Here is a 72,089-nt window from a genome sequence, read left to right as displayed (position 1 = left end):
GAATAGGTGTTCAGGGGACCTTGTATTTAACATAGGGGTTTGAAAATGTCTATTACATTCTGGACGTATCGGACATATCGGATCATTGAAGCCTCTAGTATTTATGTGGGGTCTTCCTCTACCTACGTAAGCTATCGTATCTAATTGTTCTGATTCTTGCTCCTCCTCTCCCTCTGATTCAATTCTGTCTGCTTCTCGTCTTTCTTTATGTATTCGTTCTACTTCTTTGCGGATCTTTCGGCACATAACTACTATGCATGACTGTTTATCATGTTTCTCGTCTGATATGTTCTGACCCCATTTGGCAAGTTTTTGCATGGTATCATGATCTGCCCCAGGCCTGTCTTGGTTCCTGATCACGCAGTTTATGAAAAAACGTAGTAGTTGTCTTTGTACATCCACTTTCTGGTATTCCATAGCTTCGTTAATACTTTCTGGGCCTCGCCCTGTTTGGACAAAGTGATATATATTGTCTAGATGTTCAACCATTCCTGGTATCGTCATTAAATACAATGTAGCTCGTCTTATACGTAGTGATGATAGTAGCAATCTGTCCTGTTTACCTGGCACTGGATCGTATCTACAATCCACAAGATGTTCTTTAAACATGTCGGATGTCGCTAGTTGGGGTGTACGTTGGAGTGCTAAATCTCTAAGGGTCTGTTTATTTCGCGGCGGTGTGGCAAACATGTCTGTCGTACCTCCTGTAGCACCATCTGAGGTGCTGGGCAAGAAAGGATTCGTTGGACGTAAGATAGAAATTGTAGATGCGGGAAAAACAGTAGAAACGGATGGACCTGTGGGAATGGGCGTAGGAGTTTGTTGTTGCGGGGATACAGACGGATGATCTTGGTGTTGAACACCATCAGCAAGCGGTGTATGTGGTATGGTATTAGCATACTCGGGAGCTACGTCATCTAAATAAGAGGAAAGGAAAACGTCTTTTGCTGTTTTAGGATGTGCTTTTATCGGGAGCAATGGGGGTGTCAAGTTTTTCGGTATTTCCGGGGTGGCCTGAGGTAATCCTTCGGCCAGAAGAGGATACATACCATTCATAAGAGTATTTCTTTGTCTATCTACTTGTTCTGATTTTACTCGGGTACCTTCCTCTATTAATAAATTTTCTCGGGTTTTATTCGAATTCTCCCTACCTTTCTCTTCCTGTCTGAGCGCCTTTTCTGTACGTCTATATGATTCTTTACGCCATAATTCAATGGCATCTTTCTGTGACTGTCTGGCTTTCTTTTTCCATAATTCTTCTTCTACTCTCATGATGCAATCTGCATCCCAGGTCCCCGCTGCGGGCCACCTCTGACTTTCTGGCAACTCTTTGGTGTAGTCCACCCATAAATCAAGAAATAACACGGCATCTAGGCCATGTTTATGATACATAAAGTACCCTGGAGTGTCCCTAGGTGGGATGGGAACAGCTTCTTCGAGTACACCTTTTCTGGTTTTGATCTGTCTTAATTTCGAAAAGAGCGGCATTTTTAGACCTTATTACTTGAATACACTTAATACAATAAACACAATAATGAACAATCATTCACACCACAATATGTAGAACGTATTAAAACATTTAACATTTAACAGTTTAACGAACAATGATAACTAATAGAAAACTAGTTACTGACATAATACTAACACTAAATAATACTTAATTATATGCAAGACATACTAGATATACTGCTAAACAGTACAGATACACTGCTGAAACAGTGCAGACCGGATTTGTGTACCCAAACCCGTCTTGACCGGCACAGACTATGTGCACGTCTAAATGCCTCCCCGACAATGGTACTCACCGGGTAGCGCGGAACGGAAGGCCTCGGAACTGAACTGAAACTGGACCGGACTCGACTCGACTGGACTCGGAACTTCGGAACCTGGTGGGCCTCTGTATACCTCGGATCTTGCTCTCTCAGCTAGGCTCTGGTCGGGATACTTCGCACTTCTCACCGCCTCGTCTGGGTGTTGATCGCAGCCTCAGTCACCCCCGCTTGGCCGGAGGGAGATACAGGAAATCCTGCGGGTACGCGTTTTTTGTCCGTTCAGCTGTGGCAGGAGACCGGGCCTGCAACGCACCTCCGGCGCGTGAGATGAGAAAGTGTCCCTGTTCGGGCGCCAATTTCTGTGGTAAATATTTCATTACCGGTACTATTTTTTATGCGGTAAAGTCTCGTAAGAATAACTCAGTAAATATAAGAGGCAGAATCCGTGGTATTAGAGGTTCTAAAAGGCTTTATTCCTCTACAAAGGAAATACAATTCGAATTGCAGGCTTCACACTCCATCACCATGAGGGTTCAGGAAGGAAGGCAATACATTATTGACAAGTAATGGTATTTATATGGAAAGCATTACATTAAGACAGATGCAAGAGGCGTAACAGCTGATAATACAGATATAATACACATACGTAACGAAAAAAGGCGTAAACATGGGTGTAACTAAAATACGTCATTAAACATGATGTCACAAGTGGGTGGATCCATAAGAGAATCCTGCAATGTCAGCAGAAATACTTGGCAGAGATGCGCGCGCAGCCGTATGACGTGTGATTGACGTGCAACTAGAGGGTGAAGGGGACTTGACATTTAGCTCTACATGAGGAGACAGAAGTCTGGGGGGTCATGTCAACCTAATCCCAAATCATATCTAATATCTTATGTTTAAAGAACTGTATTATCCGAAAGGAAAGGTCTCTAGGACGGAATCTATTCTATACTGACTGTTAGTGCGTGTACAAGCGTCTAAGTGTCTACATGAGATGCGAGGGGGCAGGAATCTTCCATGGTAACAGGGGCTATGAATTACTTGCATGAGGACAGTGAGGCCTGGCCCTTTGCACGGTAGCTGGAAGAATGTTTACCTAAACTACTAGACAGGAATGCATCGGATGAGGAGCGGGGCAGATAATCTTGAAGGTGAAATACAGTTTTTGGCAGGCAACAGGCTGGATCAGGCACCGTTAGCCGCGCAGGGAGTAGGACAAAGTTCATGGATACAGATGCAGGCTCGGACTGGAGCTTTCAGAGGCAGAAGGCAGGGAAAGGCTTGATGACAGAATTCAGGGCCTACTCGCCTGAATCTGTAAAATGTGGAAAGTGAACCACATAAAGTCGGTGGCCTTTCATACTTAGGAATGGAATATCTGACCCATTCATGGCGGATCTGAAAGAGGACATGTTGACGGTGGACGCACATGTATTTGCGTCTTCATAACTAGAACTGGAGGGAACATACATGTACTTATAGCATGCACATGGAGCCGTTGGGGTCTACGATAGGGGACATAACTGATCACAAAATTCATATTTCCTCATTTCCCACAAATATAGTACAGTCCAGGAAAAACTGGATCTTCTCCGCCTCTAAATCCCCATCCAGATGCAATAAAATATGTATCATGACACTCACTTGTCCTTATATAATAATAATCATATTGGGATCTTTCCCTCATAATGCATAATTTGCCTTTATGTGGGGAATCTATAGCTATTGTTGGTCTAGCTTCACCCTTTGTCTCCTTTTTCCCCATCTATTTCCCAAATGTTTTCCCCCTCTTTATGTCCTTCTGCATTTTTATGTATTTTCAATCTCCTTACTTCGACCATATCTAGAAATGTTTTCTCTTCTGTCTTCAAACTGCAAGTTAAATTGTTTCTAAAAATATATTCTAAAGTTAGTTCTTTAGTCTCTATAAAAATCTCACCTAGTACATTAGCAGTTTTAGCTGGATTCAATTCATTATTCATGGACAATTGTCCAAGAATGTTATCTATATTAGACAGATTATATTCTAATTTCCCTACTTGATAAAATATACTGGTTAAAACGCTACATGTTATTCCATAAGTTGCTGGAAGGTGATGATAAGTCACTCCTTCTGAAACAGAGGCAGGTAACTGCATACATACGTAGCAATCCCTTACGTCCATTGTTTTTACATATTCATACAATGATTTTGAAAAAACATTGCTAGAAAAATCAGTTATAGACCTATCCTTATGTATATGTTCAGTACTTGTTTTAATTGGAACTACCTTTTGTGAATTCTTCACTACATTAGTCATATTCTCTGTATGCCCTTCTAGTGTATCTAAAGTTACTTCGAAAGAGATCAAAAGAGCGAGTACGCTCCAAAGAAGCATTAATAGTCCTGTACAACAACAACACGTCTTGCACCATCTTCTCATAAAGGTACATCTACTCTTGTTATCATCTATGTTAGCCATCTTGTTAAAATTGACCATGTCTTTTGACTTAGCCTCTTCTACTCCGCTTCTTGTATTTTTCCTGCGAGAGCTAGGCCCTTATCAGGTTATCCCAATTTTTCAATTTCTTATTCAATCCTTTATATTTTCTACAAGGACCTTCTTGAAATCACTCAGCTTGGCCTCTCATCGTTTTTCACTTCCTTCTCATCATCCACATACAGAATTTCCTGATCTTCCGCTTCTTCTCCGATAACGGATAGGATAACTCTCAGGATTTCCGCTGTTTCTTCTTCCTCCACCACTTTCAGTAAAGTCTCCTCTGGATTTCCTTGACTATCTACCTCTTCTCCTTGTTCAGGCAGTGCCACGTACGTCCATTCAGGTGACTTATACTTCTGGTTTACTTCGTTCACTTGTTCAGCTTTTGAGGGTTTGACTCGTGTCAATCGATATCTTAGTCTCTTTATTTTGTTTGGCCAAAGGTCTCCTTCAGCATTCCTTCTTGTTTTGCCTTCTTTACTGTTTCTATCCTCGATCCAAGTTCTCTTCCTCAGAACTCGACCTTCTGGTTCACTGTCTTCAGATTCTGTCTCATTTGGCTTTTCTTTTCCATCAGCTACTTTCTCCACCTCTTGTGTTGGCCCTACTTCTGTCCCTCCTCGGGTCTCCGACACGCAATCTTTCTGCTTGCTGTTTGTCCCTTCACCTAACTCCTCGGGGGTCTTCCGCAGAAATCTGTCCCTCTCTCTCGATTTCTGTCCCTTCTTCTCCTTCAAGAATATTCTCAGGTGGAACTTCTCTTACTCTTTCTTCTGGTGTGAATGTTACTTCTGTCGAGACATTCTTTTCTTTTCTCTTCTTCTTTCTGTGCTCGCCACTGGCGTTTTGCTCATCTCCAGAATCTGAACTGTCTAAAATCTGCAATCTTTTTCTCAGGATTTCTTCTCTCGGAGTTGGAACTAGTCTTGACTCCTTTTCTCCCCTTTCGTGATTTTCTTTTGTCTTTGAATTCTCATTGTCTGAATCAGCACTTGATTCCGAATCATCGAAATATTATTTTCCAATGCTATCTGCCGGATTTGGAACTCTCAAAGTGTGACTTGCATGTATCCAATTTTTCAGTCCAGCACACTTCACAGCAGTTGTTGTGGTCAGGATAACTTGCCTTGGCCTCCCCCACCTTGGAACCAGGCAATTCCTTCTTCTGTGGACTTTTATTCTCCCCCAGTCGCCTGGGCTCAGGTCATGGGCTGGTTTTCTCTCAAGGGTGGTGGCATCCGCTCCAACCTGGTGAAACACAGAATGGACTGCGTCAGCCAGGCCTTTACAGTAATCCAAAATCATGTCATCAGTTATTGTCATCAATTTGTTGACTGGAACAAATACGTGTCTCATGGCTCGTCCCATGATAATTTTGTGGGGACTCAAACCTGTAGTTCTGTCTGGAGTAGATCTGATTGTCATCATGACTAGAGGCAAGACATCAGGCCATTTCATTCCTGTGGCTAAACACATTTTCCCTATTCTGTTTTTGATCGTACCATTCATTTGTTCAACCACACCAGAAGCCTCTGGTCGATAGGCACAATGTAGTTTGTTGTAGTACACCCAATGCTTCACAAATCAATCCCATGATCTCATTGTAAAAGTGTCCTCCTCTGTCTGATTCAATGGTCACTGGGAACCCGAATCATGGGATGAATTCCCTTAACAAGAGCTTGGCCACTGTGATTCCATCATTCCTTCTTGTTGGGTACGCCTCCACCCACCTGGAGAACAGACAAACTACCACCAGAACATACCTCAACTTGTTATAAGGGGGCATTTCAATGAAATCTATTTGCATTCTGGTGAAAGGTCCTCCCTCTCGGCCTGTTGTGCCTAGGCTCACCACTGTTTTCCTTCCAGGATTGTACTGATGACATATTAGGCATCTTTGACAGAGACTCTCTACTATCAACCTGAATTTTGCATTGTACCAGGTCTGCTTAAAAGCCCTTATCATGGCATCTCTTCTCAGATGTCCTTGGCCATGATACATCCATGCCATGGTTGACATTATGCTATCAGGCATTACTGGTCTTCCATCCCGATAGACCCACACATGATCTTTCTCCCTTGGTGCACAACCTGCTTTTACCCACTGCTTCATTTCTTCATCTCCTGCTTCATCCTGCAACTGCCTCACTTCTTCCCATGTTCCCACAATGTTAGTAAACATTATGGAGCAAGAAAACATCTCCTTCTCCTTTGCCCTCTTGATTGAATACTGATTTCGGGCACAGTACTGAGCCATGTCATTGGCATATCGGTTCCCAGTAGTGATATAGTCACTACCTTGACTATGAGCAGCACATTTTACCACTGACAGTTCCTTTGGCAACTGTATTGCTTCAAGCAATTTTCCCACCACTTCTGCATTCTTTATAGGAGTTCCACTTGAGGTCAGGAAACCTCTCTGCAGCCAAAGTTGGCCAAAATCGTGGACAACTCCAAAGCCATACTGGCTGTCTGTTATCAGTCACTCTCACATTCTTCCCAATTTTGCATGCCCTTGTCAATGCCACTAGTTCTGCTACTTGAGTGGATTTAACTCCTTTCAAGTGTGATGCTTCTACGACTGCAGCAACTGTGCATATAGCATAGCCCACACTCAACAATCCTTCGTCTGTTCTCAAGCACGACCCATCCACAAACAACACAAAATCACTTTCTGGCAATGGTAAATCTTTTATGTCTGGTCGAGGTTTCGTGCAAAAGTCAAGCACATCCAAGCAATCATGATCAACATCATCTCTTACCTCCACTCTCTCTGCATCAGGCAAAAGTGTAGCTGGATTCACATTCACACATCTTTCCAGACTCACATTGGTTGCACCTAGAATGACCTTCTCATACTTAGTCAGCCGACTATGTGACATGAACTGTGTTCGGCTCCTTGTTAAAAGGATCGCCACATTATGGGGTACAAACACTCTTACTGGATACCCCATCACGATTCCTTCACTCTGCTCTAGGCTTCGGCATGTAGCAGCTACTGCTTTCAGACATCCTGGCAGACCTACCGCCACTGGATCTAACATTGACGAAAAATATGCAACTGGTCTCCTTTTCCTTCCATGTTTCTGTATTAACACTGAGAGTGCACATCCATTTCTCTCACTGCAGTATAATTCAAATTCTTTCTCGTAGTCTGGCATTCCCAGAGCTGGGGCTTCGCAAAGGCTGTTTTTTTAACTGTCTGAATGCTGCCAATTCTTCTTTGTTTAATTCAAGGGGGTCTTTAACCTCACTTTTCGTCAATTTTACCAATGGTTTGGCAATCAGGGAAAAGTTACTTATCCACTGACGACAGTAACCAACCAACCCTAGGAACATTCTCACCTCTCTTTGGGTCATTGGGGCTCTCATTCCTCTAATAATTCTGATTCTGTCTATGGTTACCTTTCTCAGCCCTTTTTCAATGGTATGTCCCAAATATTGTACTCCTTTTTTACAGAATTGCAATTTTGTCGGAGATACCTTTAGTCCTCCATCTGCCAAATGATTCAGCAAAGCTATTGTGTCTGTTTCACAAGCTTCGCGGGTTTTTGACGCCACCAATAGGTCGTCAATATACTGGACCAGAACTGAATTTTCAGGCATGGTTAGACTTTCCAGAGAATTCTTTAGCAACTGATTGAAAATGGAGGGGCTCTCTGTGTACCCCTGTGGGATTCGGCACCATGCCAAAATACGCTCTCCAAACCGAAATGCAAAAATCGGCTGGCTGTCATGATGCAACGGAATGGAAAAGAAAGCATGACACAAATCAATTACTGTGTACCATTATGCATCATGGGGAATCTGATACAAAATCACTGATGGATTTGGAACAATGGGACAACATGACACAACGATCTTGTTAATCCTTCTCAAATCCTGCACAATCCTGAACTTCCCATTGGGCTTTTTCAGTCCCATTATAGGGGAGTTACATGGACTACTCATTATTTCCCTCAACACCCCTTGTTGAATCATTTTCTCAATTAAAGGTGTCACTCCTTCAATTATTTCAGGTGTCAGTCTATATTGGTGAATGTTTGGGTAAACTACTCCTTCTTTTAGTGTAATCTTTACTGGATCTATATTTCTCATAAGGCCTACATCTTCTCCAGTAAAATCCCAGACTCCTGCCTTCACTGACTGCTTCAATTCTTTGGGTAATTCATCTGGGTTAAATACTGCATAAGTTCCTGTAATTCCATTTTCTTGGTTAGCTATTGTCATTTTATACAGTACATCCTCATCTGGTGTCTCAAAGGCTATTCCATCTGGAGTACAGAATATAGTGCAATTCATCTTGCACAGAAGATCCCTTCCTAACAAATTCACAGGACTAGTATCGCACACCACAAATCGGTGCATGTCTGTGAATTTCCGTATTTTAACCTTTACCGGTTCGGTAAGGTAGGTTCTAATCTGGGTGTTTGACACACCAACTACTTGGATTGTTTCATCCGAGAGAGGAAGATTTTTCACATCTGCTGACCTGACAGTAGATCGCGTAGCTCCAGTGTCTACTAGAAAAGTAATGTTTTCATCATTGACTTTCCCATCCACAAATGGTCCTGTCTGATCTATTTCTAGAGTTGCGCCAAGTACGCACTCTTCTTCCTCTCTTCGGCACCGTCAATAATTCTCCTCTGACTCACTCTCGTCATTTCGCAGCCAATATTGTGACACAGCGCTCGCGCGTTGCGGTTTGTTTACCTGTTCTTCATTGTAGAATCCCACTTCCTTGCTATATCTTTGGGTGTTCCTGCTTTGCGGTAATGGCGGTTTTGGCACCCGATTCTGTGGATTAACAGCCTTCTGCTGTTGCTGCGGTGGGCCACTCACCTCACACTGCACCTGTGGATTCAATGATGGATTTTCATTATTAGTACTTGGTGGATACTTACACTCGGATTTCCAATGCCCTAACATTCCGCAATTGTGGCATGGAAACTTCTTTTTAGCTTTTTCTATATTACCCTTCCCTTTCCCTAGGCCAAATCTCGGTTTGATGCCTGGGTTATTGGCTTGTTCGACCAGCTGAGCTTCCTGTCTTTCCACGACTTTCACTTGAGCCCACATTGCCTTTTCTTTTAGTTTTGCTGCTTTGCCTCAATCTCATCACTAAAGTATTTAGCATGTCTTAGGATCTCATCTATTTTCTTGCTTTGCCAGTCTACGGTGTGCTGCTTGATCATTTCCCCGATTTCGGGACGCAAACCATACACAAATCTGTACACAAAATGACTTAGATCCTTTTTCTCCCAGATTGTCCTCTCCACTAAACTGTTTGAAAGCTAGTATTAGCCTTTCATAGTAAGCATGAACTGATTCTTTCACTTCCTGATGTGTTCGATCTATTTGAATCCAATCTGTTTCTTTGGGAGGCACTTTGTTTTTCAAAAATACCATAACTTGTTCATATTTCTTCATTACCTCAGGGTCTGGTGCTCCTGTTTTGGGATCTCTCGGGTATTCTTTAGTTGGCCAATCTATGACTATTTTGCATTCTGCCCATAAATCTGCTGGCACTATTCTATCACATAAGCTATTTAGATCAATCCACAGTACTTTTGACAACTTAACAAATCTGTCTACCTGTCTGTACCACTCGACAGGCTTTTCTCGCAATCTAGGGAAGTCATTTGTAAATGACAAAATGTCCTGTCTTGTCCATGGGACATGCACATATCCCCCTCCTGGAATCTCTCTCATGGGAAATTCTGTCACTACCTTTTCCTTTTCTCTCACAGGAAATGCTGGAAAAGTTCTGTCTGAGGTATCATCCCGTTTCCTATACCACCTGCTTTTCCATTTGTCCACATCTCCCCATTTCCTCAACACTGTGATTATGTCCTTAATCTGCCCTATTCGTCCTGCAGTGTTCAGATTTTCAATATCCTTTTCCGTGAAATCCACTCGGTAAGGCTTCTGTAAAGCTTTTACCTTGTCCATGTCAATTCCCATTTCACTTGCTATTTCTGCTAGCCTGTCATGTAAATTCTTTGCTCTCCAAGTGACACTCTTACATAGGAATAACAGTTCCTCATCCTGGTAATTTTTCAGCTTCTCTGTGTGGATAGTCCATACTATTAATTCTTCTAACACCATGCGTAATTTTGCCACATCAATGGTTTGGGATTCCTTCTCTTTACCTTGCAAGCCCTTCAGCCATTCGCTCAATTCGTCTGTAGTTATACCTACTGATTTTTCTACATTCCCTGGTTCTGTCACTCTGTGGTTCTAATATTGGTCCCCCTACCATTCTGCTTCTGTCTACAGTATCAGGATTATAAAATGGGTTATTTGACACATGTAGTTCACCTTCACTCATGGTGTGTCTCCAAGGATTCTCTTTTGCTCTCATTAGGGTTTGTTCCGCTTGTCTATTGCTCACATACGGAACCATTAGACCATGCTCACTTTCTTTCTGCTTCTCAAAAATGGGCATAACTGGACCTATGGTTACGGGGACTGTAACTGCTTCTAGATTTTTAGTCAATTCTCTTATCTTCTCTGTCAGTTCTAATGTGGTTTTTGCTAACTCCCTCAAATTTTCACTCTCAACCTTATTTTCTGTCTCTCTTTCCCTAAGAGAATTCCTTCTTTTTACCTCTGGAGTCGTAACTTCTGTCTTAATGATTCACAGAGTTTCCCTCACTGGAGTACCTGAGGTCAGCGTCTCTGATTCCTGCCTGTATGGAGGTGGGCTTTTGTAAAACATATCATCTAGGACATCATCTTCTAACTCATTTGCTCCATACCTTCTAGGTTCTACATTATGCTTTTTCTCTATGCATTTCCTTCCTTCACTTTCCCCTGCAGTTCTTACGGGAAACAGTCCTTCAGTCATACTTGCGTCTCGCCACCTTCTCATTCGATCACAAGGAGTTTCGCGATCATTTGGTCGTCCGAACATATATCTATATCTACTGCCATTTCTCTGTTTTTCTCGCTCATGCATTTCGTCTTCCCACTCAGTCAATGCCTCAAACTGTGTTGGTCAAGGCCGCGGATCTAAGGCCATCATTCTCTCCCGTAAGTTTCTTAAAATTGCCAAATTAAATGAACCCATTTCGGGAAACGCTAAAACTCAGTCTTCCTTTGTATACTTTGCCCAATTGTCTAACCAAATGCAAGTATGGTACCCATATTTCGCAACCATGAAGGATGCGGGTGTTTTTGTCGGAGGAAGTAACTGTCCTTCCCTAGTCACAATCTCTTTGTCTTTCACAAACCATCCTTTTATTTTACTAAACAAGAACCTTTTCTTTTTCTCAGATGAATGATAATACATCTTCCTTTCTCTCGTGAACCCTTTAGTCTTTTCTTCAACTGTACGATCTCTTCGTCCAATAGCAACGCGACTCTTACTCACGCACCTATCCTGGCGCGTCTACGTCACTGTCACAATCTCCAATCCCTGCGCGACTCACACTAACGCACCAATCCTGGGGCGTCTACGTCACTCTGTACTTCTCCAATGCTAGCGCGGTTTTACACTGACGTACCAATCCAGAGCGTTTTACACCTCTGACTAGCTGTCCAATCCCAGCGCGGTCTTTCTGACGTCAGCAGTCGCTGCAGCAGCTCCTGCTCCTGACTCCTGTCTTCAGTCTACCCCTCCTTTACAGAACTACTTGGTAGACTTTGTTTCAATTTTACAATACTGTTAGTTACAACATGTAAACATCTCCATTGTCTGCTTCGCTAACCACAGAATAGCAAAAGACCTTTCCCATGAGAATCCTGTTTTCCCCGAGAGCAGCACTTACCTCTGCCCTACTACAGAATCGTAACGTCCGTTGGCAAAGTAGCACATCCCTCTACTTCACCCTTCTACCAAGCATCAATTAACTGTTTCTCCAGATTTAAAACACATGATTGGAAACGCAATGCTCCTGACAAATAAACCCAGAGTATCGCAATTAACTCGAATGCTATTTCACTCACGCACTTTCACACAAGAAAATGTAGTTCATTCACACAGAATCCTGTCTTTTCCGAGAACAGCGAACAGTCTGTCCTAATACAGAATTTTGACATAAGTTAACACAGCAGCGCTTACCTCTACTTTGTCCTTATAACAAGCTCAGAGAACACCTGCTACCTTTTCAGTGATAAGCGTTATCGGTATGCCAATTGGTTTCCTGGTACCTAAGACCAAAATTTCACAGGTAACCCTTTGCTATCATTCACACTTCTCTCACACAGAAAATATCACTAATGGTAACACTCGGCGATGCTTCCGAATCGAACCCAGACAATGCGTCGTGCAACGTCAATTGTCACACATTTCTCCTGTGTACCTACGGGCAACCACAATCCCGTCTTTCCCGAGAGCAGCGCTTACCTCTGCTCTGCTATGGAACTGTTACCAATTCCCGACTTCCTACATCCCAGAAGCCGTTCAGACAACATAAAACTCAATACGACTTCAACATATAGTGTTAGTACATATATCAATACCAATCAATAATCGATAAGCTATATACATGCAAAATCATAAAATCAAAACAATAAAAACCATCTCTAGCTACCAGAAATACTGGTGCAGTTCGGGTTACTCAATTTCCCCTTACTTCCACGGACAGAATGAATTCTCAGTCACGCGCACATACACACATCATACGCTGGTGGGGCCCATAACACCAACATTCATTCTCTCAAACTATCCGTGCCTACAAAGGGACATCAGTTCCGAACCAAACTGCTTTCTTTGATAAAGGAAACCACTTCTCTTGAATCACCCTAACGATTCCTCCATCAATAGGTCGATCGAATCATTTAGTTGTTATTTAGTTCAATGATACTTTAACTCTCAAACTCATCAATAAACATTTCAATGAAATAATCACCCGACACATTAATTCAAATAATGATTTTCTTTTATCTAATTTAAATGCGGGTTACATCTTAATAATGCAATATCATCTTTTGTCATACTTACTTATTCTGGCTAATTGTCGTTTTCTAAGTCAGAACTGGTCCTCAGTAAATTCGTCAGAGTTCTTGTTTATCATATAATGTCACCGTCCTCTCCGTCAGCATAAGGATCTCTGATCATCGGTTCTCCGTCAGCAGCTTCTCTACCCCTCTCTAGTCTACTAATATTTATACTAAAATTTACATATCAAATGTTACATTTCTCATTTCACAGGAATATGATTGGCTAAATTCAAATACATCTCGGCACATCAGGAAACATTTTCAAATTTTCCCATGCAGGAAAAGTCTCAAAGCAAATGTATGGGAAAGAATGATCCGTGGTCCTAAATGTATTAGTTCGTTGAAAACAGGTCGGGTTCGACAGTTCATATTCCCAATTGTAACATTTTCTTCATGTTCAGGGCCATTGGCACCTCGCCCAGGGTAGTCTTCATGGGCATGGTCTGACAGGTCACACAAGGGACACGAACGAAGTCAGTGCAGGCGCCTTTCTCCATTGTTCAAATGATGAAGTAATGTACTTTAGTTAGGTTTCAGTCGGCGGCCATCTTTTGGTAGGCCAGAATAGTCAACTTAAGCAAAGAAACACAAAAATCGTAATTAATACATGGAAATGATTAAAACAGTGTTATTCCCTTGCTAATACCCTTATGTGTATGCATTTATCTGTCCATATGCAACATCCAAAGCCGTTAATGCTGGTTTATTTAAGCGCAAATCACAATAACATTACTCAAGCAACATTTATCTTTTTAATATGCATACAAACTTAGTTCACCTATTATTTTAGCCATGCAAATGCATTCCCACGTGTATTCTTTCTGTTAATAAGGTTGGTTTAGTTCTTTCACATCAAACTATTAATTATTATAATTAATCATTAATCATTTTAATATAAACATATATAAATGGATTGGGTATATATAAAGAAAACATTTTACCTGCTCCATCATAAACATGAGTGATTAGACGCGGCGCTGAATGGGGGTTTAGTTCAGAATATATTGCATGTAAAGATCACAGCCTTTCATAAACCACACGGATATCTAATCTGTGTCCTTTAAAAGCGTCTATCATTTTACTCATCCGCAGCAACAGCAGAAAGAGGACAGTCTCTAAAGCGCAGGTGAAAGTTTTCTTTTGCATTTTATTTTTCAGCAGAAAATCATCCATTGACAGCTCCCATTCCAGTGCTTGACATGAACATGTTAAAGTGCTGGACTCTCTGTGTCAGAGTACCTGTCTGCTGTCCTCTTCCACTAACCTGCTACATCCCTCCTGAGAAATGCTGGTACACTCCCTTTCATAATAAAGGTGTGTTGGTACTCAGTACCTGCCAGTACCACGCCATTTAAAAGACTGGCCTTTTTTAGGACCATGGCTCAGTTGGCTTGCATACAGTCTTATGGGACTAGTACTCTGAGTTTGTACCTTGATAAAACTCAAAACAACCCTAAGGGGCATCCATGTGTCTCAAGGGATAGCTAGAAGTAGCAAGCTGTAATTCAGCAGAGAGCTTATATATATGAGCAAACGCCATGTGACTTTGTCTAATTAATCTCATAAGAAAATTGAGTTGATACATCTTTTACATATCAAAATAGGCCTTGATTATGAGAGTGTCAGACTCACTGCTGTGATTACGGGAGGACCAAACTCTCCAAACCTGCCTGGTACCCCCACATCAAATTCTGTGCCGTTTTTGCGTGTTCCAGAGAGAAAACCACTGACATTCTGGTGGAAAGTGTCTGTGTGAGGTCACAGGTGGAGTGAAAGGATTTCAGCTCGCTAGTTTCTTACACCTCTTAACTATACACCTGCAAAATTCTTCAGGCTGAATAGGACGAGAAATTCTAGTCTAATCCGACTCCTAATGCACCTAAAAGAGATTGTCACACTTTATTCATACTTACAATAAATAAAAGGCAGTCTTGACTACCCTGGAGACACTGGGTAAACCAATCAGTTTTCTGTAATTTGTTTAGCAGTGAGTGGATGGACACTACTTAATCTGTTCTAAAACTTGAGGGATTCAAGTGCAAGCCTTTCCTTAGCCACTCATTTACTAAAACTCCGATATAATTCATAAAATGCTCTTTATTAGCAAAAACATACATTTTGTGGATATGTTACTGATGAGGTTAGGAAGTGTACAATTTACTAAGGGTCAGGAGACCCCGTGATTGTGAAAAGAAAGGGAAACCTGATGCTCAATAACCATAAAATGTTGAAAGATAGCATGCTGATAATTATTTATGTGTGGGCGCATCTCCGTCCAGTAAAATACACAAACCACTTGATAAATTAGGAATTGAGTCAGTTTTTATCTGCATCAATTCAAATTTTACATCATTGCTGACACTTGCCTTAGTGCTAAAGTTGGTTCTTTGTGAATCACTTCAGCACAGTACAAGCGACATGCAAAAAACACACAAACAAGCAAGTGTAGAGGAAAAGAAAATGTGGCTTCTGTGCCTGCAATAAACCGGAAACTCCTTGTTACAACAGCCTTGGGAGGTGGCACCCAGTGCACGGTACAATGCTAGCAACTTAGCTTAAATATGTTCTATCCGAAAATACGATATATATTTACATCTTTCGCTCCAAACTGCCATTGTCACATTTGTGGGTCTACTGTGTTCCTTAAAGCCCTGCTACCTGGCCTACGATAGGCTTGCAAATGCTTGGGTGGTGTGACAAATATGTAGATGAAAGGGAGCTGGCCAGTTGCAACGTGAAGAGTTGCCCGTTACATTCTTTATTATATGTACACTGTTTCTTTAATTCCCCTCTTCAGAATTATTTCTATTCAATGTGCTTTTCCGGTTCTCTGTTACCATGGTGTAATGGTTCTACATTCCAACTTTGTTTTTCTCTGGAGCATTTGTCCAGAGCAGTCGTTTGTACTGTGCTGGATTACAATAAACCCTTTTTCTACATAACTTGTCTTCCCTGGATTGAATAAAACAAATTTAGCCTCAAGGCCATTGACGGTGAAAGACTGTCTGCGGAAAGGAAAACAAATAATATATTCTTTTACATTGTTTAGGTTCAGAAGGGCAAGTTGTTTTTAGAACCCTCCCAAAAGCAGATGGTAGTGTTGACAGAAATGTTTTTGACGATGCTATAGCTCGTATTGAAATCAGATTCAAACCTTATTCTAGTGTTGCTTTGAACAGATACACATTTTATACAAGAGCTCAAGAGGATAGTGAGACATTTGATGACTTTCTCACAGCATTAGGCGCATTATCTGTGAATTGAAATTATGGTCCCATCACTGACGAAATGATTAGGGACCAGATCATTGTTCATGTAAAAAGTAAGAAGATTCAGGAAAACCTTTGAATTATGGGGTTCCCAACTTGAGTGATGTCATAAGTACTGCTAAAGCTATGAAACAATCGAAAAGTGGATGAAATCCATACACAAGGACAACATAGGGATAGAAGAGGATGTATGTGCTGTAAAACCGGATACTGTAAAATCTAAACCTTCAGGTAGTGGACAAAGGGTATTGAAGAAATATGATAAGGATTTTCATTGTTCTCGGTGTGGGAGTGTTAGCCATGGAGCATCGTTTCCTAAGTGTCCAGTTTTGGGTAAGGAATGTAGGAAGTGTGGACGTCGTGGGCATTTTGCTGTTGTATGCAGGGATACCAAAACTTCAGGTGTTGGGTTTGGAAGAGGTAAAGTCTCTTATATCAATCAAGATTATGTGGATGACAGAGTGAGTGAGTGTAATGGTGGGATGTAGCTGTCTGTTACCCATGTTGGCAATGATGGAGACAGCCCCATTTGCCTTAAACCACCGAAGTCCCTTGTGCTTATTTTGGGTTTGGAGATAGAACTCATGGCTAATTCTATTTCTCCTTGGATGATAATTACTAAAGACGTCTTCCGTGATTGTTTCAAGGATTTTCTGAGCTTAACAGATTTGAGGGAGTTGGATATTATTGCTAGGGCTTTTGATGCTTCTAAGATTGACATGGAAGGGTATAAAGATGTTGAAATAGAATTCAAGGGATGTCTTGCCCATATTAATCTTTGTTACAATCAAGGGTGTGAATGTGCTGGGTTGGAAGGACCAATAGAGTTTAGGAATTATTCTCAAGCCCAGAAGTTGTGATCCTGTGTTATTAGTGTCAGAAGGAGAAGTTAAAGATAGTTCTTCTAGTAAGGACAATAAGAGTGAAGCCAGTGTTGTTGTGAATTCCTTTCCCAAGGTGTTTTCTGAGAAATTAGGGATACTCAATAACTTCAGCCATGTGAATAAACTTAAAAAGGGGGCTATACCAGTCAAGCAGAAGCTTAGGGGTGTGCCTGTGTGTATGAGGGAAGATCTTCAGTTACTGTTACAAGGTCTCATTGATGATTACATTATTGAAGAAGTAGAATCATCTGAATAGGTTTCTCCCATCGTTTTAGCGAGGAAAGCTGACAAAAGTTTGAGGTTCTGTGTGGACTTGAGAGCATTGAATGCTAATTTGGTGGTGGACAGCCACCCCTTACTTAACATAAATGAGGTTATCTGTATGTTGGAAGGAGCTAAAGTGTTTTCCACATTTTATTTGCGATCTGCGTATCATCAAATTGCCTTAACTGATAGCTCTAAACACCTCACTGCTTTACTCACACTACAGGGTTTGTTTCAATATAAAAGAATGCCTTTCGGGTTGGCCTCGGCGGCATCTGTCTTTCAGAGGGGAATGTACCATATTTTTAAAGATTTAGACAGTTTTGTTAGATGATTTCAAGACAAAATTCTTATATTTTCTTCAAACTGTCAAAAGCATATGGGACGGACATGTAATGGAATTGTGCAAGCGCTTAGAGGCAAATGGTCTAACCCTTAAAGAGAATAAGTGCAAGATGTTATGCAAATCTGTTGAATATCTGCGCCATACTCTTTCTGGAGATGGTGTTTTTGTAAACAAAGTAAGGTCCTTGTAGGTAATCAATCCAGTAGCCAGTAGTGTAGATTATGTAGGTTTATTAAGTTACAGGTTACATTCCAACTGACCACTCAATTCAATTCAATAAGTCTTTATTTCGATAAAATATCATAAAAGACAATACCATTTACAACCAGGTTAAAAGAATCAAAATACATCAAAATATAACATTAGCAATTCTTATAGGTTTACATAGTCATCAGTATTTAGCAAAAATTGTTCCTTTAAAAAGTGATGAACGAAAAGATAACTGGTCCACAGTTAGAATGTGCTTAAAACAATAAATAATACAATTCACTAAAAAAATCTTTAAAAAAGATCCCCCACCATAATTTGCGTAATACTCATAAGATCCTATAAAGGCTGCCAATTGAATACATTAAGGTCAATGCAACACAATACATCTAATTGATCGCCCCCAACACATACTCGAAAAAGAGTAAGTTTAACATTGCCTCCTCTCTTTAGCACATATAGCCCACATCCAGCTTAGAAATTTGGCGATGGCAATCACAATCATTTCATTCGTAGATGTTTTTAAAATCCTAAAAGCTTCGCTGCCTGACCTAATCCCTAAGATCAAACAGACAGGCTTTAACCATCTATACCAAGGGACTTTTTAAGCTGGACAAGCAAATAAAATATGTGCCAATGGTTCATTCTGAGTGTGGCAAAACGAACATTACTGTGGTTCAAACCATTCCATTTACTAGCAAATAAATTGGTGGGAAGAGATCCCAGCCTAAATTGGTGGTACAGTTTCCTATCTTTTTTGGAGGTAATAAAATCCCAGTACTTTTCATACTTAACTTCGTGTTTATGTTCCAAAAAGACTCTGGATAAAGATGATCCTGTTAAGGCCTTGTATTGGCTCTTAGAAGGAAAGGAGTTTTTCATGGGATTTTGCCAGAAACTACTCATTCCCATCTCTGACAAGGTAATTTTTACTCGTCTCAGCCATGGAATTTTATGCATGCTATCAGCCTCCCTAACTTCCAAAAGTGCTTGTGCATACTGGAACAGTTCCGGGGTGACCCATAATCTCCTCCAATATGCTACTGGTCTGAATTGCGCTGTATCTTCGACAGAATAACAGCCAAGATCTAAAAATAGGGGCAATAAAGGAGTTGACTGAGGGAGACCAGTCAATGCCCTCAAAAATGTATTTTTGGCTGTTATAAGGGAGGCAAGATTCTCAAAGCCCCACAATTCGGCCCCATACAAGACCGAGGCACTAATTTTTGTATTATACATTTTTAAAACTGGAGCGACAGGTTTGGTATATGAAAATTGCTGCTCCTTCAACAGGGCCCCTGACAGCTGAGCATGCCTAAGAGTTAATACATTGATCTGAGGATTCCAACTAAGTTTACTGCCAATTGTTACCCCCAAATAAGTAAAAGACTGGGTCTGTTCCAGAATACCTTCCTTCATTTCTACTCTACCATTAATCACCTTATGCTTATGTAGGACCATACCTTTTGTTTTCTCCACATTCACTAGGAGATCATGGTCATGACAAAACTTCTCATATCTCCCCAAAGCTAACTGTAAACCTTTCTGAGTCTTAGAAAGTATGAGGGTATCATCTGCAAACATAAGTAAGGGGATTTGCAGACCTGCTAACGTCGGAGCATCAGTGGGGAAATTCTGGAAGTACTGGTCTACCTTATTAATATACAATGAAAAAAGGGTTGGTGCTAAAACGCACCCCTGTCGAACCCCTTTAGCTATTGGAAACCTTTGCGTAACACTTCCTTGGGTGTCCCAACGTACCTGTGCATAATTGCATCATGTAGAGTAACTAAAAAAGCTAAAATTTCTAGTGGCATGCCTAATTCTAAAAAAGTTCTCCACATTTTGGCACGGGGAACAAGATCAAAAGCCGACTTAAGGTTGACAAATGCAGCATAGATTGTGCCCCCACCTAAAATAACCACACGCCAGTAGACTAAAATAAACCTAAAAACCTGATCGAGGGTGCTGGTACATGAGCGGAAACCCGCCTGGAGCGGTGACAAAATATCAAATTCCTCCATCCAGGCTTGGATTCAGCACAGTACCATTCTAGCAGAAACTTTCTGTATACAGTCAATGAGGCCTATTGGCCTATAATTACCCGGGTTAGAACGGTCACCTTTCTTAAAAATCGGAAGGATTTCCGCTCCTAACCATGTATCGGGCATAGTTGCTCCACTAGCGATAGCATTCACAAGGAGCTGGATATAAGATGCCCATATATCTATATCATGAAGGAACAGATCCGCCGAAATACCGTCTAACCCAGGTGCCCTGCCTCTTGGGACTGATTTAAGTGCTGTTTCCACCTCTTTTTGGTAAAATTCAAAAAGGATTCAGAAGGTGGCAGTTCAAATATTTCCTGGGAGAGGTTTGTAATTGCAAACTGGGTCTTAAAATAGGATACCCAGTGTGTGGGAGGTACATGGTTTCCTGGCACCCGATTCGAATTTCCCCTGCTCCATTTCACAAGATGCCAAAAAGCAGCCATGCTTCTCCCTGTACAAGCCTTAAGCAGCTCCACCCAATATTGGTCATCCCATTCCCATTCCCATTCGCTTTCAATTGGGCCAACTTATACCCCTCCCTAGCCTTTCTTATATCCTCCCGGTTTTTAGATCTTATAGCCCTAACTAAAAGACTATATGCATCTCTACATGATTCGCCGTACCAGGTGGCAGCCTTAACGCCAGAGCGGCTTTTAAGTTGATTGCCCGAGTTGGTAAAAAAAACCTTTTAACTTACAAAACAATTCACTGTGGACCCGTACCACCTTTAAGATCATCTCCTCTTGAGTGGCACAAATTTGGAGAGTAGCTAATGCATTCGTCACTAGCTCCCTCATCTGATGTAATCTACATTTTTAATAACTTTCGTCCATTTAACCCTCCTTGCGTCATTCATTGTGTAAACTTCAACATAAGCAGATCCCGGCACCTGCTTATCGATAATGGGAATACCTTTGAGCTGCATAGAGAGCACTAATGGACTGTGATCGCTCTCAGCCCGCTCCCAAACTACCATATCTAATAGGGAGGGCCAAAATTCCTTATTAAGGAAAATAAAGTCAATGCGACTTCTTCACAACCCATTATTAAAGGTATGTGAGCCCTGCCTATCCGAAAGTGATTTTCCATTTACAGCCCTTACCCCTTGTTCCAAGCAAAACACTTAACTGCAGGGCTGCCCCAGTCCATTTTTTAAAAGGAGGAATATCCAAATGTGGTATATTCCACAGGGCATCCTCCTCATAACTGAGGTTGACATCATTATCATCAAGGGGCTCAAAAGAGCAATTAAAATCTCCAGCTATTATCTTATTGCTTACACCCTTATAATCATTTAAAAACATATCTAGGAGAGCCACAGTGGGGGAGGCTTTCCCACCTTGCATACCCCTAGCATAGACATTACAGGGACATCTAACATCTGTATTCTAATTATTAGAATGTCCCTGCAATCAATAAACAGTTCATCCACCCTATAACAATCGGACTGCCTTATCCAAGTTGTTAATCCCCCCACAGGTCTTCCCCTCAATCCTCCTTGAGCCGGTTTGGAGAAATTTATAAAACCCTGGCAATAAACGTGGTCCAATGCCCAAGTTTCCTGGAAGGTCATTATATCATGACCTTCAATAAAAGTAGCCCAGTCCACTGGGGTTATCTTAGAACATAACCCTGCTACATTCCAGGAAACTAGTTTCAAAACAGGGCCAAAATGAGACTTGTGTACTTCACACACCGAGGGCCCCAATTGGCGTTCATGAACAATCCCTAGAACCCCCTCACCTGTCGTAATATTCCGATGTAATAAGCCGCAATCCCCTTCTTCACACACCGTAATGTTACCCAGGGATCTATCCAGTCTGTTTTCATTTAATGATGTTAGTGAAAATACACTGTTATTGGGCATAGCTGATATACAGGTGGCCGTAGGCACTGTGTGATTAATGGCACATAATTTGCGTTCGAGTCAATCAATATCCTCTAGGGAAGAGAATACTTCAAGTCATTTACAAAATGGAGCCAAGGGGGTCTAAAAGGCAGGTCGCCCCCCACTCAATATCATATACACAACAAAGGACCTGCCTCGTATACCAATCTTAATTTTTAAGCCTAGAGAACAATCAATATTTTTGACTCGACGTGTGGGCTATTGTACAGTTTGTTACCTATTAGCCGTTTTTACTAAAAGTCAGATACTACAGGGTTCTATTGTCTCGGGCTATAAAAATGCCTGTGAACTAGGTAAATTTGACAGAAAGTTCCCCTAGAAACCTATGTATCCCCCCACCACCATGTGTGGAGAGAAAAGAGTGAAGGCGGAAAAAAGAAGGAAACAGCAGTCTCGCAATCCACCGCACCATCAGAGATTGATGTCCGTTTCAACGCCACAAAGGAAAAGTGCAGAAAAAATGAGGGCGGCAATACCTCACGGACGTAACCCCCACGAGGTGTAAGCGGACAGGTACTCGTCCGTTACCTCACCTTCTCATCGTCGGTAACTGCCGTCCCCAGTGAAAACTGAAAAGTGACACAACAGGTCTAGCGTCTTCTCTAGTACCTACTGTGAAAATAAACTAATAATATAAACTGTGTCTATGTGCAAAAAAAGGGGGAAGGAAAGGAATGGGTGTCGACCCTAAGACTAGGGAGAATGAGTCTGATCAGGACCCAGAATACTCCCAGTTAAAACCGGGCAGCACCACACTAGCTAAATGAGACTTTTTATTCAATGCTGTGTGGCTGTCCCCTTAGGATGGAGGCTTAACAGAACACATAACGCGACACTGATGAGATATATGAATCCGCAGGTTGCGGTCAAGCAATCCAGAAGTATCTGAGGTAGCATAGACCCTTGAGTCCCGTGGGGTTAGGTATGCTGTAAGTGAGCAACCCTTACGGTGCTGACAGATATCATTCTGGTCAGCAGAAGCAAAGCAGAGAGGCTAGTCGACCCTAGCCCTGAAGAAGTTGCCGCCAATCCATACAGGCAACGAAACATGTCGGTTTTTAAGGGGACAGCCACACAGCATTGAATAAAAAGTCTCATTTAGCTAGTGTGGTGCTGCCCGGTTTTAACTGGGAGTATTCTGGGTCCTGATCAGACTCATTCTCCCTAGTCTTGGTGTCGACACCCATTCCTTTCCTTCGCACCATTTTAAATTCACTAAATAGTGCGTTCCCTACCCTAATCTAGTACTTAACAGATGAAGGGCCTTGTTCTTAAGCGATGACCAATGCTCCTGTGTGTTAGAAGAGAGCAGTGGTACATTTGTCAATACAACTGCATAGGGTGTTGCTTCAGATGGGAGATGCAAGGACATTCAAGCATTCACGTGTCCCCCCTGTAGTTGCATAGGAGCCCGCAGACCAGCTAAACTCCCTCTATGGGCTGTATTAGTATATGAAGTTAAAGGTACTAAGGGGTTGGTCATTGGCGCCCTTTCCTCAACATGGGGAGTTGGGATAGCTGCATTTGTGGAAGGTCTGTTATCATCAATCCTCTCCTGTCTGGACTCTACCATACCCACTTGTCCTTGTCCCGGTCTACTGGGGGGATGGGGTGCTCTAAATAGATACCACTCCATTGAGGCTAGTCTCTTATCTATACTGGCCAGTTTTACTATTAGCGGATCTAAGAGGGCCATACGTTTTTCCTCAATCCTATTTAGGAACTCGGTCTCGTTAGTACTACTTACATTACTGGATCTACATAATCCCTGAGCATCAGAAATTATCACTTCATTCGAGCCTCCCTCGCACCCATAGGGCACATACTTCCTTTTCACCATTTTGGATGCCTGTTGCGTTGATTTAGGAAGGGCGCATGCTTGCCTTTTTTTCTGATTATGTGCACCCCCTACCGCTACAGAACTCCTTAACTGTTGGGTTAATATACTGGCAATGGGGTTACTTAGAGCAGAAAGAGTACTAGCTGAACAATCTAGCATAGGGGGCTCATTATGCTGACACTCCAGGGGGGGATTGCCTCGGTTGAGGGGGGCAGTCAGTAACATCCGTTTGTTCAGAAACTGAAGGTGATACAATTGGTATGGTTCCACTAGAGAGACTCTGAGGCTCTAGAGAGATTCTTCTTTCTGTCAGCTGAATCTCGTGTGTTAAAACTGATTCAGCCTGCGACAGAAACGCATCTAGTGTGCCCGCAACACCGGGCCACCCTCCTCCCCTACGCTTGTTTATACTCATTACCCCCACGCTGTATAGACAACAAAAGTGTGACGACAGATGCTTATACAAAGATGATACCAACAACAGAAAAGCAAAGAACAGCTTACACAGGTTAAATTGTCAATAAAATGGCCCAGTCCAGTCTCCTCCTGTGTCTGATGGGCTCAGACAGGCCCGGCCTTGGCCCGGGCTTCGCCTGGCACGTCCCGCCATACACGGGCTAATAGTCAGTCAAAGGGACCCACGCTGCGGGGGGAAAGGCTGCGCTTTATGCGCTGAGGTGGACCGGTGCCTCCCCCTCGTCAGCGGTTCCTGGAACAGCTGTGGCTGACCGTGATGCACCCTGGGCAATGTGGTTCCAAGGGCAATGGGGATGGTTGGGGCAGCAAACAAACAGCGGCGGCAAGCACCTCCTGGTGCGGCGTTGGCGGGCTTCAACACCCGCGACCGGGATCCTCACGAGCAGCAGTACACGGGCTAATAGTCAGTCAAAGGTAAGATGGTACATGATCCACCAGGAGCAGCATCCTGCTGCTCAGCCCCACTCATTCCAACTGACCACTCATCCAAACCATGCACTCATGACATCACACTCACAAAGGCTGAGCAGCAAGGATCTAGGAGACACAGGATAAAACACATCTCCTTCCTTCAGGAAACAATAAAACGACAAGAAGCAAGGTAAAGAAAAATACACACTCACGCCTCCTGTACATGTAAGCAACCAATCCTAAATCACAAGCAAAGATCACATTACATTCCATGAATTATACCATTCCTTAAGTAGTATAAATAAATAGTTAAAATAGGTTCCATAAGATCACATTGCATGAATCTTAGCATTCCTAGAATTTTTAAAGAATAAGACATAAGATTACGTCACAATGCATGAATCATTACACTCCTTGAGTTGAAAAGGAAAAAAGGTGACATAAAATTAAATTTAAATAAAGATCACTTACTATACATCTTCTGCTCCCGAAAGAGTACACCAGATATATAAATATATTTAAAGCAATATACATTAGTACATAGATCACCTCACACATTGCAGGACAGAGGAACTCATGCACCCCTACTACTGCCTACACTCCAGTACAAAAGCTTATCTGGACTAAGGAATGCAAATGTCCCCACTTCAGCACACATCTCGCTGGACAATGGAACGCACCTGTCCCCACTACAGCACAAATCTCGCTGGACAAAGGAATGCACGTGTTCCCACTACAGCATACTCACTTGCAGAACAGGGAACCCTCATGTTTCCACTACTGCACATCACGCTGGACAAAGGAACGCACATGTTCCCACTGCAGCAAATTATAGGTATCTTACAACTCAAGACAGTTCAACATAATGGAACTCATTGCTCGCTCAGATTATCATCCAACCCAACACACAAGGAACCCATCTCTCACTCAGGTTATCATCCAACAATCTCAAAATGTAATACCAACAAAAACATATGCATACATCCTAAAGTGCAACCACACCCACTACTTCCCACGTGCATCACCACCAGAACAGACAACAACCTATAAAGCATGGTAAACAATCAATACACTGAAACCTTAATGACACACATATAGGCATAGCATTAGAAATACACATAGTGCACATGAACAGTAGCTACCAATAACAGTCATGTGATTGGTGATTGACTTCTCACCCGAGACCACTGCCAAAATAACACCAAGAATGAATGCACCTTTGACTTTGGCTAATAGCACAATCAATCAATCAATCAATCAATCAATCAATCAATCAATCAATCACTGCATTTGTAAAGCGCGCTACATACCCGAGAGGGTCTCAAGGCGCTGGGGAGGGGGGGGGGGGGGGGGTGCTACTGGTCGAAGAGCCAGGTCTTGAGGAGTCTTCTGAAGGCCAGCAGGTCCTGGGTCTGTCGTAGGATGGTGGGGAGAGTGTTCCAGGTCTTGTCGTCGAGGTAGGAGAAGGATCTGCCGCCGGATGCGAGGGACTGTGGCGAGGGCGAGGTTGGCTGAGCGGAGGCTTCGGGTGGGGGTGTGGAAGCTGAGTCGGTTGTTGAGGTAGGTGGGTCCGGTGTTGTGCAGTGCTTTGTGTGCGTGGATCAGGAGCTTGAAGGTGATCCTTTTGTTTACGGGGAGCCAGTGCAGGCCTCTCAGGTGGAGTGTGATGTGGCTGCGGCGGGGGACGTCGAGGATGAGTCGGGCCGAGGCGTTCTGGATGCGTTGGAGTCGTCTCAGGAGCTTGTTTGTAGTTCCTGAGTAGAGGGCGTTCCCGTAGTCGAGTCTGTTGGTGATGAGGGCCTGGGTAACGGTTTTTCTCGTGTCAAGGGGGATCCATTTGAAGATCCTGCGGAGCATACGGAGGGTGTTGAAGCAGGACGCGGAGACGGCGTTGACTTGCCTGGTCATGGAGAGAGTGGAGTCGAGAATGACCCCCAGGTTGCGTGCGTGGTCCGTGGGTTCCGGGGCTGTGCCTGGTGACGTGGGCCACCAAGAGTCGTCCCAGGCTGATGGGGTGGGTGCGAGAATGAGGACCTCTGTCTTCTCTGAGTCCAGCTTCAGTCTGCTGTCCTTCATCCAGTCAGCTACGGCCTTCATTCCTCTGTGGAGGTTAGCTTTGGCGGTGTGGGGATCTTCGGTGAGGGATATGATCAGCTGGGTGTCGTCGGCGTAGGAGATGATGTTGAGGTTGTGTTGTCATGCGACGTGGGCGAGGGGGGCCATGTAGATATTGAACAGCGGCGGGCTGAGGGAGGATCCCTGTGGGACGCCGCAGATGATCTCAGTGGTTTTGGAGCGGAAGAGTGGGAGGCGGACGCTCTGGGTTCTGCCGGAGAGGAAGGATGTGGTCCAGGCCAGGGCCTTCTCTTGGATACCGGCGTCATGGAGCCGTGCTGATAGGGAGTGGTGGCAGACCGTGTCAAAGGCTGCTGATAGGTCCAGGGGGATGAGGGCGGCTGTTTCTCCTTTGTCCATCGGGGTCCGGATGTCGTCAGTGGCGGCGATGAGGGCGGTCTCGGTGCTGTGGTTGCTGCGAAAACCGGATTGGGAAGGGTCCAGGATGTTGTTAACTTCGAGGTAGCGGGTCAGCTGTTTGTTGACAATCTTCTCGGTCACTTTTGCCGGGAAAGGGAGCAGGGAGATGGGCCGGAAGTTCTTGAGGTCCTTGGGGTCCGCCTTGGGCGTCTTCAAAAGGGCGTTGATCTCGGCGTGCTTCCAGCTTTCTGGGAAGGTTGCTGTCTCGAAGGAACAGTTGATTGTTTTCCGGAGGTGGGGCGCGATGGTTGCGCTGGCTTTGTTGAAGACGTGGTGAGGGCAGGGGTCCGATGGGGATCCGGAGTGGATGGAGTTCAAGGTTTTGATGGTGTCTTCGTCGCTGACGCTGGACCAGACGGTCAGGCGACTGGTGCGAGTGGTAGTCGCAGGGGTGGTGGATTCGGTGGTGGGTGCGGGGGGGGGGGGGGTCGGAGTTGAAGCTGTTGTGGATGTCGGTGATCTTGCGGTGGAAGAAGGTGGCCAGGGAGTCGCACAGGTCTTGAGATGGCGGGATGTCGTTGGTGTTGGAGCTGGGGTTGGAGAGTTCTTTCATGATGCTGAAGAGCTCTTTGGTGTTGTGTGCGTTGTTGTCTAGGCGGTCCTTGAAGGCGGTCTTCTTGGTGGTCCTGATGAGTTGGTGGTGTCTGCGGGTGGCGCTCGAGGGCTGTGTGGTTGTCTGGTGTTTGGTCGTGGAGGCATTTCTTCTCCAGCTTCCGACAGGTGTGCTTGGAGATCCGGAGGTCCTCGGTGAACAGGCGGCTTTCTTGTTGGTGTGGTTGGTTGTTGAGGTCTTGAGAGGGGCGAGGGTGTTGGCGCAGTCATTGATCCACTGAGTGAGGTTGGTCACGGCGGTGTCTGGGTCGGTGGGGTCGGTGGGTGGTCTCAGGTCAAGGGCGGTAGTCAGTTGGTCCTCGGTGACCTTGCCCCAGCAGCGGCGTGGTAGCAGTTGGGTGCGGTGGTGGGTTTTCTGAAGGTGAAGTGGACGCATCTGTGGTCGGTCCAGTGTGGTTCGGTGGTGTGGTTGAAGGAGACGTGGGGGCTTGCGGAGAAGATGGGGTCGATTGTGTGTCCAGCGGCATGAGTAGGTGTCGTTACGAGCTGTTTGAGTCCGAGGTTGGCGAGGTTGTCGATCAGGGCAGTGGAGTTGGCGTCGTTGTTGTTCTCGAGGTGGAAGTTCAGGTCCCCGAGGAGGATGTAGTCCGTGGAAGCGAGGGCGTGGGTGCTGATGAGGTCGGCGACGGTGTCACTGAACTGTGGGCGGGGTCCGGGAGGTCTGTAGATGAGAGTTCCTCTGAGGGTGGTGTTGGGGTCGGTGTGGATCTGGAAGTGCATGTGCTCGGCGGTGGTGAGGGTGTCATCGGTGTTCGTTGAGATTTTGATGGAGTCTTTGTGGATGATGGCGATTCCTCTTCCCACTCCGTTGGTGCGGTCTCTGCGGGAGATCTTGTAGCCCTGTGGGATGGCTATGGCGATGTCTGGTGCTGAGGTGGCGTTCATCCAGGTCTCCGTCAGGAAGGCGACGTCGGGGGCGGTGGAGTCTAGGAGGTCCCAGAGTTCGATGGCGTGCTTGCGAGCGGAGCGGGTGTTGAGGAGGATGCAGCTGAGGTGGTTGGGTTCTCTGGCTGGTGGTGTGGAGGGTTGGATGCTGGTGAATCTGCAGTTCCGGCAGGTGAAAGGCCCCTGGGTGCGTTTCGGGGTATAGCTCTTGTATAACTTCACCTCTGTACCATGTGCTTAAGTTCATACCCCACATGTGGGGTTAATCTATAGTTGAAGTACATCTTAAACTCCATTCGCAGTTGAAAAGTTCCAAAAAGCCACAGTGTAGGTAAAATATCTTTTCCTCCTTGATTAGCAGTCTTCAGCTTCAGAAATATACAGTGCACAGCTGATCCTCATCCAATGCAAATCAGTATAATGCAAACACGCTTGACCAAAAGACCTGCTCCTCGTTATTTAAAAAAAGCAACAAATAAGGTAGTCACCGTTGTTCAAGTTTTGGAGGCTGCTTCCTCCTTGTGTAGTTCCGGATTCCGTTGTGCCGATTCATTGCTGCAGAACTACTTTGCCGAAGAACAGCTGTGTCCTCCCTTGCCACACGCAGAACCGCCATCTTCAATAACGCAGCGCTGTGGAGTTGCCAAAGCGACGTCCGGCGTCCTTGCTCGTTGCGTTATGTTAAGTTGCAGTGCCGCCTGATGACACCAGCGCTGTAGGGTTACCAAGGAAATGTCCGGTGTTCTTGCTCACTGTGTTACGTTGTCAGTACGCGTCTCTCACAATGACGCACATCGGACAGGAACCGGCAGGAGCGCCCAGCTCGTGGTACCACACGCCCTCAAGAGAACGTTGCTGCCGCTTAACAGAATACCGGTAGGTGTATTTGAACAAACACACACACGCTATGGCCGGCACCCAGATACAATGTTAGGGCCAACCGCTCACTGCTGTCTCCACTGGTTTAGGTCACCGCCTCACTCCGACCGTTACCGCTCACCACTGTCTTGTACACCGACTTCGTTCAGCACGGTTCACTGACTCCCCGGCTCCTCTCAGTTGCACTGCCGAATGGCCAAAATGCCATTCGTTCACCGCAGACATACACGGTTAACTTCATGGGTCTGATAACCGCATAGTCCAATAGAGTGTACAAGAGCACCAGCAATAAAAAAAATTGCGGAAAGTAATTGCCCTGAGCCATGTAAAAGGTTGTCAAACTAGGTCAAAGCACCAAAAAGCAGTTCCAATACTTGGCTGTAGGTTGGTTATTAAAGTAGATGCTGTGGGTTCTCGCCAAATGAATGTTAGAAATGCAGACAACATCAAGCTGCATACAGTCCTTTAACTGACCTTCCAGTCGGCTGGTCTGACTTCAAACTTGTAATATTAAATGCTCCAATACTCCAAATCTGTAAGCTGTCTGTAAACTGCAGGTTTCAAGCATAAGGTCACACAACACATTTTCTACTGTGTAAGCTGATTGTAGGCTGGCTGTCTTCAAGCCACACAAGTCTGACATAACTTCAATTCATAAGGCTGCGTGTAAGCTATGCAGGTCCCAAGCATCGGATCATGAATTAAGTAGGCTGAATGTGGTTTGGCAGATTACAAGCCACACAAGATCCAATGCCCAAAATATCCAATGTGTAGGCTTTCTGATGTAGTAGACACCGGTGGGGATCCAGGGCGTCAGTCATCTTTCTCTTCAGGTTCAGCTACCTTCTCTTAGGCTCATGTGCAGTTTCCTCAGTTACTTAGCCTTTTCACGTGTGGTTCTTTTGCCAATTGTCGCCACTTTTACAAACCAAGTAAGGTCCTTCTAGGTAATCAATCTAGTCGCAAGTAGTGTAGAATATGTAGGTTTATTCTGTTACAGGTAAGATGGTACATGCTCCACTGGGAGCAGCATCCTGCTGCTCAGCCCTACTCATTCCAACTGACCACTCATCCAAACCATGCACTCATGAACATTCTATTACATCACACTCACACAGGTTGAGGAGCAAGGAACTAGGAGACACAGGATATAACAGTGTTGTTCGTGAAAAGTCCCTGGTGAAAGCCATTGAGAAAGCCCCAGCTCCTGATAACAAAGAAAAACTTTTATCCTTTGCTGGGCTTTGTGAATACTATAGCAAATTCATCAATGACTTTGCCACAAAAATGCAACCACTCAGAGAACTTACCAGACACAAAGTATTGTTTTATTGGACGCTGAGGCAACAAGACACCTTCCAACAGATTAAAGATGAGATTGTTAAGTTTCCCACCTTGAAACCTTTTTGTATGAACAAGTTGTGTCTTGTTTCAGTTGATGCTAGCCTATGTGGTCTTGGTGGTGTATTATCCCAGAAGTGTGGCAAAGAGGAGTAGTGTGTTGCTTTTGCCTCTAGAACTCTCAGTGATAAGGAAAGAAGATACTCCCTTATTGAGAGAGAACGTTTAGGTTGTGTGTATGGCATTGAGCACTTTTGCAATTACTTTATGGGAAAGCAGGTGTGTTGTGAAAACAGATCACAAACCTATTGTGTCGATTTTGTCACCTGGTGGAGGATGGAATGCCACTGCCCGAATAGGTAGACTCATGTCTAGACTACAAGAATATAGCTTCAGTGTAGAGTATGTTCCTGGAAAGCACAATGTTACAGCCGATTGTCTCTCCCGCTACCCTGTCCAGGCAAAGAAGGAAACGATGTAAGTGAGGATTTTGAGATGATTGCGTCTGTTTGTGATTATGTGTCCAAAGAGTGTGACTGCAGATGACAAATGGAATTTACTTAAAAGTTTTAACCTTAGGGGATGGCCAAAATGTACAACTGTTCCTGCTGAGGTGAAGTATTTTTTACAAGTATCCACTGGATTGGAAGTGGAAGGTGAGTTGATTTTCAAAGATGGGAAATGTGTACCTCCTGAGATGTCATTCTTAAACTTGCACATGAAGGGCATCCAGGAATGTCTTCAATGAAAAGATTGGTGAGGTCTAGCTTTTGGTGGCCTACTATGGACAAGATGGTCAACAGGACTGTCAGAGAATGTGCTGAGCGTAAACAGCGACAAGATGATAGGCCTTTCCCTGCTCCTTTGAAGCCAGTGCCTTGGCACAAATCCCCATGACAGAAAAGTGTGTTTGATATCTCTGGGCCATTTTATTGCTTACCACAAGAAGCTCATTTTGCCTTGGTGATTATTGATTACCACTCTAAATGGCCAGAGGTTAAGTTTGTCGCTCATGCCACCTCACAAACTATAATAGAGTTTTTCAGAGAGATCTTTTCTTGCGAAGGGAGTCCTGAAGTTCTGATGATAGATAATGGTGTGCAATTGAAATCCCGTGAGATGGAAGAATATCTGACTTTGTGTGGCATTTAACATTGTACTACTGCTCTTTATAAATCACAAGGAAATGGCCAGGTTGAAAGGTTCAACCGTGTCCTTAAAGATGGTGTGGAATTGGCCAAGAAATCAGGTAAAGAGTGGAAAGTTGTGCTGAGAGAAAGACTTTGGATGTATCGCATTACTCCTCATTCTGTTACTGGAGTCATCCCATTCCGACTTTTGAGAAGGAGAGATCCTACATCCAAACTCTGTCCTTGGTGGATAAAGAAGCAAATGGTTGAGGGTGATGTGAATAATGATGTGCAAAATGATTTTTCTAGAGTCCAACAAAAACAGGATAAGATAAAACACTTTTATTATGCTAAAATGAAAGTGAGAGTTCCCACCTTTGTTGTAGGAGATTGGGTGAGAATACGCAAACCTGGTCTCGGAACGAAAGGAACTTCCAAGTTTGGTCCTGCCATTAATTTTAATAGTGTTGCTTGTAACTCAAGATGGCAAGGTGTGGTACATAAGACGTGTTGTTAAATGTCACACTACTCTCAACGATGTCAACCGTGGCTATTTTGACGACACTCCCATTGGTTCTGACTCTGTTGCTTACTGTGTGAAAACAGATGGAAGAGGTGCTAAACCTCCTGTTAAAATTAAATACTATATTTAATGCTTTTGTGTTAAGGGAAGGGATGTGTTACATTCTTTATTATATTTACACTGTTTCTTTAATTCCCTTCTTCCGAATTATTTCTATTCAATGTGCTTTTCCTGTAATGGTTCTACAGTCCAACTTGGTTTTTCTCTGGAGCATTTGTCCAGAGCAGGCGTTTGTACTGTGCTGGATTACAGTGAACCCTTTTTCTACATAACTTGTCTTCCCTGGATTGAATACAACAATGCCAATATTTGATAATTATTATCAGTAATTCTGCTTTTCAGATAATTACTGAGGCAAAGGAGATTCCAAGGTGATGGGTCACATTGGATGGCATCTTTGAATTTCAAGTACCGGGGTACGAAAGCATCTTGAGGCTGTGGGCATGCACCCCTTTCCTCTGAGGGCAGGGAGGTTCATGGCTACACCGCTTCAGTAAGCTAACATGATGGGCTTATGATTTCTATATATCTAAGACACAGAAGGAACTTTACATCTCTGTATTTACTGAATCATGTTTTCAGGGTATCAAATGTCTTTACACTGTCCAAGTTATGACCTAGTGCAACCGGTGTGTCTAGATTTTTTCAGAAAATACCAGAGGGTGACCATCTCACTCCATCTCATCACAGACAGGGTTTACAAGTTCTGCACTTGCCCTGCAGAACATTGACACCATATACACAGGAGAGACTATAAAGGTCTACTAACCTCCGCCTGATGCAGATTCCTAAGTTATTGAGGACACACCTCTGAAGAAGATCATTCACAGTTCTTACAGCCAAGCTTTGGAACAGTTTGCCATCCAAACTGCATAGTTGTATGCTTACAGCTGTTGCCCTGTCTGTGTTGGTGTGCACACTTGCTTCAGTCTCTCTCACAAGGCCTCTACTTTCCTGGTGCTATGGTTTGTGATTTATTTCACTCAGAGAGGATAGGTTTCTATATTTTAAAACTGATTATGATTTTGCCTTTTCTGTTTCTGTGGTCAATAAAATACACGCAGGAAAGTTGAGAACTGCCTCTGCAAAGTTATGATGCATGGGCCCGAATCTCACTGCCCATGCTACACCCGTAATGCACCATAGACCAGTGTTGAATATCTGTAAAGCTGTAGCATAAAGATAACTAGGGAGGTGACTCAGGAAGGTAACTAAAAGAGAGCCTCAAACAGAAGGCACAAAAATCCACCTTACTGTAAACATGCTACGGTCCTACAGAAAATCTCCACTAAATTCTAAAACACATAATTGCACTTCAGAAAATACATTTGAATATGCAACACGTCACATAATTTCCCACCTAATAACTTTACTTTACACCATGCCACATAATACCACTCCAAACCACCCCACATAATTTGACAACCAAACACAATTCAAAGCCACACAATTCTAAACCACACAATATAATTACACTCCACATAGTACCACTTAGTGCCACATAATTACACTTCACATAATTACACTCTACTCAATACAACATAAAAGCACCCCATATAAATACATTCTATGTCAAAACCCAGCAAATACATAAATGTGCTACACACCATGAAACATTATTCCAATAAGCGTAATGTTACCCAACGTCACACAGTTCCAATCCTAACAAATATGTCTCTGGCTTGCTCTCCACTTCTATCTCTCTTTCTCTCACACTCTTTCTGCTCCTCTGTCTGTAGTTCATTCACAACTTTGTGTACTAACTACATATCCCTCTCTATCTTCCTTTCAATCTGTTCAGCGCAGTTCTCACCCCAATCTATTCACCATCCCACATAATTCCACTACACACCACACAGTTTTACCACACACAATTCCACAACCATAGCAATTCAGATTCAAGCCACATATTTTCACTCCAAACCACATACATCCGCTCCTCTTCAAACCAAACACACATGAGTAAAAGACATTGTTATTTACAACGAAAGAACTCTACCTCTTGCAAAGGTGAGACCGATTGCATTGCAAATGCTTGTTAAATTGTGTGTTTGAAAATACTACTTTTAGAAAGTGGATATTTTCTTGCTTAGCCATCCTTTGTGCCTCTGCTGGTTTGTGGGTTATCAGTTTGAATTTTGAGTGACAGGGGCTGGGGATGTGAATTCACTGTAGACAGCCACTGCGGTGGTTTAGGTGTGTCTTGCCTTTCCTGGATGAGTCAGGGCTGGACTGAATAGACCTGGGCTGCATTTAGAGTAGGAGTAGGAGATTCCCTTGCACCTGAAAGGGCCTGGTCTGCCTTACACAATGCTGTCTCCACCTCCTGCTGGGAAGCTGGGCCAGGGAGGACAGAACTGGTATTAACTGAGTACAGAGCCTCTCTGCAACAAGAAAACAAAGAGAAATGGAATATAAATATTGGGGCCCGACCCCAGAACTTTAGAATACTTCTGGTCTCAAGAGAAACCTCTGCCAAGGAGAAAAGCTGGGAAAGCTGAAGGAAAAGTACTACCCCTTTGCTGTGTGCTGTTTGGGGTAGGCCTGTAGTGACTGTTTCTGCCAAGGAGCGTACAAAGATGTTGCTGTGTGCTGTGTATCCTGCTTGAAGGAGATCTCCAAGGACTTGAAGTAGAGCTTGCTTCCTGTTCTGAAGACTGAGGGGCACAAAGACATCACCACCCGCTCCCATGAACTTTCTTGCAGGGAGTTCTGACCTGCCAAGAGGTGCCCGTTCCTGTGTTGAGCCTCTGGAGTTTGTTCCTGCTGCTGGGAGCTGGGAAAAGAGAAGCAACTAAAGAAGTGTGATGCATCCGCACCCATTTACGATGCATCGCCGCTGTGCCACTGAAGAAACTGACGCAGCACCTGCCTGTGTCTGGAGAAATCGTAGCACGCTGAATCTCATGCACTGCTCTCCGAAGTCAGAGATCACCACACCGATTCAGATGCAGGCCCTGTTATGCAACTGCAAGAACCAACGCATCATGGAACCCCGGCTGGAGAGATCAATGCAGCACCGTTGCTGCCACTGCATCGAGAAATGACACATCCCCGAATCCCCACCCATCGCACTGGGGTGGCAAGTCTACAACCATGCTGGAGTCGCAGTAAGAAGCCCACGCATTACCTCCCCGCACATTAAGAAACTGATGCATCACCTCCTCTTTAGTAAGAAAATTACGCATCACCTCCCCTGCGTGGAAGTAAGGAACCAACGCATCACCTCCACTGGAGTAAGGAACGCATCACCTTCCCTGCGGTTGTTTTTGTTTATGATTTTGACTCATCCAAGGTACTTTTTGTTGAAAGTGTTGCATCTATAGTTTGCTGTGGACAGAACTGCTTTTACGTTCTAAAGGTCAAATTTGGTTATTGTATGTTGGATTTTCGTCGTTTTGGTCTTGTTTGGTTTATATAAAGATTACTTATTTGTCTAAACTGGTGTCCATTTGTGGTGTTTTCACTGTCTTACAGTATGTGTGCACAAATGCTTTACAACCTACCTCTGAGATAAGCCTGTCTGCTCGTGCCAAGCTACCAAGCTATCCCCCTTACCCTGACTAGGAAGAAGGGTCCCTACTTGCACAAAGGTGCAAACCATTGCCAAAGAAATAATCCCAGTTCTAACACCCCTTATTTGCAATCAGCTTTAAGAAATCCATATTCTTAGAATGTGCAGATAAAGGGGGGACAGAAATGTAGATACTGCTGTAGTCAGGTCATTGCTTGGAACTTCATCAATAAAGGCAGACGTCTGTTTAACCCCTTCAGTGCCCATGACGAGCTGGACTCGTCATGGGCTGCGGTGGCGCTGTGCCCATGACGAGTCCAGCTCGTCATGAACTCCGCCCGCTAATACAAAGCGCGGCACTGGGCGGGGAAAGGGGCGGGCATGCAAGGGGTTAATTGGGATTTCTGCCCCACCTTTCTTCTTATTATAATGATCTGACCCCCAGGGGTTCCCAGAACGCATTGTGACCGGGTTATCATGTCCTAGCTGGTGTGTTTGATGACTGGGAGATGGAGGAACTCCACTCAAAGTTTTACATGGCCAGCAGCTGGCAACAACTTAATCTCCAATGATGGACCCTGCAATGAATGCACTGGCGATGGTGGAGAGTGGGGAGCTCACCGGGTACCATAAGCCACACCTGCACCTAGGCAGACCACCTCTGTGGGACCTGGACTTTACCATATGCAGGAATGCCTAAAGCCTCTGCTCTCTCCTCTTTTTTTCTCCTGGCAAGCGCCCTCAGTAAAATTTCAGCAGAACGCTGCTCTCACTTGATCCCTGGCACCAAGCTTCCACGCTCCAGCCTCCAACAGGCGTCTGACCCCACTGGCACACTCCTGTCACCTCTAGTGCCTGTTTACCAATAAACTGCTCTACAAAAGCAAAAATAGGGCACTGAGGCATGAATGGAAAAGCAGAACAGGGTGGAGCAGGTGAAGCTGTGACTTGTCAGAGGATATTACTGCTCCAAACCCTGGCTTCATGCACTTGTGACCCAGCATCAGGCAGGGTGGTTTAGAGGTGAAAGAGGGGGTTCACAGCCACCTCAGGCTTCCAGGCTTCAGGTTTGGCCCGGTAGCTCGAAAGCAGGAACAGTGCTGGCAGCCCCGTAATCTGGCATCATCTGACGTCAGAGCAGGGAGGATACTACTATTACTACTACTACTATAACAAACAATGGCAAAGCCAAAAAGTTTGATGTTGGTTGCCAGCCAATTCTTGTTTTGTCTTGTCATGGTTTTTACAACACATTATTGGGCTGAACGCTGTCGAGCCCTCATTAAAAAAAAAAAAAAAAAAAAAACAATGGCGAAAGGTAAAAGTGTTTTTCTGGCATCAAAAAATAACACATCACCATGGTATATCCAGCACTGAAGGGAACTACCTTGTGTGTGGATGGGCTCCTTGTGAAAGCGCAGCATGCCGTAACTCATTATGAAGTCAGTCAGTGGCTGCAGTGGGCTGGCATTTTTTTCCTTGATGCAAGCAGGAATGGGTGGAAGAAAAATGTGAATGACACAATCAGAGACTTATACATGAAGTCTGTCTGAAAACCCTTATAAGTAGCTATGTTATACATAATTTTGGTAAAATCAAAAGATCATGACTAATACAGACCTTAAAAATTCATCAGTCTGGCAATGGTTGCTAGCCTTGCCTTTGAGAAAGAAGGCAAGACATAAGATAGTAAGGAAGGAAGAAAGCTAAGAAAAAAAAGAAGGCAGACACAAACGGAAGGAAGAAGGACAAAAAAGGAAGGAAGAAAGGCAAAACAGAAAGACAGGATGGAGGCAAAGAGAAGAAAGCAAGGAAGGCAAATAGTAAGAAAGGAGGGAAGAAGTAAAGAAGAAAGGAAGGTAAAAAGAAGGAAATAAAAAAGGCAAGAAAGAAGGAAATAAATAAATTAAAAAGGCAAAAAAGAAAGAAGAAAAGGGAGGAGAGAAAGAAAGAAATAAGAACAAAAGAAATCAAAGAATGCAAAAAATGAAGAAGAAAAGTAAGGAAAGAATGAAAGAAAGCAAAACAGTAAAAAGAAGGAAAGAAAGATGAAAAGAAAAAGAAGAGAATGCCAAATGAAAGAACAAAGTAAAGAAGGTAAAAAGAAAGAAGGCAAAAAAAAGAAAGAAGGAAAAGATTAAAAATTAAAAAGTAAAGAAAGCAAGAACTAAAGATGCAAAAAAGCAAACAACAGAAGTAAAGAAAATGGAATGAAGGCAAAAAAGAAAGAAGTAAAGAAATAAGAAAAAAGTCTAAAAAGAAGAAAGCAAAAAGGAAAGTAGACAAAAAAAGTAAGAAAAAAGAAAGATTTAAATAAGGCAAAAGAGAAAGATAGATGGAAAAAGGAAAGAAAGAAGGAAAATGGAGGAAAGAAAGAAGGAAAAAAGAAATGAAGGAAAGAAAAAAAGAAGGTACATAAAAGGAAATGAGGCAAAAAGAAAGAAAGAGAAAGTAGGAAAGAAGGTAAAAAAGGAAAAAAGAAAAGAAAAAAGGGAAGAAGGTAAAAAACAGGAGGAAACATAAAAGGAAATGACAAAGAAGAAAGAAAGAAGAAACAAAGGAGTAAAAGAAGGAAAGATGACAGAAAAAAGAGAAGGAAAAAAGGAAAACAGGAAAGAAAGGAATTAAAAAGATGGAAAAAGGGAAGGAAAGGGTTTACAGTATATAGAATGAAAGAAAAACAGGAAAGAAAGAAGGAAAGAAGGAAAGAAGGAATGAAAGAGGATTCATATTGGACACTGAACACCGAATTACACCCCACCTCAGTTTAAATTAAATTGTTACAAGTGTGCTGCAAGTTCAAAACTGTAAACTTTGGTCTTCTCCCTGGAAAACGTTTATGAAAGAGCCATTGGTGAAACTGAGACCAGGAAAATAATATGGTATGCTGTAGAATAGCAGCAGCCCACCGCTAGCGTAACAAAAGTTGAGGGGGCCCCCCTTCAAGGTACATAAAGGGGCCCCCACTCCATATTTACTATGGAGCTGTCAGGACTGAGTATGGTGCGGAGGTGGCCCCCTGCAGCTCTAGGGCCCCCCCCGCACCACGGGGCCTGCGGGGGCCTGCGATACCCCTCTGCAGTCCACTTCAAAAGTAATTTACTACAGCATTGGAAGGAGACAGGAACTTATTAAGCTGGAATGTGCTCTGCACTCACTTCAAATTCTTCTACTATCTCACCAGGCAACACTGGTACCATGGGAACTATGCTGGTGAGAGGGTGTGGAGTAACGGCCTGAGCTGCTGACTTCGGATCTGAGGTTTGAGTCTCTGCAAAGGCTCCAAATCCTGTGATTCTGGGCAAGTCACTTAATATCCTGATGCCCACAATTCAGCACCTTGAGACCCTCATGGGTGATTTGCAGTGCTTTACACATCCTTGATTCATTTATTTATTTATCTTGTGTGCAAATGTCTACTCTGTGAAAGAGCAAAATGCAGTCACTCAAAGTAATGTTAATAAGAGGCTTAAGCAGGCTGACCCATCACCCCATGCTGTGTGCATTAGCTGCTGGAAGCAAAATGGGAATGACAAACCAAAAGACACATGGGTTAAGAGAAGTGGCTTAAAGACCCTTGAAGTGAGTATTTTATACATATTAGTTTAGTAAAATCAAAAGGTCTTGGCTAACGCCAGACCCAATAATATTTAATGAAACATGTATTTGTAAATAATCAATGCAAGGTTGAATTTGGGTTACTGTAAATATCATTTGTTACAATCTCTCACTTGAACAACACTCAATATATTGACCTCAGAATGATAAAGCCTTTTCTGAGTCCACTTTATGTAGTAACTTACGATCTACACAGTACAAAAGATTTCAGTAGAAAATGTTGTTATTGAATTGTTTTGCACGTTTCTTTATGTCTGAATCCACCTGCTAGCCTTTACACCCATCTCATAGCATTACAATAAATCTTTTATGTTTAGAATTTTCTTGAATATTAAATCACATTTATTTAATGTAATTATTAATTATTTTCGGTGTGCGTTCATTTTACATCTATACTTCCATTATTTGCCATAGAAGGGTTTTGCAGGCCACTAGTTAGGCATGTGTGGAGCTGGGATTACTCCAGCTGTGAGGTTGGGTACAGTTATTACTGTTTTGGGTCCTTTTTGAGATAGTAACTTTAGAAGGGCTGTTTTTGCACAGGAATGGTATTACTTTTTTGTGAGTGGATGCACATCCCTACATAAACCCCTCCTTACTCCTCTGAATTTCATTAAGGTACTTCTTTAGATTCTAAGTATAGGAAGCACAATAACGTTTTTTCTTAAGTATTCCATTTTCATAATTAAGCATGGCTAGTTTAGAATACCTTAATGATGATTCACACACACAGGTACCAGAGAACATGCTTGCAGATCATTGTTTCAAAATGTGAGGTAGAAGAGGTGCACAGCACTTTCCATTGCCTTGGGATTTAAACGTGGGGGCAAGCAGCACGGTTATGCCTGCAGCCAGCATGTGACATCATCACACAATTGGTGGCTGTGGGAGCAATTTTTCTATGGCCACAACAAATAACGACGCATGGTACACATGGGTTGGTTTGTTTGGGAGCATGTTGGGGTTAGAGAAATAAAAAGGTGGTTGTCTCTTGGGAGGAAGCGGTGAAGGCTCAATGAGTGGAGAGATGGATAGGCAGGAGAAGCAAGAACAGAGGAAGTTGTGTGTGTAGAGAGAGAGGGAGAATGAGGATGATGGTTTGCTTAAGGGGGGAGCAGGTGTTGGGTTCTTCTGTACATTCTCTGGGCGTCTGAAGGTTCCATACACTGAGGGAATGCATGGAAGGTTATGGAAAAGGGTTTTCTAGATCAGTAGGATAAGCAGTTGGATGGCTGTTTGTAAGCGGTGCGTCCACGTCGGTGTCGTCCTGCTGACTTAAATGAAGAAACTTTAAATTTCCTGGAGTCTGCACTACCTTACACTGGTGAGCAATTGGAGCAACTTTTAAGTTTTCACTGTGGATCCGCAAGTCTTCATCAACCACTGTCTCCAAGGTGGTGGTGCGACCGAAAGCACCATCATAAGGTACTGTGTCCTGTTTCCTTTCCTTCAAGGATTACTATTGAGGCGGTTACTCGCGCGAGCCATCTTTGATGACGATCTTAGTTATTGGGCATATTACGCCCATGTCATTACGCGACCGTCCCTTGCATTCCAGCCATTTTCTTCCCTACGGGTTTCGGTGATCTGCACTCAAGCACCATCCTACATCACCACGCAAGCGTACAAAGCGTCGTGGCCATCTTTGACTCAGGCACGTTCTTCATGAAGTGCTGATCTTGGTGATCTGCACACCGCTGTAAAACGTGTATTTTCTTAACACATGTGCCAAGTCTCCACCTTCACAAGGGCCGATTCTGATGATCCGCACACCATATTTAGCATGCAATTATTCAGTGACATGCACTTTTCACATCAGCTATTTTGTTGCAGGCATTGTCATGAATCCATACGTTGTTCCCAATAAAAACCCACCCCAATCCCGTGCATCCTGCACTCCAATGTTATATGTGTGTATTTATAGGTAGGTGACTGTGTAACTGTAGAGAGTATGAGGATCTTTGTGATCCATTGTTGTCATTATGCATAGTACAGATTGCTTTGTTATTGCATGGTACAGATCGCTATTTTACTTTTGTTTGGACTTCGCTCGCTGCTCAAGAATGGTTTGGCAGGTGTTGGAGACACTTGCGTTTGGTGGTGGCAGTGTCGGGTGGCCTGCTTCGCGTCTGTGTGCACGGCGCGAGAGCAGGAAACACCTGAGCATCGGAGTCGGGTTGCTCGCGCTACAAGCAACCCGGAACGTGAAGCACGTGCGCGCGCTCCTGTTTACGAACGTCTCTGGGTGTGGCTGGAGTATTTAAGCCACACCCAGAGTCTGGAAGGTGCTTAGCCTTCCGCCTCTGCAACGGAGAACATCGCGCTGACCTGGCTCTGCACTTACCTTCAATCTGACTCCTTGTTTCCTGAATCTTCTTACTTCCATCTCAGCTTCCAGCATCTTCATAGTTTCAAGCTTCCACGGCGTGATGCAATCTGAAAAGAAAGGAAATTAAGCTAAGTGAATTTTCTCTTACACAATCTTCTGGCGCCCATCGCAAGAGAGAGTTTAAGTAAAGGAACTTTACTAATTTTTGGACACTCTGGACATTTGATATGTTAGTAATCGGAATAAGTTTTTAATCAAAAAAGAAACGGAATTTTTCTCCACCAAGTTGTAAACACTACAAGAAGAGATATAGTAGTGTGTATGTGTTATGTATATCTTTTGTTGTGATTTATCTTTTTGATTCAGTAGAAGTGATTTGCGACAACGGAAAAAATCAGGAAGGATTGCTCAGTAAGTGAACAAAGCATAGGGAACTTTTTTAAGAAAACGAACAATGCAATTCAATTAATCAATAGCGCAGAATTATTAATGAATGTTATGTATTGTTTGCTTGTAGAACTTTCAAAATTCAACTGCTCCTTTACTCGCAACAATCAACAGACAAGTGAAGAACATTGAACTCCCTTCACAACGCAACACCTTCCTGGACGCGAAGCCTTACCCTGTAGAATCGCAGGTAGGATTATTATAGCAAAACTAAACACCAAAACTAATCAAAGTGATCACAAAAAGTTAGAATATTCAAGAATAAATAACTGGAGGGTCAGTTAGCTAAGGAATCTTCTTGTTGATTCGCAGGTCGACTACAGGAACGTCATTAGCGTCGATCCCGGCCCTCCTCCCTCAATCCTATCGTCAACTTAGGAGTGCATATAAAAATCTTGGAGTACCGAATAGAGTTATAGGGAGTTTGGCCCATAGCGTCTCTGCGAAACATCACCAAGCACCTTACAGGTAAGAGGTAGGAGACTTCAGGTAAGAGTGCTTGGTATACCTGACAGGCATTCCCTAAGGTGACACGCACACCAAGCATGAAAACAGTGTAGCATTTCTGCGTGCACCTTTTACAGTGACACGCACACCATATATTTAGTACGCTTATACCTTATTGTTTAATATAACTGAAGTTTGCGTTTTCTTTAAACTTTACTTGTAATTCTTAATTATTTAACATTTATTGCGCAGTCTGTACACTTCGCATCTTACAAGAACTTTATTGCATCATACTATTGCGTCATGCATCAAGCAATTGCTTCACCAGCACCTCTTGTGCCCAACCCAGCCTCTCCAGAAATAGATTGGGAAAAATGGAAAGAAGGGTTTGAAGCATATCTGGAGGCCCTTGATGGAGAGTCATTCACATGCAAAAAGAAATATGCCATTCTCAGACATTGTTTAGGTTCAGAAGTTCACAACATTTCGAAACATATCCCAAAAGAACTTGTTATTGTAGTCAAAGGTGACGGCGATTGTGTAGAAGATCAGTATGTTACATCCATCAAAGCTCTGATTACTCGTTTCAAAGCTTGCAAAAATATTACTTTGGAGAGACACACATTTAACAAGAGGGTTCAATTGCAAGGATAGTCTGCTTTAAGTTACTTTGGCACTTTGTCCGTTCTTGCAGCCTCTTGTGAATATAAAGCATTTGAAGAGGAAATGATAACGGATCAACTAGTTGAAAAAACAAACAATAAGAAAGTTCAAGAAGCTCTTTTATCCAAACTTGACCTTACGTTGCAAAATGAGCTGGACATTGCCAGAAGAATAGAAAACACTATCTGGAACAATTGTCATTATCAGATAGTAAAACTCAAAGTGTTCTAGCAGTTAAAAGCAAATATAAGGGAAAAAAAAGAATTCAAGGAAAGGTTGGATAAAAGAAACGGTAACTATGCAACGAGGAAAGAATTGGAGTGCTACAGATGTAGCAGTACAAGTCATCTAGCTCATGTTAAATTGTGCCCTGCTGTTAATAAAATATGTGCCAAATGTTCAAAGAAAGGTAATTTCGCAAAAGTTTGTAGATCCAGTGGAAGCGGTTCATCTAGGAAGGTGCATAATGTGGAATCGACAGCTGAAGCGTCTCATATTCACCATTTTGGACATGGAATGTTCAGAAGGCATATAGGGCATTCATTTACAAGGAGTGGGAAGACAGTTGTGTTCCATAAGTGTGAATGGTGTGAATGTCAAAGTGCTAGCTGATTCTGGGTCTCCTTCCACCCTGATAAGTGAGTCTGTCTGGAAGGAGTCATTTTCTAAGCAGGTTTTGAGACAGTCTGCTATACATCCAGTAGGTTATGGTGGGAAGGCCATTTATGTTGTCTGTGAATTCAACGCTGATTTTGAATTCAGGGGGAGCAAGTCTTAAGGTATGATATATGTAGGAAAGGATAAAGCATGCCTTCTTGGGTGGAAAGGCCAAGGCAATCCAGGTATCATACTAGTTCCTAATAACTTTCATCAAGTAATATTGAAGAAGGATTTCTTCCAAGTGCAAGCTGTCAAGAAGAATCATGGGAGTTATTTACCCAGATGTATTAAAAAAAGAGTTGAGTCTGTTTAAAGGTTTCAAGCATAAGATTAAACTAGTGTAAGGAGCTCATCCTGTGGTGCACAAGGTCAGAAGAGTGCCTTTAGCGTTGCACTCAGATTTACGAAAAGAATTAGATAAATTGTGCTCATGTGATATTTTAGAACCTATTGAGTCCTCTGACTGGGCATCTCCTGTGGTTCTTACCAGGAAGGCCAATGGTACCTTACGCATGTGTGTGAATTTGCACAGTCTCAATAGGAATATTTGGATAGACCTACATCCTCTACCAAATATTACACAAATGACATCCACCCTCAAGGGTGCCAAATGGTTCAGTTTATTGGTGCATATCATCAGATTGAATTGCATGCAGAGTCTAGACATCTTACCACGTTCATTACTCCAGAGGGTCTTTTTCAATCTATGCCCTTTGGCCTTGCCTCTGCTTCGGCTGTCTTTCAGGGAGTGGTAGACAGCATGTTCAAAGAATGCCTGGAGTAATGGCCTTTCAGTATGATGTATTGGTGTATGGGGAGAACCAGGATCAACACCACGAAAGATTGTACCAAATGTTGACGTTGTTAAGACAAAAAGGTGTGACTCTGGGGATGGAAAAATGTAGGTTGAAGGTGCCTACTGTGGACTATTTAGGATATAGGTTATCATCAGAAGGGGTGCAGCCCAAGACCAGTTTAGTTAAAGTAATTGAAGACTTTTGCACTCCTAGTGACAAGGATCAGTTGAGATCTTTTATGGAACTCGTTGAATTTAATGCCTGCTTTATTCCCAATTGTGCGTCCATGACCTATAACATCAGATGTCTCCTCAAGAAAAATGTCAGGTTTTGTTGGAATGATGAGACTCAAAAGAATTTGAACTGATCAAACAGGAGGTAGCACATACCATTCCTCTTAAGGCGTTCAGTACGGAGGATCAAACCGAAATTATGACTGATGCTAGTCAAAAGGGTTTGGGTGCTGTGTTCATGCAGCATAGAGATGGCAAGGATGAAGTGATAGCATTTGCTTCTAGGAGTTTGCATGGGGCCAAGTACACTTATTCTGTGATTGAGTGGGTAGCTCTCGCCTGTTGGTGGGGTATCACATGGTATGGTTCAAGGTTCGTGGTATGTGTTGACCACAAACCAATGGTGGAACTATTCACCACAAGGAGTGGGGGAAAAGCAACCCATAGAATTGCAAGATGGCAGTATAGACTCATTGAACATAATTTCAGCGTTGAGTATGTGCATGGCAGGAGAAATCTTTTGGGAGATTGTCTGTCTTGGTTAACTCCTCGTTGCAGTGACGGTGTCAGACAAGTGATGAGCTTGATGAATTTGAATTGGTGTGCAGTGTAGTAGATCAAACTGAAGGTGCCATAACAGAACAAGAGTGGATAGAGATTTCCGAGAGTGATCAAGAATTTAAGGAAATTTTAAACAAATTAAGCAAGGGAAGGTCACATGGAAATAATGATCAGGGTCATGTCAGCAAATACAAACATGTCTTTGATGAATTATCTGTTGTGAACAGGTTATTGTATTGGTTGTCACTTTTGGTGGTGCCAGATGGTATGAGAAACAAGGTGCTTGCGTTAGCACACGAAGGTCACATAGGCATGCGTGCCATGAATAGGAGGATAAGAGAGAATTGCTCACTGATAATGGTCCTCGATTCGTATCCATTCAGTTTGTGGAATTTGTATGTTCCATGGGCATTAAGCACATTAAAATGTCATTATATCATCCAAGAAGCAATGGGCATGTTGGACGATTTAACAGAGTTATAAAACAGAACGTGCAATTGCCAAGAGTGAGTGGTCTAAATTGTAAGGTGGAACTTGGAAAACTATTGTGGGCTGTTCGCACGGCCGCTAACTCTGAAACTGGTGTATCCCCGTTTCTTTTGCTAAGAGGGGGTGCGCCTGTTCCCAAGTTGTTGAGAAGATGAATGGGTGAAGGCGGGTTTACATTGCCAAGAGTGAAAATTGAAGATGTTGGCAAAAGACGAGCTGAAGCACAGAGCAGATCTGATCAAATACATGTTGATCAAGGCTCTAAGCAGTTAAAGGTTGATGCAGGTGATATGGTGAGAGTGAAGTGTTTCAGGATTTTACCTAAAGGGAACTCCAAGTTCTCTGCCTTGAAAAAAGTTGTGAAAGTCAATAAAAGTGTAGTAAAATTGGATAATGGCAAGTGGTGGAACAAAGGGAAGATTTCTGTATCAAAGATGGGTTTGAGTGACCGAACTAAGAACCAGGTTCGGGTCAAAGATCATAAGGAGACCAATGTCATGGGTCGTTCACTGTCATCCAGGCCAACCACATTGCCTTCTAAGTTCCAGGATTATGTTTTAGAATGCTGATCATTTTATTATGTGTGATTCCTCCTTCTTTTTCAAGTGTACTATAGTTATAATTGTTGTCCTTTATGTTTCAGGTTTTCCTGTATTTATTTATTTAGGTAAAGGGGAAGATGTGTTGGGTTCTTCTGTACATTCTCTGAGCATCTGGAGGTTCCAGGTGCTGAGAGAATGCATAGAATGCAACGGCAAAGGGAGTTCTAGATCGGGAGGATAGGCAGTTGGTGGGCTCTTTAAAAGCGGTGCGTCCATGTCAGTGTTGTCCTTTTGACTTAAATAAAAAAACCTTAAGTTTCTTGAAGTCTGCGCTTCCTTACAGCAGGCAACGCAATGGAGAAAATGGAGGACAGAAAGGAGGGACACGTGGAAGTTATCTCACAACGTTTGGGTTTGGTTAAGGTCCTGGTTTGGGGAAAAGGAGGGGCTGTAACATTGAGGAGGGAAACAGTGAGTTGCAGGAGGAAGGGTTAGAAGAAACGGTCAGATCAGTGATTTAGGCATAATAGCATGTGCGGCTCAGCCAAAAGATGTAAGAATTAGCCCAACTTGCTCCTAATAAAAGTGGCCTTTTATATAGCTCTAATGGAATGAAGTAGTAATTCTCCTCCTAGCACTGGCTAACTTACACAAATAATACTGCAGCATTTTTATTTTACATCCAACAGCAGCAATATCTTTCTTCACCGTCTAAAAAATCAATTCTGACACCATCAATAAAAGAATACCGTTTTTTGGTTTGTTTCAATATCCTACTCATTTCACATAAAATTAATACTTTATGAAATTTGCCCACACGTGCAGCATCTAGTATTGTGATTACTTGCATATTCCATTCTCCTGTAGGGGGATATGTTTTGGATGACTACTTTGGCTATTTTGTGATAGAATAAAACCTGCTAGGGCATTTGCCCTAAAGTTACCTTTAGAATAGTGTCAGGCTTTATTTTTCCAATTACCTCTGTTCTGTGTGACAGTGTCTCAGCAATTCTGTTGAATGACACTATTAACTCAAACTTCACACATAAATTCCAACTTTTATCACTACAGATTGTGTTAAATGAGGTGAAGGGAGCACCAGGTTTATGACATACGTTTTATGAATAATTGTTAACAATATTGTTAGACCTAGTTCCCCCTCTATTTTTAGGTCTCGCCTGAGCCAGCGCATGCGTTGCTCTGGTGAGACATTTAGTGAGTGAGCTTTCAAAAGTCCGACCACAGCTTTTGGGATGGCATAGAGCGTGTGGTTACGCGCACAATGATGAGCAGAGGTGCCATCTGGCTTTCCTCTCTCGCACCACTCGCGTCCTTTTTTTCTTTTAGCGCACACGTGCACCCAACTCCCGGGCTTGTGTTTTTTAACTTTCACTTTTTTGTCTTCTCCGGTCGCGGATTCCCATCATCGTGTCTTTCTAGCCTTCCGGCACCCTCCACCACTCGCGTCCTTTTTTTTTTTCTTTTAGCGCACACGCAACTTCCGCTTCTCCCCCTCCCCCACCACAGATCACGTCTCACGGTCGCTCGTGCGCGCGGCCACTGCTTGTTGGACATTGGTAATGGTCCCGACGATAGTGCTCAGAGTTGGACGCAGGAGAATACACCGCTGCTCCACAAATGTTAGATACGTAAAATAGTCGTTTTCATTGAGTTTTGCTCACCCATTCATCCCTGGCTTAAGTCCCTTAAATGGAGTCTCACTCAGTCCCCCATCGCTGGATTCCCATAACTTCTAGGCAGTCTTGCTCACTGGCACTCACAGGAGTCAACTATAATCTCTTTGTGTGCGCCACTTCCGTCCATGACCTTTGCTCATGCTTTCCGTATAATCTGCTTATATAATACACTCCCTTTCCTTATCTATGCATGGCACAGAGACAGCGACTCCCTTCTCTTCCTCAGACTACGCAAATTTTCTCTCAAACACCCACCTGACTCCTGCCTAATTGCTGCTGGGTGCGACTTTCTTCATCCCTGGATCTGCGACTGCGGGACTGCGAGGACCAGCTTTCCCTGCGCACAACCACTCACGGCGCAGCTGGGTACTCTTCCCGCCCTCTCTCACCATCACCAAGGCAACGACTCGCGGCCCCCGCTTCGCGGGAGCCGCTCGCCGCATAAATTAGCATTCTCTGCCTATGAAACTGTGGTGCCTCACCTGACTCCTGCCTAATTGCTGCTGGGTGCGACTTTCTTCATCCCTGGATCTGCGACTGCGGGACTGCGAGGACCAGCTTTCCCTGCGCACAACCACTCACGGCGCAGCTGGGTACTCTTCCCGCCCCCTTTTCTCTACCTACTTCAGTACTCATCTCATCTTCCGCGCCAGCGGGACGCGTGCGGGACGAAGCTCGGGGCGAAGACCGGGCTAAGAGCGGGCCGTTTGAGGCCGTTCGAGACTGTTCGAGATTGGGTTGGGTCCTCCTCCTGGCAGGCACGTTTTGTTGCAGGGATTCTGCTTATACACAGAACTATGCGTAGAACCCCAGGACCTCAGTGAGTTGTGGTGTACCAGAAACTCACCTCAGAACCCAGAACCCAGTACCCGGCTAGCATAAGTGTCCCATTCGTTATCCGAGATTTAGCTCGGCGGTCCCAATGAAAAGACAACCCAGAACACGCGACTCAGTACATACTCAGGAATGGTGGGAATCGGAAATACCTGTTCGTATATTATTCTCACATCAGTCCACAACAAGAATCAACAGAGACACGGTGAAAATAAAAAGAGTTTATTTTTATAGACCACGTGTCCTAATATGCAGTACTTTGGCTAATACAAGCAGACAAATGATTAAAATCAAAACCATTAACATAGTTACAATTCCATAGAATATAAAAGGGGTGATCATGTTATAATGACAGTGGATACTACCACTTTCCCTTTACTAAGAAGCTAATATTATTATTAGTCTAACAGAAGGTCTCTTAGGCTTGAATAGGGGACCCCATACCTCAAAGATCAGCTTAGTGAAATCACATCACAGGAGCATCAGGAGACTTCTCGCAGGAAGGCTCGTCTTCGGTCTGAATAATAAACATGATGTCCGTGATATTAAAAGCACCAACTTTCAGGTATGTGCAGCTGCTCGTGTGTTATGACTAAATAGTGGGTCGATCAACCTAGAGTGGAAAACATGCATTGTCTAACAACTCAGACTGTTTGTCACATCGTGTGCAGACCAAGGTCGCTTCGCAGAGCTCGGGATGGTAACAACAGATTGCTCTCGTGTGAGGCAAAACTCGAGTCAGCAGTTCGTTTAAGCAATAACATGTAAATGCAGTGTCGTGTGCAAAAGCAGCAAGATGGCTTTCTAACGTCTAACGTGGTTATGCTAACTTAACAATGTATGTACGCATTAAGGGAGTCCTTACTACATGCCCCCTTGATCGAAGCACTACTTAGTATGCAAGAAAAGAGAGAACGCAGAGTTCAAGCGCGACAGAGCAGAACAAGGCGTATCCAATTGAAAAAGGAACTGGTCAGTTCAGGCAAAGTTCGAACAGGAACAAACCTCAAAAATAGAGAGAAAAAACAAAAAAAAAACTCAAACTTGACGTGGGAGGTGAAAAAAAAATGAAAAAACGCCTCACCGGGCAGAAGTGCAGACGTACAGGGACAGTTCAAGACACGTGAGGAAAAGACTGTGGACGAAAGTTCACTTAATCCATAAAAGTATATGCAGCATATGTGGCCACTGCTTCCAGCAGAAAATCATTGGCACGGCCACTGAAGGTTTCAGCCATCCAGTTAAGTAAAGAAAAGGAACATACGTGTTCTTCTATCAGCGGAGCCTCTAGCACCATCAGAGGGCAACCAGCGTGTACTTCCAAGTAACTCATAGTCAAGAAGTCATATGCCGCTCTCACGATGTCCCAATTACCCAGGATACCATGTGCCGCACCGCAGGCCATAATCCGAACACCAGAACAGGCAGACTCGTGAGACACTAAGGGCCTCATCAGTCGATCAAAATCCGGGTCCGGAGACACCATGTTGGTTAAACACAAATCCATAGGCCATTCAAAGGGACAATCTAGGCAGTGGAAGACAGGTTGCACGCAGGTGAAGTAGGAATACCGGAAGGATAATCCATATGCCAGGCTCAAAGTCGCCAACGGCAGGACACCATAGTAATCAAGCATCCTGTCACGAAGAAGCTGTAGACGGGACAGGCTGACGTGTGGCACAGAAAGAGCAGCCATTCCGCAAGATGAAAAGTAAAAGTAGCACACCTGCCACTAGAGCCAGAATTAACGGGACACCTCCAAAGACGCTGGAGAAAATAGAATGAAAAAATGCCGGAATCACACCAAAAATAGTTTGGAAAGAGGTCACGAGGCCCGAGCCCACAAGTTTAAAAAAATGAGCCAGGCCAGTCGTGGACGAGGCATTGAAAATTGTTTGGATCAAAGCACCAAAATGCAGGGGGAGGTCAGTATTCAAAAGCGCCTGTACCTCGGTGCGCGTATTTGCTACGTGAAGGACAAATGTTTCCCGGGAGGAAGTCAATGGCACCTCCTTTTGGGACAATAGCGCTCTTATTCTGCTCATCTTGTCGAACTCTGCTTTCAAGGTTGGAATTGAAGGCCAGATAGAAGCATCCAGCCTCCCATGTGGGGGTGGAAACAGGACGTTATTGCAGCAGACAACCCTCTGTGTTACAGTTACTATATACGGGATCCCTACTAACATCCCGCAACAAGCTTCATTGTTTAAAATTAAATAACTACCGTTTGCAAGCAACGTGAAAGATGGCGTAATCACTGGTACCGGGATACCTTTTAGGACGCAGGCCAAATTAGGAGCGTGTACATTACATGCACCGTGCAATTGAATGTGCCTACATACAACAGAATGATCAGGTGACGTTGTACATTCTTCACCCCTCAGATAAACCTCAGTACCGTCCCTTGTACATCTATACGTAAAGGGGAGGGACCAGACTTCATGTATGAAAGCGGTACCCAGCTGTTCATATCTACCCAGAGCATAGTGCTTCATACAAGAGGTAAACTTAAAAAGCGCAAACGGTAGACTTATCAATCCGTGTAAGAGCCACACAGCGGAATCGACTTCCGCAACTGAAAAAGGTAACGGCTCCAATTTCTCAATATGGAGCAGGGAATATGTAGCATCTTTCATGGACATGAACTGCTGTTTGTCAGTAAGGTTAAAGGGAAGAAATAACGATGTTGTATTCAGATAGTCCCAAGGGACCTTCCCTGCCTTCAATGTTTGTAATGTCCATGCAAACTGCATAACAGAACGCAACTGGTTTTGACCATGATACAACACAGACATATCATCCTGCACAATATCAACAATTGAAGATACAATATTATCTAATGTATAAATGCGAGAAGAAAGAGTGTTAATGCTGTTATCAATAACTGCTAATACTTTTTCCATATTAGCCTGATCAATAGCTCTCAATCTCGAAGCTGCCTCAATTTGCGACAGTTTCCATACTTCGTTGTAAATAGCATACGCCCATCTCTTGGATCTGCCACCCACAGGACCTTAAACAAAATCATTCAAATCTATTTTGTCATGTAACTTTGATAAATGAACTTTGACAGATGCCAAGGTGGAATGTCGCAGCCAGGACTGACATAATTTCCCTACAGAGTATGTAGTTACTGTATGTGACGACTCAAACCGGGGGTCCACTCGATCTTGAGTATACCCCGGTTTCAGTCCTAGAAAACGACGTTGACAGGTATCAGAACTGCTTTGCCAAATTAACCATCCCTCACTATTAAATTTCGAAATGTAGAAAGACGAATTGGAAACCAATAACTGCAAAGCAGGAAGGGACAGATCTGTGTGATTATTCCAATTTGGGTAAGCACCCAGATCCGGCACAGAAGGCGAATTTAGTTTTTTAGAAGTGGCCAATCCGAAACAGGTGGTTTGGAAGATGGTTGCATTTAAAAACAACATATGATTTGGTACTAGACAGGCACGGTGTAAGGCTTCAGTCCCCTGAACCTGCCACGGTTTGGAACCCCAAACCGACTTAAGATCAATAGTAGCCTTCCATAGATCATAACCTTTGATTGACAACTCATCCATAAAGGACTTAGAATATAGCAATTTGGTGTGTGTCAGTCTAACCTTGGAGGCAGACTCAGGCTTAACTTTAAAATAAAAGGAAGCCGGGGCTGAAACACCGAAATCAGTAAAATAAGTAAACTTATCAACTAATGTGTGTGAACTGCCAAACGAGGGGGTGGGACAATGTTCCCACTGGGTAAAATTTACAAAATTTCTAAACGAATTTGATTTATGCAAGAAGTGATTGCCATAATGTTGAAAACAATACTGTTCCGCATAATTAGCCGCATTTTCATACAAATCCTCTGCATCAAAGGCGGCATAATATTTCAAATCTGAAAACAGTGCTTCAATGGCGTGTACATCCCAATCATCAGAACGTATGTTCTGTTTAACTACATCACCCATAGAAACACGAAATACATTAGGCACATTAATGACCTCTGTAGGCCCATGAATTTGAAATTTAACAGCATCCCATGCGATTCCATCCATGACGGGCCAGGCAGTAATATTCACAAAAGTCTGGTCCCTTTTCATGATGTGGGATGAGGAGTGGGGGGCCAAAGTTCCATTGATAAGTCTAATTGTCGATCTCTCTTTGAGATAATGTCCATCCACCAAACGGAAGAACACTACAACAAATCCAATGGACATAAACAAAAAAATACCAAAAAGCATCAACCAGATGTATGTCCAAGGAGCTATCAAAAAATGCTTCTTAAACCAGCTCACAAAAACAGCAATGTTTGATGGGGGAGGTGAGGGCAAAGAGTTAGTGTCAAAGGAAAAACGGGACTGGCCAAGTGCTGTAGATTGTAAAACAGGCGAAGGTCCACGTGTAGGATAAGCATACTCAGTCTCATCGGACAAACCACCAGCCGGTGGTGTCAGCAAGGGATCAGTAACTGAATGCATCTCGATTGCAACATCAGACAAGGTGGTAGTAGCAGGAACCATCATTGAATTTCTTTGCATTGTCTGGCATGAAACTGCCGGAGTCATACTAAGAAGTATCGGCCACTCGCTGAAGTTTGACATTGTCAATAGAGATGTACCTGTTTTCTTTGCGACCAGGTAGTGGAGGTAAAATGACTGTTCTTGTACCCTGCACTCCAAGCACTTGAACTGGTGCTCGATAAGAGGGGCCGAACTCCTTCTTGTTCTCCACCTTCTCACGGACCAGATCACCAACTCGGGGTAGCCAGCCGACTACCGGAATCTGAACCTCAGCTTCAGACGTGGAGGGCAAATGTTCTTTCGAAAGAGAGTCTCTGGCTTCTTGTAGAGTCTGCAAAACAGCACAGTGATCATCTACGTCAAAGGGTGCGGTCGACGCCGCAATGTCTAGACCATCAAGGTCTGGAACAAACATTCTGATTCCGAAGAGCATCATGTACGGGGTCCGCCCACCCAGAGACCTTCTAGGGAGATTATTTAGTGCACGTTGAACGTTATACAAATGGGCTAGCCAGTTCCGGCCTGTGCCTAAAACACGTGCTGTCAATGATTGCTTTAAGTCACGGTTCATTCGCTCCACCACACTATTACCCTCAGGTCGGTAGGGAGACGAAAATTTGACAAGGACCCCCAAATTTTTCATAGCCTCCTTGTAAGCCTTAGAGGCGAACGCAGGGCCCTGATCAGAATGGAAGGTACCACACGCAAAAGTTCCCACAAAGACACGCAAATCCCTGATGACAGTCCGCGAGTCAGCACTCCTTTGTGGCCACACCCATAGAAAACGTGTGCACGAATCCACTGCAACCAAGATGTACTTGTACGCAGTATCAGAAGAAAAAGGACCGCAGTGATCTAAATAAACACAACCAAATGGCTTATTAGAGATGTACAGCTGTGTCTGTGGTGGGCGCGCAACAGTAGAAGGTTTAATCTGTTGGCAAATGTCACAATCAAGAACATAAGCGCGCGCTTGTTTATATAAACCAAACCACCAGTAACGTTGTTGTAGCAGAGATATTGTAGCTGACACACCGGCGTGGGCAGACGCCAACCCCTCATGTGCAGCCAAGATCAGTGCTGGTCTGCAGTCCGCGTTGGGAATTATTCTATCACCAACGTCGTTAATCCTCACTAACGGGACGTTATCAGGACTTAAATGGTAAATATATCGAGAGGGAAAACCCTTCGGGTAATCTCCTCCCTTCTCTGTAGCAGCAATAACTGCCAAGATGTCATCATCAATCTTACTTTTGGATCTTGTAACTGCTGCCACTAAGTATGTAGCCACTGCGGTTTTCGCTGCCTCGTCAGCTAAGCTGTTGCCGACAGCATGGACACCAAGCCGCTGGTGACCAAGAGTGTGTATAACACTTACGAGTGGGAGACGTTCTTTAAAGTCTGCCACTCGAACCCAAAGCGTTTTATGCTTAATTGTGCTACCTTTAGTGTCACGGTAATCATTCTGAGACCAGAAGTGTAAATTGTCATTGTAGGACTGGACACAGTAGAAGGAGTCACTCACTATAAGAGTAGTGACTCGGGGATCAGCAAACTCCAGTGCAAGCACTAGAGCCCGGAGCTCCGCCAATTGCGCGGTACAATCACCCAATGACTGCGTATGCACTGCATCAGATTGGAATTCACCATTTACGAATGTACCTACGACAATTGCGCAAGCCGCTGAATAAGCGTGCTTCGATCCAATTGCGGGTTGCGCAGACCCGTCAGTGTATATGACACAATGGTATTCTTCGAGCGGGCGCAAAGACAGAGGTGCCGGATGAACGAATTCATACTGCAAGTACTCTTGAGTCTGTAATGAGGCATCAAAGATGTAAGTGACGTCTGGCGACGTCAGTGTTGTAGCCCATTGTATCCACCGTGGATGCAAAGCTTTAGAATTGGGTACACTTGCTTTAGTCACTGCCTCTAAAGCAGGATATGGAGTTACAACCAGAATCTGTTTCCCATGCGACAGTGCGCGTTCCTTGAGGATCGCCATTTGCACAGCAGTCAGAACTTTTTCGACTGTGGAGAAACGTAATTCGGCAGAGGTGTACAAGTGGGATTTGTACGCAATGGGGACTGTGTCGCCCTCATTAAACGTCAAATACGTGAACCCCACGGCGCCTGGTACTATTCTTATTACCAGGTTAGTGCGGTTATCACGTGTCAGCAAGTATTGTGAAGCAAGAAGGTCAGCCTGTAAAGACTGTAAAATAGCAGAGTGTTCTAGCTGCCAACTAGACTTCGAAAATGAAGGCTGTACCAAGGCGTAAAGCGGCTTGATACGCTGGGCATAATCAGGAATGTACGTACGGCCGAAATTCAGAAAACCCAGCAGAGATTGTAATTTCTTCAGTGTCGTAGGAGCACTCAAGCGTGCACACTTTTCCAGAAAGTGGGGGGCTAACCCCTTACCTTCATTGTTGAGCTCGTAGCCCAAAAACAACACCGTATATTCTGCGATGTGTGACTTCGCAAAATTGAATTAGTAGCCATAATCTGCAAAACTCACGATAATATTGTCAACGCGAGACAGATGCGGCATCAGCTCATCATCCGTAAGATAGATATCGTCAACATATGAGTATGCTTCGGGGTCAATTCTTTCCAAAAGAGAAACCACGCGAGCAGAAAAGACGCCAGGGCTATTTTTGTAACCCATGGCTAATCTTGTAAACTGTTTTTGTTTTCCGCCCGAAGTAAACGCTGTCCACTGGCAACTCAGTGTGGACAGTTTGTGGCTAAAAAAGCCATTGGAAATGTCAAGTGTCGTTTTAAATCTTTTACGCACGAGACTGTCGACCAAAGCCGAGCTATGTGTATTTTGTACCGCGCCGGTCCGGCAGTGGGAGTTTAGGTGCCGGTAATCCTAAACTAAACGGTACGAGCCGTCAGGCTTCGTTACAGTGAATAAAGGGTTATTCATAGGGGACACACATGTTTCAATAACACCCTGATATTCCAATTGTTCAAGGATTGCCGCGACGTGAGGTCTCGCTTCACGACGCATAGGATATTGGGGTTGAGGCTGGGGCATAGACCGCAATGGAATCTCATGGCAGGGGGACAATCTGTCCCATCCCACCTGAGTGCGATACACCGCCGGCGCAAGCGCCCACTCCTCAGCATACACTTCAGCTTGGTCCTTAGACACTGTGTGCGCAAAGGACGGGAGGATTACTTCCTCCCCTCTAGGAGCCTCTAAAATGAAAGCTGGGGGCCAATCTGCCTCCGCTAGGAGGATATCATAGGTGGTGGTCAGATTATCCCAAAAAATCCCTTTTATTGTACGTTGTATGTCACCCTCAATTAATAAGACTATTTCATAAAGTCTATCAGGGGGAGCCACTCTGGTGTCAGCTGTTTCCACAGTAACCGATATATCAGTTGCTGTCACCGCCAGAAATGGACGCAGAGCTTGACGGACTATGGTAATTTCCGCTGCGCTGTCCAGGAGCGTCAGCGCCCATGTCCGGTTCCGAAGCTGTGTCCGCACTATCTGAGGCATACCTTGCCGTCAGAGCCGCCACTTTCTTCTTCTGAAACGGGGGTCTTTGTCGTGCAAATTCGTCCTGCTTGCCTTTACCCTCAGTCTGTCGGGGCTGGTCACGCTGTTGTGGAGCACCCCGACCTTTGCCACCGCCTCCGCCACCGGACTGTGTAGCCGATGTTTCCTGTGAAGAACGAGGAGAGCGCTGTTCAGAAACCTGAAATCTATCAGGAGACTTTATAGCAGCACGATCGCGCAGATCATAAGTGCGTTCACTACTAGACTGTACGGGAGAGGCAGGCCGAGAGCCCTGTTTCTGCTGCTGCTGCTTCCCCTGTTGTTTAACCTGCCATTTTTGTTTAGGAAAAAAGGGCCGGTCGTCCTTACCAGACGTTTCTGCCTTGCCCTGCTGCTTTAGATCGGGATTCTTTATGACAGGCTTAACTCCTAAAGAGCTACGACCCAAATCCCGATATGCCTCTGCGATTATTTTCGCAAATTCCTGCGGTTTGTCCTCCTCAGGAATTCGTTTCAGTTCATTACGAACCTGGAAATGCAAAGCATCACCCTTCAGGTTACCAATTATCATGGTAGCCACCAGGTCAAATTGCCCGAGAAGCCGCATCCCTAACTCTATCGCAGACTCCGCACCATGGTTCTCTTGAACTCTTTTGATTACGGAGGGCAGCTGCAACATAGACGGAGTGCCATAGCACTGCGCGTACGTCGCTGCAAAGACCTTGCCTCAATTTGTACAATCATCAATGTGGGGAACCAAGTCCTTAGGCAAACTAATGGTGAGGATCCTGTGTTTCTCCACAGGTGAAGTATTCGGGTAAACCGCTTCTATTTGGTCAAATTTCTCAGCAAGCCAAAAGGGGAAATCATCCCTAGTTTGGGGGCGCTTGCCCATAACAGAATTGACCATAACAGGACTAATGACCACTGCGTGATGATCAGTAGGCTGTCCCGCAACAGCAGGCGCCCCCGCCTGCATATTGCGCGACACATACTGCACTAACGCCCTATATACCGTAATGAGGGCAGTGTGTAGTACACGCAGCTCAGCCACCGTCACCGTGAGGTAACGGGGATGAGGCGTAAATCCGGCTAGTACCGGCCAAGTGGCCCCTGCAATTGATAAAGGGCCCATTCTCGGCGGTATAACCACATGGGGAAGGGCGCCATTAAACCAAATAAGATGCTGCCAAGCAGATATTGGTATTTCCTGTGTCCTATACGGCGTATAGTTCGCCGGCACTGCAGCGGCAGTGTAAGAATGAAAGGTGTCGTCATCCCCCACCGCTGGAATCGTCACCCAAGAGTAGAACAACTCATAGGGATGAGCCGCATCGGCTCCTACAACAAAGATGACGTTCATACCAGTGTCCGGTACCCCATACTGCGTCAAATGACGTTTTAGAGCCGCACGGCTATGCGCCGCAATATCCACCGACATTAGGACAACACACGTGAAACTATCAGTAGCACAAGGGTTCACTAACCTTTTTAATTATCAAGCTTGAAAGAACCTATATCAATAGACCTAGGTAGGTTTAAATCCGTCAGACTTGTTATCCGGAAACAAGAATGAGGGTGTTGAGGACAAACGCGAGCACTACTAAGGCGTTTCAACTCATAGACCAAACGTTAGGTGCGCCATGTTGCAGGGATTCTGCTTATACACAGAACTATGCGTAGAACCCCAGGACCTCAGTGAGTTGTGGTGTACCAGAAACTCACCTCAGAACCCAGAACCCAGTATCCGGCTAGCATAAGTGTCCCATTCGTTATCCGAGATTTAGCTCGGCGGTCCCAATGAAAAGACAACCCAGAACACGCGACTCAGTACATACTCAGGAATGGTGGGAATCGGAAATACCTGTTCGTATATTATTCTCACATCAGTCCACAACAAGAATCAACAGAGACACGGTGAAAATAAAAAGAGTTTATTTTTATAGACCACGTGTCCTAATATGCAGTACTTTGGCTAATACAAGCAGACAAATGATTAAAATCAAAACCATTAACATAGTTACAATTCCATAGAATATAAAAGGGGTGATCATGTTATAATGACAGTGGATACTACCACTTTCCCTTTACTAAGAAGCTAATATTATTATTAGTCTAACAGAAGGTCTCTTAGGCTTGAATAGGGGACCCCATACCTCAAAGATCAGCTTAGTGAAATCACATCACAGGAGCATCAGGAGACTTCTCGCAGGAAGGCTCGTCTTCGGTCTGAATAATAAACATGATGTCCGTGATATTAAAAGCACCAACTTTCAGGTATGTGCAGCTGCTCGTGTGTTATGACTAAATAGTGGGTCGATCAACCTAGAGTGGAAAACATGCATTGTCTAACAACTCAGACTGTTTGTCACATCGTGTGCAGACCAAGGTCGCTTCGCAGAGCTCGGGATGGTAACAACAGATTGCTCTCGTGTGAGGCAAAACTCGAGTCAGCAGTTCGTTTAAGCAATAACATGTAAATGCAGTGTCGTGTGCAAAAGCAGCAAGATGGCTTTCTAACTTCTAACGTGGTTATGCTAACTTAACAATGTATGTACGTATTAAGGGAGTCCTTACTACAGTTTTGAAAGGTAAAAAAACAATGGCTACTGGACTTTTGAGGTTGGCACCTAAGGGGAGTAATGTTATGGGGACTCTGGACAATTTTATAACCAGGGCAAGTAACGTTCTGGCTTATGAGATCGCCGCCACAGAACGTAGATTATCCCTAGAACCATTATTAGAGAAACGCTCTTCACTGGGAGCCATTATATCTGCTCCTTCTCCTGTTAAATTGGCGCACCTGCCCCAAGATGGTCCTTTAGAAGAGGTCCTGATAAGTGAGCCCTCTTCCCCTGTCGGACTCATATCGACTAATTCCTCTGTCTTAAGGCCAACTGAGGTCGACCACTCTTTTTCAGCTACTATCTTTAATTGTGCCAAAACAAGGTCAATGACGGATCGGTCTGCTAGAAGTAAATGCTCAGGGATGAACCCACCAGCTACCAAAGGAAAGAAACGCGAAGGGGTCCCAATGAGATGTCCCTCCAAGAAAAAACAAAAAAAAATGCCAGTCCCCACTCGAGATTATAATTCACCCATGACAGAAGATGACCAACATATTATTCTGCTCCGGGACTCTGTAGCTTCCCCTAACCGCACAGCCCCACCTGAGAAAGCCCTGGGAGGTCTGACTCCCAGCGCCTTCTGGAATAGAATGGCTGCGGTAATTGATGGAAGTCTGTCTCCCTTAGCCAAGCGTTTATCTGTATTGGAAAATAAAATAGCACTGATAATTGGCTCCATTCAGTCCAACGCAGTGGCTTTAGTACAATCAGTCCCGAAAACATCTTGCCAACAACCATTTATATCATCCTCTAATAGGCCTAGCGGACAGGCAATCGATCACGCCTCCCCTCACGATCTAGTTCAAATTGGAAGGGAACTAGTCTCTGATAAGGATGGCGGGCCTGCTCCCTCTGCCTCCCTACAACCGGCTAATGCAAGCTGTGAAACCGGTAGCTTAGTAGTTCCACCACCTTCATCCCAACCCCAACCCTTTCTCCTTCCCTTGACTAACCCCAGACCTAACATCCCCTCTAACACCAAGAACGCCCCAAGACTCGATCTCCCACCAGATTGTAGCCCTTATGTTGTGGTCCTTACTGGCGTACCTGAACTCCCCCAAGAAAGAGCTGAATCTTACCTGTCCCTAAAGAACAAGGTAATTCACTGGTTGAATGTAAATAGACCTCTGCCATCCAATTTGACCGGGGAAATTCTGATGGTACGAAGAGTAGCTTGGGTTGGCCAGGGCGTAAAGAACATAAGGGGAGATTGTATTGTTGTCAGTTTTAGAGACCCTAGGGTGGTAAAATATGTGGGGGAGGGGGGGCGGGCCAATATGGCTGATGGAATCCATACCCCCTTTCTCTCTTATTTTTATCCGCTAGGAACACCAAATTATGGGAGGGATATAGTCAATACGCAATGGGGCAGAGCGGGGACGGCCCTTGGCCTTAGTGGAATCCAAGAGACTGATACATACCCTTCACGTTTTAATATACCCTGTCACAACAGGTTCAGCCCCTTGGATTGTATAGACTGACTGAAGCCCGACTCTGATTCTGGGCATACTGCCTCTTTGCAGATAGAGTATATGGTGGGTTGGGTCGCATCTCCACATCACCAGGCACCTCTGGGTTATGATAATTGGAAAGCCCGGGACGCCGGGGACGCCCTAAGAATAGGGGGGGATACTAGCAAGACCTTTTGCAACGACTTATGAATGTCATAAACCACGGAAAGAAGGGAACATTCTGAGAGTAGATGCTGGCCCTGAGAACTCCTCTGCCTTGATTCCGACTCCTATCTCGCATCTGGGTGGAGGTTCCACAAAAGGGTCAATTCACCATACCGAGTGGAAGTCTATGGCCACATCCTTGTCTCAGTTAGCACTGCCCTGCTCTGCTATTCCCCACACCAACATGTTGCTTTCCGATACTCCTATAGAATCGGGATCTTTGGACATCACTAGGGACAAACCAGCCTTTCACTTAGGAATAAAACCCATCCGCCTTAGGTCACATTCGGGTAGCCATTCTATCAACTGGGCCACGGGATTAAAAATCCTATCCTGGAATGTGGCGGGTCTCTCACGTTTGTTAGAACTCACCGATTGGGGGGAATTTATAGACGAATATGACATCTGCCTATTCCAAGAGACTTGGGCATTGAAGCCTTACCATCGACTAGGGTATGCCACCTTCTGGGAAACCGCAGTAAGACCAAAAGGGGGTAGGCCGTCGGGAGGGTTAACCATTTGGGTACGAACCCATCTTGGATGAGCAATCAGCGAAATTAGTACCGATTCTCCGGATATTATGTGCTTGGCATTGTCCTTCCGGGAATACCAAGATCTGAGCCTGATAAACATTTATTCCCGCCCAGTTAACTATGGCCAAGTGTCCCCCACCCTGACTGCCCTAGAGGCCTTCTTGACCTCAATTACTAACACTGACCATCTTATAATTGGTGGTGATTTTAATTGCCATTACGAACCCCTCAATGGGTTGATCTCCCCTGTATCTCAGGAAGAAGATCAAGTTTGGGATATACCACCCACTAACACCTATCCCACGAAGGCATGGACACCACTGGTCCTACAACTCACCCAAATAACACTTACTTTTTCCCTAAGGGCATGCAATGGTAGGTTCCCTGCAGATAACCCAGGTAATCCAACTTTTGAAAGATATGGCCAAAACTCCATTATTGATTATATCATGCTCAGCACAGGACTTTGGTCAAGGACCCTGGATTTTCAAGTGAACAAACGCTGCGAAAGTGATCACAACCCCATTGCTGTTTCCATGGAGGGTTTTACCAACCACCCCATCCCCGTTAATGACCCACTTACGCCTGCACCCTTGATTACAACCTGTGCTGATCGAAGAGTTAGATGGGAGATGTTAGACCTGACATCCTTGGCGTGGGTTTTTCCCCTATCTTTTGCCTCTGCTACCTGGATTTTTGATGCTGTGATGGATTTCGTTTTTGCTGGTTTAGATGCTTTGGACACTCTGCCACTGCTAACCAGTGCCAGAGTGTAAGTGCTCCCTGTGTAAAATATCATATTGATTGGATATACCTGATTGGCATATCTGTATCACCATGAAGTCCCTAGTAAAGTGCACTGTGTGTGCCAGGGCTGGTGATGACAGATGCTACTAGTGGGTCTGCAGCGCTGATTGCGCCACCCACCTGTGTAGCCCTAAAATGGTGTCTCAGGCCTGCCACCGCAGGCCTGCCTGCAGTCCCCGGACTGCCATGTCCTCCTGGCCAGTGTCCACACTGACCAGGCCTAACCCTTCCCTTTTTATACACGTCAGTCATCCCTATGGAAGGCCCAAGGTACCCCCCTGGGCAGGGTGCAGTGTATGTAAAAGGTAGAGCATGTACTAGTGCAGGCAACATGTTCGGGTAGTGAACAACGGCCATTTTGTGTGTTCACTGCTGCATGGTTATCTTGCTCCATAGGCTAACATGGGGGAGGCTGGTGCCAATGGCTATCCGCCTATCTTCTCATAGGAACAAGATAAGACATGAGTGTTTGATATCCCTGAGCTCAGCATTTAATAACACATCTTTTAGGAGAGGTTGTTTTTAAATCCTGAGTTGGAGAATAGTACTTTTTAGAGAGTAGCTGTTCTCTTGTCTGACCCTTCTGTGTTCCTGGGCATGCTTGTGGATTGACTGTCTGGCTTGAGAGTGACAGGGGCTGGGGATCCCCCAGGAGGTTGGCTGAGTCAGCCCTCTGCTGAATGGCGACATTTGCAAGGAGAGTGGAGGGAGGAGATAGCACCTGGGAGTGAATAGGGCTGTGCCTGCCTGCCACACTGCTGGCTCCACCTCCTGCTGGGCGGCTGACGACTCTGCCCCTCACTCTGAAAAGAAAGCAGAAGCCAGGAAAACAAAGTGCTCCAGCAACACCCAGAACTGGATCAGACCGGGCTCAGGACCCACTTGCACAAAGACTTCAAAGACTTTTAGGGGTATAAGTACAAGACCCCTGACAACAGATTTTTAGATTCTACCATCAAGAGGAACCTCTGCTGAAAGACGGACCGCTGAAGAACTAAAGGAAGACTGCCTTGCTGTGTGCTCTAAGGGCTGACCTGTTCTGCTGTACAACTGAAGCTGAGGAGGAGAAGGGGTCTTGCTGTGTGCTGGCTCTACCCACTTGACCAAACAAGACTTTGCTGTGTGCTGTGTCTTAAACCAAATCTCCAAGGGCCTGAGAAGAGCTGTCCTCCTGTTTCGCAACCCAGGGATAGAAAGGTTGCCCAGAACCCAAGACTCTGCTGTGTCCCCCCCTGCGCTGCTGTGTGCTGCAGGGACCGTGGACTGTTCTACCAAGCTTCTCAACATCTGCCGGTGAAGTGGGCTGGCTGCTCTCTGTCTTGCTGGAGAGTACCGCGCTGATCCGGGCCTGACACCGGTTGCCGCATCAAGAAGACCGACGTGCTCATCAGCACGTGCCTTGCCGCGACCCGGAGGCCTGAAGCAGACCGAGAGTCGTACTTCCCTGCTCTACGAAGCCGCGCTGTGAGTGGCTGACTCCGGTGACGTCGACATCGTCACTGAGGGCTCGTCGAGGAAGTTGTGGAAACCTTGCACCGAACAGCCAGAGGAGCGCTTTGTACAACGAGCGCAGTGACGCCGACGGAGCAACGTAGCTGCCTAAACAACAAGAGCCTACGAACTGATTCACTCTCAGTGAGTATCGAATCACGCAAGAGACTAGAGACTATCGTCTTACGATCCCGACCAACCAAGAAAGCGAATATGGTGCAAACCTGTGATGCTTGATTTCAACTGCGGAAACTAGATAAAGATATATTATTTTGGATATAACTCACCTGTGTGGTCTATGTTTGTGGTGTACGGAGGGGGGATCATTGTGGTGTCTACGTGCAAATACCTTACACATTGCCTTGGGGATAAGCCTGTCTGCTCGAGCCAAGCTACCTAGAGGGTGAGCAGGGGTTATCTACCGTGTGTGTCCTTGTACCCTGACTAGAAGCAAGGGTCCCTATTTGGTCTAAGGTGTATACCTCTGCCAACTAGAGACCCCCAGATCTAACAGGAGAAGATTGTCCAATCACAAAGGGACCTTAGTGCAATGTACTCTGAGATTTACCCTCTCTTGGAGAAAACAATGGGAGATGCTACTATATTAGAGCCCCATATGGACCTCGAGCTGATTGGAACCACCCACATAGAACTTTGTAGCACCCTTGAGACCTATTTTAGGCGGGAAATCAGGAGAAATTCGGCTCCCACGAGTGGGAAGATTACTTGGTTTAACAAAAGTTGTAGAGAAGCAAAGACACTGCTTCTCATAACCCTTAAAAATGGTAATAAGTCATCAATTAAGGAAGCAAGGGCCTTTTTTAAGGAAATCACAAATGAGGCAAAAAAAGAATGGGAAGAGAGCAGATGGGAGGAGATTTCCGCTGCACTTAAAAATAGGGACTTAAGATCGTTCTGGAGTTTAGTTAAAACTGGATCGACACGTCCCAACTCAGCTCTCCAACCTAATGTCGGAGAAGAAATATGGCGTAGTTACTTTGAAGATCTCTACGCCTCTAAGCCATCAGTAGGGAATAATTCTCCTTATCCCAATGTTTGTCTACCCGTTTCCCAGGGATTGCCCCAGAGGTGCACACTCAGTGAGGTTAGAGTGGCTTTAAGTAAAGTTCTACCCAACAAAGCTCCAGGCCTGGATAGGATCCCAGGTGATCTCTTTAAAAGCGAGCCTGATATCTGGGTTCCCTATCTTTATGGCCTTTTCAATGCAATACTAGCTGGAATGCCACTACCACCTACATGGGCTGGTGCTGAGATCATTCCAATTCATAAAAAGGGTTCTCCTCTTGATCCGGCCAATTATAGGCCTATTAGCTTAATCGATGTCGCCCAGAAGATATTTGCGCGTACTCTTCTTGGGAGACTCCAAACCTGGATGGAGGATCATAACATTCTGACCCCTTTGCAGGTGGGCTTTAGAGCCAAAATGTCAACTGTGGACCAACTGTTCAGGCTGCAAATGATCCACTGGAAAACCACTATCTTAGAAGGGGGCAGTCTTTATCTCACGTTTGTTGACCTAAAGTCTGCCTTCGATATGGTGGATCGTAGCCAGCTTTGGGAACTGTTGAGGGGGATGGGGTTACCTCTCTACCTCTGTGATCAACTAGAGCGACTCCATCAACACACCTTCGCTAGAGTCAGGTTTGGACTCAATGGAGAACTCACCCACCCATTTCGAGTAGAAAAGGGTGTTAGACAGGGGTGTGTCCTAGCCCCAACCCTTTTTGCTCTTTTTTTAAATGGACTGGTAGAGGATATTCTAGCCCTAAGAGATATAGATGCTCCGAAGTTGGCAGGTAGGAAAATTCCTGCACTAATGTTCGCAGACGATACTCTGCTTTTGTCCAGGACCCCGATGGGGATGGAAAGAGTCCTGGACAGTTTTGCGGCTTTCTGCAGGAAAAGGAATTTAGTTATTAACGTGAGTAAGACCAAATATATGGTCCTCCACGCAGACACTACTAACCGCCCTATTCCGAAGCTTGATGGTTTGCCCCTTGAACGGGTCAATACATTTGATTACCTGGGCTTGACGTTAAACAATAAAATGACCTGGGGCCCCCAGATCTCAAAAATAAACTTGAAATACACACAGATAACAGGGGGTATTACTAAGATGTTTAAAAACAGCCCACTAAAGTTAATCAGTCCTTTGGTGGAGATTTATAAAACCCAGGCTAGGGGGGTGGTAGTCTATGGCGCTGAATTATGGGGTCACACGCCATCCCAGATTTTATCCAAGTCAGAAAACCACTTTCTTAGACAATTATTTGCACTTCCAATGAGCACTCCTATGCAGCCGCTTAGGATGGACCTAGGTATTCAATCCATCACGGACTTGGTAGCTTCCAGACCAATAATGTACTGGCGTCGATTATGGAGTACCCCTGAACTGGTAAATTTTTCAGGAGGAACTGAAGTCTATCTTGTCGATTCCTAAGGCAGGTACCATTCCTTGGCTAGTATATGTCAAGAAATCGCTGAAGGAGATAAGGAGAGAAGACCTCTGGCTCACACCTGTGGACTCATGCTCCTCTCTTCCAAAAAGATCATTGACAAAAATTTTGGAGGAACGAAATCTGACCCAAATCTTCCAATCGGCTAATACCGCTAATCTTACCTCGGCATTCCTGGAGGTAAAAATTAGCTATAGCTTTGAGCCTGTGTTAGATTTGATCCACCCGGTACTTGCCAAAAAACTATATCTACAATTTAGGCATGGTTCGCTCCCGCTTTTTTCGAGAACGAATAAGTGGGTTGGTTCAGTTTGGCAACTTTGCCCCGGGTGTGGTGCCTCCGAAGAAACTGAGGTCCATGCTATACTGTTCTGTCCAGCCTGTAAAATTTCTCGTTGGAAATGGATAATCCCAACTTACAAAAAACATAGGGGCTAGGAACTATAGAGATCTGTTCAGGTTGTTGAAGTATGACTGTTCCCCTTTATACGCTACAGTCATAGCCAAATATCTATTCTCAATGTGGCTAACCAGAAGACGATTACTATCTCATTAAGGCAATTTCTGTGTCATTCCTTGTAATAACTGCTTTTCTTTTATGACTATGTGTTTCTATTTTATACCCAGAACTATGTATTATATATTTTGTGTTTTAATGAACTTTTAGGACTGATAGCCAAAATAAAGTTTTCTGACTGACTGACTGAAACACCCATTCTAAACCATTACCTTGTGTCAAATAAAAAAAAATTGAAGTAATTCTATCAGAAAATGTGCCGCATTATGCTTCATATTTGCATTTTCTTGCCGCCTAATTTATTTAGTCAACCATGCCACATAACTGGGCGCCCCCTCTGCCGCATCATGCCAATGGTCCTGACTATTAGATACCAAGAAGTGTGTTGTCTGTCTCTCGCACTCCTTTATTCAGTCTGTTCTCTATTTCATATTTTTCGCTCTCTCAAATTCCATGTTATATACGTCGAAGTTTCAGCTTTTCTGAATGTATGGCAAACTCAGAAACCACTTGATCTTTGGGAGTTTGGCAAAGCTCCTGACCGTTTTTTATACGGATATTTACAGTGGCAGACGGCCCACCAAGGTGGTAGAGATCATGGTCATAGAAGGGGAAATAAATTGCACTCTCTCCAGAGCTAACAGGGCACGGGGCCAGTCACTGTAACTTGTTAACCCTTTGGCAGATAGGCCACCAGGTCAGAGATGCAGCTGAAGCTCCAGGCGTGTATTATTGGCGCTCACCCTAAAGTTAGAATTACCCAGGAGAACCGCAAGTTTGACGGCGCTGTACCGGTCCACCAAACTCGAAATCAGGCCCTTAGCCTCCTCCCACCAGTGGAGACTTCCTTAAGTCTTACAGACTCTTACAAGCAGTTGCATAGTAGTTGTGTGTAGGTGGGGCTCAAAGAAAAACCGGGACTGTTTTAAGTTTCCTAAAAACGCCCTGGGCAGCTTCCAACATCACAAATATGAGTAAATGGCAGCACTGTCGTCTGTTTTTGAGTGTTTTCAGAGAAGTATTATTAAGAAAGCACCTGAGGAGGAATTGCTCGTCTAACTTCCTACAAGTCACAGACGGAGCTCTCAAGTTTCCCAATTCCATGCCCGAGCAGTTCATTCAGTCCAATTTGTTTCTATGCATTCTGGAAGTTGCAGCCCTTTATCTCATAACACCAGGACTACAAGTCCCAGAATAAACAATAACAAGCATTGGCATAGCCAATAGGTCTCGCCTTTGGGACCTTATGTGTTTAGCCATGCAACAGTTGCATAACTAAATACTTATAAGATCCCAAAAGCGAGACATATTAGCGGCCGCGAAAGTGATTGCGATCGCGATCAAACATCAAAGCGGCCGTGAAAGTGAAAGTAAATCGCGGAAAAGCGCAGCGCGCGCGCCCGCGCACATGCACTGTTGCTCTAGGCTGGCCTGGTAGCACTTTTTGGAGCCCTGTCAATAAGTCTCGCCAGACCATCGCATGTGCTGGGTCAGGCGAGACCTAAAAACTTGGATGAGATCAGCTACTCGCCATGCACCTGGGAAACTTGAGAACTCTGAGGTTACAGCCAAACCGAAACAGCTTGCTACAAAGACCCGTGTATTGGTACTACATAGTTCACAGATTCCAGCCTCAATAAGATCATCAGGAGAGTGGGTTGAGCACTTGCTGCTGAGGTCTGTGACAGGCGGGCAACTAGAGCCAAATTTCGGGGGGGGGGGGGCTGAAAAAGATTTCGGGGGGGGCTAAGTCTTCCAGCCATAGGCAGAGTGGCTGTAAGAAGGGGCGAAAACGCAACAAAAGCCTAATTAACGTGTAAATGGTCTTTTAAAGACCTGTGAAGTACTCGGGTCCGGCTGCAATTAGACGGACGCCAGCCCGCGAGGCTGTCTCAGCCGGGCTGACACACATGACGGGGGGGGGCTGAAGCCCGGTGAGCCCAATGGGTGTTGCGCGCCTGGTCTGTGAGTAAAACAAAATCGGGTGCCACGCCCAATGGGGCCTAGCTAGCCCTTCCAAAAATATGAGTGAATGCTAACGCAGTCTCTGTGTATTATGGCCCTCTCTATTCTAAAGAAAGGAGACTCACCTGTCTCAGCGCCCAACTGGCCCACTCTGTTCCTTTAACTCCTTTTCACAGAATCCCTTTAGTTAAATGCCCCTCCAGTCGACCCACAGACGCCTACAGGCAGGCGTCCAATCACAAGCTGCGGTGACAAAACGCGGCCAATTGAAGATGAAACAGCAGATTACGTTTAGGTTTAGTCCTCGCATACCATTGGTGGAGAGGCATACGCAATGTCTACTATTGGCTGGGAGTGTATCTCAGTGTGACAGCTGTCTTCAGGCCCTAGAAAGCAATTGGATGTTTGCTGTAGTGCGTGCTTGCCCCTCTCAGCGTCTTTATCCCTTTGTACATTAGGCTGCAGGGTCTATTGGTCAGGGACACCGTAACCACCACTATTAATGTTGCACCAGAGTCCAATCATAATAGCGTGTCTAGTAAACTCGTTGCTATTTCATTGGAAATAATAACAGCCTTATGGTTTACTAATAGCGCCTACAAACCGCTAGTACGACATGAGGCAAGATTTAAAACGTAATAATAATGTTAACTTTAGTTACAACTCGCCAGCAAACAATAATAGTAACAGGTACTATTAAAAAGCTGTTTCTTCAATTCAGCACAGCGAGACTCAATTTTAAGCCTAACTTGACAGCACACCTTTCTGCAAAATGATTATCATTTTTTTTAAATCATCCTGTTAGTTGAAAGTTGCATTATTCCCCCTCCTACGGAGGTGCTTGCATTGCAATGCACGAGGGACTGTTTTACGTCTCAGAGGTACACTGAATCAAGACATTAAGGGCCTTGTTTATGAAGGCTTTGCAACACTTTTGCGCAGCCGTTGCGTCACTGTTTGAACGCAGCAGCATCGTAAACAATGCGCCACATTACTCCATATTTACAAGGGGACACATCTAGGCAGATGCGTCACCTTGTAAAGCCCTGCGCCACATTATATCTGCGTCAGGTATAATGTATGCAGGGTGGGTGTTCCCACATAAAAAAGGGTCTTAGAAGTGTTGCAGTGCAATCTATGAGATTTCCCTGCGACACTGCTTGGATGCAAATGCGTCAAAACCTTACGCCTTCCTCATGGCAGGTGTAAGGTTGACTCAGTGCCATAGGCCCAGTCCTACCCCATGCATTGCTGGGGTTGCGTCAAGCTTGTGACACAACTCTAGCGATGAGTGACTTTTGTGCTAACAGATGCGTCAGGATTCCTGACGTAGCTGTCATTCCTTGCGACATGGAGCGCCGTACATTAAATACGGCACATCCATCGTGTCGCAAGGATAGCGCAGTGAAGACTGTTGCATCGCTGTTTTATCGCAGCGATGCAACAGTTTCCATAAATGAGGCCCTAAATTCTTTAGATCAGAAATACATTGTATTCAGGAAGCAATCGTTTTTGTTTTTTTCCTTCACTGCATCAAGTTTTTTTTATTTTGATAATCAACTTTATTGATTTTGGGGAAAAAAGGAATGTAACAGTACAGCACTTGAATCAGTATTCAGTGGCATGTTGAGTATGCCAGTGGCGGTAATATACATACATGCATAACGATCTAGGGACATTACAAAACAAGCATTGGCATAGCCAATAGGTCTCGCCTTTGGGACCTTATAAGTGTTTAGCCATGCAACAGTTGATGTTGTTGCACCAAGGATATTGTGCTGCATATCTAAATACTTATAAGATCCCAAAAGCGAGACCTATTGGCTATGCCAATGTTTGTTGCCTTTGCCGCCTGGTATTTTGCTGTGTGTTGAACTTTGTTTTGCTGGTCTAGATGCTTTGGGCACTTTGCCACTGCTGTTCAGTGCCAAAGCGGAAGTGCTCCCTTTGTCAATTGTTATGGATTGGTGATTCCATGATTAGCATATTTGATTTACTAGTCAGTCCCTAGTACAGTGCACTGTGTGTGCCCAGGGCCTGTAAATCAAATGATGTTAGGGGGACTGCAGCACTGATTGTGCGACCCACATAAGCAGCCGGTAAATGTAACTCAGTCCTGCCATTGCTGAGCCTGTGTGCAGTCCGGTACTGCCATGTTAACATTCCAAGTGCACCCAGTTACTAAGCCCTAACCTTCCCTTTTCTTCCATGTTAGTCACTCCTAAGGTAAGCCCAAGGTACCCCTGTGGGCAGGGTGCAGTGTATGTGAAAGGTAGGACAATACATGCCCTGCTATATGTGGCATGTCTT

General features: G+C 44.4%; 1 long non-coding RNA gene across 1 annotated transcript; it reads right to left on the bottom strand.

Annotated features, from left to right (window-relative positions):
• Nucleotides 1–13,127: 13,127 nt before the first annotated feature.
• On the bottom strand, nucleotides 13,128–69,998 carry LOC146871483 (uncharacterized). The gene is made up of 3 exons (XR_014959563.1): nucleotides 69,905–69,998; nucleotides 42,304–42,395; nucleotides 13,128–13,776 (listed from the first exon to the last, which is right to left on the bottom strand). It is a non-coding gene; the product is annotated as an uncharacterized LOC146871483 (long non-coding RNA).
• Between the last annotated feature and the right edge of the window lie 2,091 nt (nucleotides 69,999–72,089).

The sequence above is a fragment of the Triturus cristatus genome, chromosome 1_1, assembly GCF_964204655.1.
Source record: "Triturus cristatus chromosome 1_1, aTriCri1.1, whole genome shotgun sequence".
Classification (NCBI taxonomy): domain Eukaryota; kingdom Metazoa; phylum Chordata; class Amphibia; order Caudata; family Salamandridae; genus Triturus; species Triturus cristatus.
Note: the sequence above shows the minus strand (reverse complement) of the source record. Positions and strands in the feature narration are given on the sequence as shown.